The sequence below is a fragment of the Canis lupus genome, chromosome 1, assembly GCF_048164855.1.
Source record: "Canis lupus baileyi chromosome 1, mCanLup2.hap1, whole genome shotgun sequence".
Taxonomy (NCBI): Eukaryota; Metazoa; Chordata; class Mammalia; order Carnivora; family Canidae; genus Canis; species Canis lupus.
In genome coordinates, this window is record NC_132838.1 from 8,359,083 (window position 1) to 8,431,171 (window position 72,089).

At 38.4% G+C, this 72,089-nt stretch overlaps 1 long non-coding RNA gene across 5 annotated transcripts; it reads left to right on the forward strand.

Annotated features, from left to right (window-relative positions):
- Positions 1-17,617: 17,617 nt before the first annotated feature.
- LOC140611225 (uncharacterized) lies at positions 17,618-28,855 on the forward strand. 5 transcript variants are annotated; one of them, XR_012012562.1, is made up of 3 exons: positions 17,618-17,666; positions 26,179-26,272; positions 27,469-28,855. It is a non-coding gene; the product is annotated as an uncharacterized lncRNA (long non-coding RNA). The 5 variants fall into 5 exon arrangements; XR_012012528.1 differs by lacking the exon at positions 17,618-17,666 and adding an exon at positions 17,673-17,953; XR_012012598.1 differs by lacking the exon at positions 17,618-17,666 and adding an exon at positions 20,294-20,377.
- The last annotated feature ends 43,234 nt before the right edge of the window (positions 28,856-72,089 follow it).

A 72,089-nucleotide genomic window follows, 5' to 3' on the forward strand; every position in this document is an offset into this window, starting at 1 on the left:
TGATGTAAATGCTTCCACCAGGGCCAATTTCAATATATTAACAGTCTGCTGGCTCACAAAATTCCCAAATATTTTTAAATCTGGTCCATGAGTTGGTAGAAGGCTCCAGCAAACCACTGAAACAAAACCCCTCACAGAAGTTTACACTTCGGGACGCCTGGGTGGCTCAGCAGTCAAGCGTCTGCCTTCAGCCCAGGGTGTAATCCTGGGGTCATAGGATCGAGTCCCACATTGGGCTCCCTGCATAAAGCCTGATCTCCCTTGGCCCATGTATCTACCTCTTTCTGTGCCTCTTTCATGAATAAAATCTTAAAAAAAAAAAAAAAGAAGAAGAAGAAAGAAGAAAGAAGAAGTAGTAGTATATACTTCACTGCTCTGGAACTCTGCTCCAAAACTTTGCTACCAGAAGTGTGGCCCTTGAAGCAATTACTTTGGCAAACTCTGGGATAGGTATTGGCAATCGTCAGTGCCCCTGGTCCGGCACCTTTTTCCGTAACTAAAACTTTATCAGAATAAACCACATACATTCATTTACATAGGATCTGGGCCGCTTTGGCACTGCAATAGCAGAAATAAGCAATGTTAACAGAGACCATGTGGCTCACAAAACCTAAAATATTTGGCATTTTACCAAAAAAATATTCACCAAGCTCAGGACTAGGAGATTGTTGGAAATGTAGACCCTAAGACTTCACTGCCCATTTGCTAAACAGAATTTGTATTTTACAAGGTCTTCCTTCAGGTGATGCTCACAGAAGCATCCAGGCTGGGCCTACATGGGAGGAACATAGCAAGGACCTAAAAGATCACAACGCAGGCATAGCAGACAGGCTACAGAGAAGCAGAGAAAGGAGGAGGTATACTTTAAGATGTATTTTGTAAAGAACTGGTTTACCAGATTGCCAGAGCTAGCAAGGCAGCTTCAACCATAGGGCAAACAGGAAGGGCAGGCAAATTCTTGAGTGTGAGATGAAGCTTATGTAACACCAAAGTCAGAATTTCCTGATCAAGGAATCCCCAATTCTACTCTTAAATCCTTTCTACTGATTCAATCAGGCCATTCAGATTACCCAGCATAATCTCCCCTATTTAAAGTCAATGGATGATAACCTTTAATTACCTATAACCAACCTCCACAAAACCTAGATCAGTGTTTGATTAACTGTGGACTATCACCTAGCCAGGTCAACACATCACAGCAGAGTAGGAAATAGCTAAATAAAAAGGAAAAAATATATAGACAGGATACAACAAAGAACAAGTGTGACAGTGAAATATCTCTAATTCATACTATTGCAGAAGAGGTGTGACCCTATGGGATTCAAACAGTAAACAGAATTTTCACTGAATTCCAAAAATCACAAAATGGTTTGGAATATAGTCTTCTATAAATTTCCTAGAAATGACATGATAAAAACAAAATTAAGCTAGGTTCCTGAATCATCTAGTGTCCAAAATAAGTTTTTATTAACGAATGATATATTAGAAAAAAAGAAAGGTATCAACTCTCTCCATTAGATCATATGGTTTATTCCAAGAAGATATTGGTGTCTATTAAACCCCAAAGGGTTATTTTCAGACCCAAAGACAAAATATATTTTTGAACTTCCAGAGGCAAAAACAAAACCACCACACACACACACACACACACACACACACACACAGAGAGAGAGAGAGAGAGAGAGAGAGAGCGAGCATAAAATATCTTTTCAGTGAGTTAAAATGATAAAGGTTTCCACTTGTAATGAGATGCTAGTTGAAACAACTCTAGATTTCTCCTGGGGTCTTTCCTTGCCAAAGACAGACATAATATTTTCTCATTATTAGCCCTTCAGCAGAAAGAAAACTGGTATCATGTTCTTTTCCATGTCACTGAGGAAAGGACATTTTGAACCAGTAATTTAGAGCACCGAGCTGAAGGGAGGATGGCTGCACAAGTTACAGTGAGGCATAATTATTTCACTGGAAGAGATGGGCCGTGAATACTTGTGTTGATTCTGCTTCAGGAGGGGCTCTCTTGAGGAATCTGGTTTAGGAAGAAGGAAATAACTGAAACTCTGTTGTCAAGCACAGACACCTCATTTCTTTATTATGTCTCATGGTGCAGTAGGAGAATATTTTCAAGACCACTAAAAGGCAATATTCCAACAGCCCAGGGTTTATTTAGACTCCAGTCATCTTACCAAATCTATATGTATGGTAATCTATTTTCACATAAAAAATCTAGGTGGTTTGACAGGAACCAAGTTTTTTTTTTTTTTTTTTTTTTTTTTTTTTTAATATAGAAGTTTGACCTCTAGGAATATTCCACATTCATTTCCAGACCTCATTTAAGTGCTGACCCATGTGTCAAGCCCCCTAGAAGAAATTGGAGGAGCCAGAACAGGGGGCTCTCAACTCTGTGCAATAGGATCGGCTGGGGCACTTTTACGAAAGATCTGTGCTGTGTGACAAAAGCATTGATTCTTGGGGAGTGGAGCCCAGGGCTCAGGAAATTGAAAAGCTCTCCTGTTGATTGCAAGGTAGAGTAAGGGTAGAGAACTGGTGGGCGGGGAGAATTCAGGCCATAGGCAGCATCTGCGGAAGGCTCCACTTTGACTTTATAGCTGCTGCTTTTCAAAGGGAGTAACAGAAATCACAACTGCCCATTAGTTAAGACTAAGAGTGCACGATCCTCAGAATAGAAGTTTTAGGATTTCAGAGGTGTATGGTTTATGAGCTCAGGCCCTGACTCGAGGCAGAGCCCAGCCCTCTCTCCTGCACCACTGCCATCACCCCACAGCTTCCACCCCCTCCTGTCCCACTCCATTCTGTTCTCCACTCAGTAACCGAAGTACGCTTTTAAAAATACAAATATAATCACAGATCACATCCCTCTAACTTCAAATTCTGTGATATCTTTATTGTTCTCCCAAGACCAACAGTTTTTAACCTGACCCACCACTTTGATAGAAGCCTGAATTCACTCTCCAGCTTGCCCTTTCCTCAGGCCACACATACCTTCCTCCCAGAGCTCAAATTCAGCCTTACTCCTTCCCTGCTCCAGGGTTTGCAAAAATAATCTCTCTCCATCTACCTCGCTTTTTTGTATACTGAGCTTTACTCAACTGCTCCTTTCTGTGGAAAGTCTTCCCTCAACCCCTACGCTCTCCTGGCACTTTTTATGGTTTATAATTGCCTATTTATTTGAATGATAAAAATGTATACTTCTCCTGCCACATTTTAAGTCCTGTGAGGGCAGAGGGCATGTTTCTTTTGATCTGGCTTCCCCTCCACACTTAGCATACAAGCTTGTGTCCACAGTAGATGCGATGAATGATTATTCTTCACGAGTATTCCACAGGATAATGCATATAAAGTGCTTTGCAGTTGCAGAAACCCAGGGGCTTCATCTAGCATAATATCTTAAGTACAGGGTAGTATGTTTTACCTAGGACATGTGGAAATCTATTTAAAAGCATTAAATATGCAGAACCAACCTATATACCCATTAACAAACATTCATATTCTGAGCTACCATCAAAAGTAAGTAGCCTATATATTATAAACTTATTTGTAATTGTATCCTTTATTAAGACTTGTTGGAAAAGGGACCTCTGGGTGGCTCAGTGGTTCAGTGTCCACCTTTGCTCAGGTCATGATCTCATGGTCCTGGGATCCAGTCCCGCATCAGTCTCCCCAGAGGGAGCCTGCTTCTCCCTCTGCCTGTGTCTCTGCTTCTGTGTCTATCCTGAATGAATAAAATCTTAAACAAATTTTTTTAAAGAATTGTTGGAAAATCTTATGAAGACAAATATAAGATCATAGGCTAAAGATGAGCTTTGTTGGATTAGAAAAGAAAGACTAAAGGACATAGCAGACATAGCACATGGTGCTTAAGTGATGGTATTATATTAAAAACGTGGAGAGTTCAGGTAAGGTTTTTTTGTTTGTTTGTTTGTTTTAACTATCGTCTGAAATAACTGATTTAAAATCAGGGCAAAGAGTTGAGGTCCCAAGCAGCAAAGACTACAAAAAAAGGTTCACAAAGTTCAGAAGGATATTTTGCTTGTGAGCAGCTCTGGGATAGTCCCTTTCTCAGTACTGCATTTCATATCCTGACATTGCAGTCTCAAGAGGCATTGAGGTTCAGTGCATACAGTTGTTTCAGTTTCAGCTGGGTCAAAACTGATAGTTGCCTACGATTTAAGACTTAGGCCAACTACACTCAACTGAACAGCAATCAAATGATTTAAGTATCATTAATATTTAGGTTCTTAAAAAAAAAAAAAAAGGTACCTCTACTGAGCTGCTGGGAGTGTACTCAATAAAGATGGAGAGAGTTATAACACTCATCTGCCCCCTTCTTTCACTCACCAATGCCAGATGAACTCATGGCCCAATGATCTGAGTGGCAATAGCAGAGGATGCAGTAACAGTTATGGGGATAACTAGTGCTGGCCAAGTGCCTGATTTGGCCTTTACCCAGCTCCCACTGCACTTCCTCGTTTGATTCTGTCATTTGAAACTAGGGCTTGATTTTCATTGGCCTCCATACCCCAAGTTTGCCACTTCAGGAATAAGAACTTACAATCATGGGTTCACTCCTTCCTAAGATTGACTTTTCAGAACTGATGCCTATTTCTTATTCTCTCAATGACTTTTCCTCTGGCTATTATTGCATACAGATTGCTGGAAAGTACACACCTTATATAATCCAAAAAAAAAAAAAAAAAGCCACTTGAGATTTACTTTTGTTATGTTGGGCAGTTAACTTCTGTGTTTAATATAACACAGAAGAGAATGGATTTGTGGTCATGATGTCTATGAACCTCTGAAAGGGTTGACTTAAAAGGATGTATTATTATGTAAGCAGAAAATTCTCAAGTAGAAGCAGAGTTTATTTTCTGCTGCAGAGGTTATGGCCACTCCCACCATGTGTGGGACAAAGTGTCAGGTAGGATTATTAGTAATGTGTCAGCATTCAGATAAACCCACCACTCATGCCCTCAACACATATTTGTTTTTAGATTCCCTCTAGTAAAGACCCTGGTTAAGTAGTGTGGCTTGCCTTGGATGTATCATTTTAAAATGGCAACCTATCCTCTCCAGTGCCTAAAATTGATCTGAGAAAAGATTTGAGGAAAAAGGAAGCTCTTCCTATCACCTTCCTGGTTGACCCAGACTTGTGTTCTATTATATCTGTTGAGCAAATGAATCAATTGATCTATCAGCCTGATGAGAAATTTTGTTCAGGCAAAACTATCTGGTGAAGAATATTGTTTTAGGTTCCTGGAGAAAAACACTACACTGTAGAGGCTACATGATTTAAAAAGTCAATAGTAACTCTTAAAATACTTCATTCAATGTCAAGGTTTTGTTAAACAATAAATGTATATGCATACTCACACATCTCACATAAATAATATATAAATTTTATAAAAAGTTAATTCTTTTGTTTATGCTTCCTTTTTATGGGAATGTATTATCTGGTGTTGATGTTTCAAAACATAGCAAATTTAGGGCATATCAATGGGCAAAGGGGCCTCTTGAAAAGGCTGCCAATGGCCAAATCTGGGCCACTTTGAGCAAAAATGATAGTTATGGATTATATCCCAAATAAAAAAAAAACTAGAAAAGCATATGAAAAATTAAAAAAAAAAACTATGGTGGAAGAAAGGAGCTATTTCTTATTTCTTGAAGGATAATTCCAACTAACAAATGTATAAGGAATGATAAAAACAGAAGGACCACCATTTGGCACAAATAATTCATTAGTGAATGCTAAAATGAGTATGCCTAAAGCATGATGAAAAAAAACCCGTTATTTACATGGTCCCAATGAATCTTACCATATTTATTGATTATGAAAAGATAAACTGAGACAACAGACACACTTTAATCAAGTTATTAAAGTTCACATAAACACTAGTTGAGGAGATTTTAAAAAAGTCAACATCATAGATTTCCTGATAGGATATGCTGAGAGGGACACTTCTTGCTTTGTGGTGTTCTTTCCAAAATGTACAACATCAACTGAATCATAAGGAAACATCAGATGAACCAAATACAAGGGCATATTCTACCAAATAATTGGACCAGTACTCCTCTGGTCCAATCACTCTCAAGGACTCTTAAGACAGAGGAGCAGTTATAGACTAAAGGACACATGAAAGCTAAATCCAGTATACAATACTAGCTTTGATCCTGGAGCAGAAAAAGAATATTACCAGCAATTTGTAAAAATCTGATTCAGTCTTAAAACTTAGTTACCATTTTATCAATTTATGGTTTTAACATTTGGTACATCTGATGCAATTTATAGGATAATTCTCTATAATGTATTTACCATGTTGTGTCAGTCTAAAGTCACTTCAAAATTAAAAAATTTTAAGGATAGAACTCAATAAGAAAATCTGTTTCTAAAATGCACAGAAAATCTGAATAGACACTTCAAAGAAAAAAAGCATGTGAACTTAAACTCAACATCGTTTGTCAGTAGGGAATTTCAAGCTGCAAGAATGAGGTAACACTACATAGCTATTTGGATAAAATCCAGAAGACTGGTAATACCAACTACTGCCAAAGATATGGAGAAATAGTTATTCTTGTACATTGCTGAAGTAAATGTAAACTGGTAGAGTCACTTTGGCTCTGAACACAGTTCAAGAGTTTCTTACAAAACTAAACATTTACCCAACTGATGTGAAAACTCACATCTACACAAATACCTGCATGAAAACAGCCTTATTCTGAATCACCAAAACCTAATCAAGTAAGGTGACCTTCAACAGGTAAATGGATAAAACAACTGTGGTATTTTCATGCACTGATTAATCAGAAAAAAAAAATATTTAAAGGAGCTATCAAGCCCTTAAAAAGCCACATATTGCATGATTACAATTGTATGACATTTTGGACAAGGCAAACTAAAAATGACCTTAATGGGAAAGATCAGTAGCTACCAGGTGTTTGGAACAACATGTCCGGCAACACATGGGTTGGTTCTCACTTCAGAAATAGGTCATTAAGGCACTTTCTTTTCTATATAAACTTGAATGTTGAATGAATTCCCAAAAGCCATGTAAGAACAATGAGAAAGAATGGCCTATTAAAATTCAAAACTAAGGGGATCACTGGGTGGCTCAGCAGTTTAGCGCCTGCCTTTGGCCCAATGCATGATCCTGGAGTTCTGGGATGGAGTCCCACATCAGGCTCCCTGCATGGAGCCTGCTTCTCCCTCTACCTGTGTTTCTGCCTCTCTCTCTCTCTCTCTCTCTCTCTCTGTCTCTCATGAAAAAATAAATAAATCTTTAAAAAATAAAATAAAATAAAACTCAAGAATAAAATTTCATCTAGTGATATAATATGGAAGATAAGATGTGCTGGGTTGCTGAACTCTACTGAACAATGAAAAAGGATACAGGCAGGGGACTGATAAGGATACATAACTAAGTTTATCCTATGCTTGCCTGTTCCCTAAATATAGATGTTGGGGAAGTGATGGAGAGAGGCAGAGATGGGCTAAAAGGTCACAGACAGGATGCCTGCTCTAAGCAAGGGGACCTCAACACCAAAAATTGAAGGTCAGTTGTACAAAGCTTTACATTAACCTTATCACATAACTTAGGATTGGTTGTCTTCTTCATCCTTCATGATATCCAGAGACCTTATCAGTAGTTAGAATTTTATTTAAAAGTTGAATATGAAATTGAATAAGGCATTGATTATGAAAACAATGAAAACCAACATACTAGACTAACCAGAAGCCATCTCAAACATAACAGTTAAATAAGTCAAAAAGGAAAAAAGAGTGAATTTTCTTCACTTGGAAGAATGAAGGAAAATCCAAAGTATTGTCTTTATCAAGTATTTAAAATTATCTGAAACTAGGTAAGTCTACCAAGTACCCATTTCTCTGCTACAGACATGTATGGATTTTAATTCCAGCCTCATCATATCCTAGCTATGAAACCACAGGAAAATTATTTAAGTTATTTAATACTTTTATTTCTGCCTTTTTATAATGAGGACAAAATGACTTGCTACTTTTTAAATTTATTATTAAAATTAAAATAATGCATGTAATTCATTTAAAACTTTGACAACAGTAAATATACAAAAAGGTTACTTACTGATTTATACTTTTATTTCTCCAAATTATGAGGTGAAGTAAATGAGAATTATATAGCTAGAAAATATATATGTACTGCCGAAATGAGCACATATAGCTAGAAAATAAAATGTAATAGGCATCTACTATATTTTCTACAAAAAATATTTTTAAAGTTAATGTTTTTCTATGTTCAAAAAAAAAAAAAAAACTCCAAACTTTTATAATACAATACACCTCGGTAATATTTTGTACCAATAGGCATCTAAAGTACCAACATAACAGTGATGAGAGATGAATGTAGAGGAAGAAGATATGAAAAGGAATCAGAGGATATTTCCTCAGCTATAATTATATACATTTGGCCCCAAAAGCTAAAAAGGAAATGTGTGTCATTATAGATGGACAATCCAGCACAAATTGGGGAAAAAAATTCAATCCTATGAGATACTTTTTTTTATAAATTTTTTTTTTTTTTTTTTTTTTTTTATATTTATCATAGTCACAGAGAGAGAGAGAGGCAGAGACACAGGCAGAGGGAGAAGCAGGCTCCATGCACCGGGAGCCCGATGTGGGATTCGATCCCAGGTTTCCAGGATCAGGCCCTGGGCCAAAGGCAGGCGCCAAACCGCTGCGCCACCCAGGGATCCCATATGAGATACTTTTCAAGGTGAATATTTTCACTTGAAAATCTTTACAAACTTGAGATTCTATTAATTGAGATTTTAACATAATTCTAGTGTTACAGAGCCCTTACAATGCTTTCTCTAATCTGAGTGTTATGGCAAATATTCCGGATTCCCTACTGGGAGTATTATCTAGGAGAGCTCTGTGCCCTTGAACAGCTATTAAGCAATTAGGAAGTCTCGTATAAATATTTCATTAACATTAAAGAAATTGTCATTCTTTCTTCAGGAAAAATAGATGTGCCTTCTGATGCTTGGTTGAGAATTAGAATGTCCACCCTGCAGTGCAGAATTCTATTATTCCATCAACTCCTTATCACCTAATTGGATAGCAAGGTGTTTGCATTAAATCCAAAAGAGCTTAGATCCTAAGTACAATAATGATATTTAAAATAAAAGTCACCACACCATCTGGTAATAAAGTTGATATTTGAAAGTGAGGACAATAAAAAGGACCTTAATGGAAATAACGTTTCCACATTTTACTTGATGTGGAAAAATGTTGACAACAGTTATAGATGTATTCATTATATACAAGCATATTGTTATATCCAGAGTAACCACTAACAAGTACCACTTACAGGGTATTCAACATTCAGCCAAATCCTTAGTTTCCAAGACTTCCAAGACAACTTCAAGTCCTCTTCATCTGCCTAATATCTAAGGTTTCCTTATGGTCCAAATGAAGCTCCCTTTCTCTCTGAAATGTTATCTGGTTGCCCCAATGTTTGAAAATAAAAGTCTATAGCAGACAAAATTTGTCCCACTCATTTCAAAGATACCATATGATATTAAAAATTGTTTTCTTTTATATACATTTATCTTTCCAACTAGTTTAGGAACCCAAGGTTATTGTAAAGTTTGTCATCTTTGTGAATCCTCAGCCCTTAGTCAAGAACTATTTGATAACCATTCAATGAATGGATGCTAGTTCTTGAGTGGGCCCCTAAATATATCTAATGAAAACCACTCAGACTTCAGAAATGAGGCTGTTGAATTATTTGTAAGATCACAGAGTATAAAAAGTATGTGATGCAAAGTGTGTAAAAGCTTAATTGTACAATAGGATCTTAGCAAGGTGCAGAAAGATGATCCAATTCCCTTAACTGTGGCAACATCAGACCTAGAAGCTGGACAGAAAATGTAACCTTTGTGTAAGTCACACTACCAGAAGTTTAGAAAGACTGAAAAATCTGCACCATCAGTTGAATGGTATATGACAAAATCGGAAAAAAAGTACCAATTATAAAGTGGCCATTCTTCCGTAACCAAGGTTAGTGTAAATCTCACTACATTTTAAACGCTATCTACAGGATGTTGTAAAGATATTCATTTTCATTTGTAAAGTGCTGTAACAAATTCTCCAAATTATAGATAAAAAGTGAATTGCTTCATCCTTATCCATTCCATTCCAATTAGTAGATAATACAATGCATAACCCTCCAAAAGGTACTGCAGTATTAGTTTTATAAATAATGGTTATCAAAGGAATAGAATTTCCCCTACCACATAAACTAGATCTATGAATGAGGAGATGTAAATACAGATGGAAACAGAATTTTAATCAAGTACCTATCACATCAAATTACTATAGAGGCAATAAAAGAAGGGTGAGGACATAGAAACACTCATTTACATAAAAAATGATCAACATATAAAGTGGACAAAAGTGAAATTATGAGATGCGAAAGGAGACACTAGAGCTCATATTTAATTCTTCTGAAGTTGGAGCAGATATAGATTTCCATTTTATGTCCATTGAAGGACTGACCTAGAGCCTTACTTATGAAAGATGCAGCTTTCAGACTACATGTTTCCAGTTTCATGATGCGTTAAAGAGGGATACAAATCAAACTGAAATGCGAAAACCTCAGAATGGAAACATCTACATATCTGCCCTTGGAATAACAGATAAATGGTGATTGTGGGTTATATTTTGTATCACGTTTTCAGCTGAAATTAAGGGCAAATAATATAATGCTCCCTGAGAAATAGCAAATGGGAAATTGAATCTGAGACGTAACATGATTTTTAATATCTTTAACCTAAAGCATTCTTTCTACATTTTTCATATGCTTTGATCTGCAAAGCATGCAAAAGAATTGAAGTGCCAAAATATAACCGGTAGAGGTAGAAAGGCAACTCAAAGACTTCCTCCTTCTGCTGTGCAGATTTTTAAATAAAAGCTATCAGAATGACTCTTTGCAGACATGGGAAAAAACTCTGGAGGAGAAAGGACATGAGAACTTTAGCTATCTCTCACCTTCTAACCATGGACTTTGTTACTGATTTAAGCCAGTACTGACTCACGTTCCTTTGGGTAGATGTCGGTACCTGCCAAAGTAGTCTGAGGTCTATATTAGCTACCCACCTCCCCCACCTACCACGTTAGGAGGAATGCTGCCTTGAGATAATTCTGCAAGACAAACAGCCATTAACTAGTAAGTACATAGTTACTAGAAATCAAGGCCAAAAGGTAGTCTTACAGCCTATCTGTAAGCTGGGTAAAGCTTCCAGTTTCTATCCAATTACTCTGTATATATTACCTTACTGTCTAAAGCTTAAAGATCGAAGCCTTAGGCCTCTCCTCATCTCTTACCCCCCATCCTCCATCCCCCAACCTGCCATCCATGCATAGGTGGGAGTTGTCTAAAATATTTTTAACTGATACATATATTTACAATATTGTTAATGCCACCAAGAACCCATTTCTTAATGTCACCAAGAACCCACCAAGAATGTGAATCAGTCCTGGCTTAAATCAGTAACAAATTCCGTGTTTAGAAGGTGAGAGATAGCTAAAGTTCTCGTGTCCATTGTGCTAACAGATGGTTTTCTACAAAAGCTCATTTCTGACATTCAGTACACTAATTAGCAAAGAGGCCTAGTTCTTGAATATCCCTGGAATACAGTGCTCAGAGTGGCCACTGCTTAAATATGTGCTTCCTGATTAGAACCACTCTTAATGCTGATTTCCTTATTAGAACCTAGGTGACAAACATACAATTTTACATTGTTCAGGCTGAAACACTTAAACGACGATCATCATGACAACATCTTCTCTTATTTTAAAAGTAACTTAAAAATATGTTTTGATAAGATTCTTATTTATTTGACAGAGACAGCACACAAGCAGGGGGAGAGGCAGGCAGAGGGAGAGGGAGAAGCAGGTTCCCCAAAGAGCAGGGATCCTAATGCAGGGCTCAGTCCCAGGACCCTGAGATCATGACCTGAGCCAAAGGCAGACGCTTAACTGACTGAACCACAAAGGCGCCCCTATGATGCTTAAAAAAAAAAAAAAAACAACTACTTACAATTATATCTACTACAAGTATAACATGTAACCATTTAACATTGTCTTGTTGCTCTTTGACCAATCACACACACACACACACACACACACACACACACACACACACCGGTATATACATGTATACCCAGAAACACAGAAGTATTCAGTGACCACATTTTTCACCACATCCTGTGCATATAAATCACGTTAATATGCATGACTACATTTCACTATCTTATGAGCACCACCTGTACATGATAGACTTTAAGCCTTGTTTTAAGGACTCATCGGACTATTATTTCTCAAGTCTCTAGAGGTTTGTCATATGGCATCCATTTCCATTACTCTTCTCTATTTTCTTGTCACTTCACCTAGACTGTTAACCTTATTTCAGTCTATTAACTCTCTATTCTAGAATGTATTTCCCACCACAGGGCAACGGTGGCCAACATTTGCTCTCAGAAGAGATGAATTCACTCATGTATTAATTTCACAAATATTTATTCAGTTCCCACTATGTTGCACATATCTTTCCAAGCCCTTGGAGCCCCAGCAAAGGAAACTAAACAGCTGTTATTTCATAGAACTCATGTTCTATTGACTTTGGGGTGGAGAAGTTAAAGTAACAGTAAAAAAAAGATGTCATGTTATCTAGCAAGGAGAAAAAAGTTAAAGCAAGAGAGTGTCATGGGAAGTGCTGGGATTAAGGAAGCTGGAATTACAGAGGTGAGATCTGGGTCAAACCTCAAGTAGTAAGGGAGTGTGGCATGCCAGCTTCCGGACAGCATGTGCATGAGCATAGTCTCCAGTCTGAAGCACTCGTGCTGGGTTCAAGGGATACCACACAGACCATGGTCCTGGAAGAAAATGAGCCAGGCACAGGTAGATAAAGAAGGGGCTAGAGATAACGAGTCTAGATTTCACCGAGCTCTGTCAGCCACCAAGGACTCTGGCTTTTCCCTAGAAGAAATGGAGACCCACCAGAGTTCTCAGAGAAGTGACATTTACCCAGTCTCATCTTAAGATCTTTCTGGCTTCTGGGTTGAGAATATAAAAGGGACAAAGGTAAAATAAACTCTTAGGCCAGTCCAAGTCCAAAAGCTGAAAAGAGCAGGAGACTGACTGCCCTCCCCCCCACCCCACCCCTTCAAGCCTTTTCCCAGGAACACAGATCAGATCAAGTTTTAATGTATTATTTCAGCTTTACTAAAAAGCTCAAGGGTAAGAGAATTCAAGGTATTAACAAAGGATGAAACAGGAATGGCTATAATACCTGATGGACCTGCATGCCCCCAGCTGCAGAGCCATCCTCAGGGACACTGTGGCTCCAGGTTACCACTAACTCTCAGCTTTTCTGTTTGCAGCAGGCTCTGCCCCTGCCCCTGCCCCCACCCCTGGGAGCATGCCCAGACTCCCTGAAATAAGTTAAAGGAGAGGATGAAACAAGAGGGGGAAATGAATTGCATCACCATGTCAGTCTGATGCTTCATTTCCAAAACCTCACTTCTTAAAATTCAGAGTAGGTTCCTCTCCACACAGACTAATATTGGGACTTGAGTCTTCATATGCACCTGTGGACCTTGCTCTCTGGCTTACTTTTTGAATATTAATTCAGAGTATAATAGACTAGCATTACTAGAAGTGATAAGCCTGGGGTAAAAGGGTGGAAGTGCTGTCTGCCTGTATTTTCCTATTCTAAGTGAGAAAATCAGAGGAGGGAGAATGGCTGTGAGCGTTAGCATTGCTCCAAGTCCTCATTACCTGGTCTTTAATATCACCACGTGGAGATACCACTCAGCCAGCCTCTAGTCCTCCTCCTTGCCTTATATGAAGATGGGGATTTAATTTCTGTCCTGCAGTTTTATAGGCCTCAGCTGCCCATCTTCTGAAAGCAGGATCACAAACATCCTCACTTTGCAGCCATAAATTCTGACTGAAGAAAAGCAGGTCTTCCCTGGGAACATAGCTTACATGGGGTACATGTATGTATCCATGAAAAGATCACTGCTTTGGGAGGCCCTTAGTAAAATTCTCTTTTATAGGTTTATACTTCTTCTTCATATTTGGCATACTCTTACCATTTTATCTTTCCTCTTTCACTGGAAAAAAGATGAAGATGACAAATTGATACTGTTAACTACTATTTTAAGTCAAATAGATTTTTGCCTACCTTTTTAAAGAAAAAAAAAACAGCCTTATTGCAATAAATGAGCATATAATGCTCTTTGAAATGAGCACTGCTGTGAGAAATTACTTTTCAAAACTCATGCCAACTTACTGTTTTATAGTACCTCTAAAGAGCATCCATTCATTAACTTGTGCCAGGCCCTCCCGTTAGCCCTCCCTTAGGAATGCAGCAGCAAATGAAGCAGACAAAACCCTTTTTCCTCTTCTAAATGATGTCCTAATAGAGAGTGGCAAGTGCCCAAGAATCTTAGTAGTTGTCTGAGTGGAACTCAGAGCAGGCACTCATTTATGCCTAAAAATAGAGGAAATAAGACGTCTGATAGTGTGTTGCTACTGGCCCTCGGCAAGGTAAGGAGTAAATGAATGGTTGCACAACATGCTACCTCCCTCTAAGCATCAGAGTCCTAGCTTCCTGGTGCCCAGGCAGAGAACCAGAAACCTGCCAGCTGCTGCACTGCAAGTAGATATTACTTCTATATCCCAGCCCCTGGACCTCAGTGGACAGAAAGAGAAAAATGCCTGCCCAAGGGGGCTCAGCTGTCACACACAGGGATGAACAAGAGGCCTGTGGACAGAATCTTAAAGGGAGAGATTCTGCTAGAAGAGGTCACATGAACATTGCAGACTGTCAGGCAGATCGAACCAGCAATGCCATGCACATGATTATAATGTATTTGTCACAGGGTGAAGGGCATGTGAAGGTACCAAGGACTTAGGGTCTCAGTCACCCACAAAACTCCAACTGAGAAAAACTATCCAATTATCAAATGCTCAGAAAGGAAATCTTAAATAACTAAGGGATGAACTATATTTAGTTAAATCAAAAAGGTGATGATATTCTGAGAGTTAATACAAATACTACGTAAGGATTCCTGAATTAAAAAAAAAAAAGACATTGCAAATACATTCTCATAATATGTTGAAACTAAATTAATTAAAATATCAGCAAAACTCAGATTTGGGGCCACATAGAAAGGGAGGAAATACAAGTATTCCAAAGTGTTCAGAGGGTAGAGATGGCAGGAAGAAGTTATCTTATGAGAAAGACATCACCTTTCTAGGCTGAAAAGGAAGAGTGAAAATCAGTGCTCTGTGGTCATTTTCTTTCCACGTTGTAGTAAAGAAATACATAGGATTATGGACACTGGAAAAGGGAAGGTGACCAACCAGTCAGAAAGCACAGTACATCTCCAAACAAGAATACTTCTGACAGCGAAAATGCTCTGGTAGTGATTACCCAGGATGATGGGCACCAAGGGGAATTTCAAGAGGCTACCTAGGGAGACCACTGCATCAACCAAAATGGAATAGAACAGTACAAGGGGGGCAGAAACAAAGACAAGGGAACCCAACGTAACACAAGTAATAACAAGCATGTTGAGGTTTATACACGTGAGCAGAAAAATAAATTCAAAGACAGAATGTTGCATCTCTTAAAAGAAAAAAAGCAAACACAGCTCTTTACAAGTATAAACGAAGAAAAGCTAGAAACAGTGGAACAAATGGGTACCAGGAAAATGAAACAAAAAGCACCAGTGGCAATGCTGCAGTCAGACAAGACAGAATCAAGGTCAGAAGAACTGAACATGTTAAAGAAGTCTAGTGAGGAAAAAACAGGCTCCAGGTGGCCAAAATCTATGAAACAAAAAGAGCAGTTACATCGATTAGGCAACAACTCTCATGTAAACAAAGAACACTCAGAAAATATACAACTCTAGTGAAGATTTCAATACGTGTCGGCAGAAGTTGAGAATAATAAACACAAGAAAACAACAGAAAGGGAATTAAAGAGTATAGCGAACAAATCTGAATAAATAGGCTCATAATGTGCAAGTGAGGATGCAGCTACATTTAGAAGTCTATGGAAGATTTTAACATTAAAGCCTGTATTTTGCTACAAACAAATAAGGTAGTTTTTAGTTCACTTTCTCTGGTGGAACCCCCCCAAAAAAGTTATAAATGTAATATAAAGGTAATAAAATATATTAGCTATTTTGATATTTAATACTTGCTCCTAAATTATCCAGAACCAAAAAGGAAATAAACATTGATACAGCGAGAGCTGGTTCTCACAAGGAAATAGCTGCAAAATCTCATTTACGGAAAACTAAAAATAAAGGCAAACAGAACTGCGAAAACTAAAAGAAGCAAAGAGAATATAGTGGAAAGTAGAAATTGATTAAACAGATATTTACAAAATAGAAGAAATTAAAGTTGTTTTTTAAGTGCATGTTTGTTTACTTATATAAAGTCCCATAGACTGCATTAAGAAAAAGACTACCATGTAGGATTAGAAGGGGTAGAAGTAATTGCTCTGTTGCTAGTGAGAGAGATCCTAAGGAAAAGATGGAAAGAGCAACAACAAACTCTTCAAAGTAACTTTTTTTTTAGTGATCCTACTAATAACAATAGCTATAAAATAAAACAGATAATAGACTAATGCAAATGCTATCTCATTAAACAATGATTTTAACAATGGGAAAAATTATAATAAAAGACTTGAGTGCTTTTGATCTAGATGCTGTTCTAAATGCATCATTTGGATTAATCTTCACAACCACATTATGCCACTGTATCCACCTTTAACAGATAAATAAACTGAGGCACAGGGAGGTTGAGTAGTTGCCCAGGGTCACAAGGCTATGAAGTGATAGATCCAGGATTGAAACTCAGACAGGCTTCAATGGGCATGATCTCAATTATATTAGAGAGTATGTTTTTTAAAAACAAGAGTGAATCCATTAACAGGGTTTTATAGACACCTGTAAACCTAATTGATTTGGATACTATTATGACTTCTTATAAACCATTATAATGTTGAAATGAAATTATAATAGGGAGAGAAAATAAATTTATAATCTTCATCACTCGGGAACCCTGGGTGGCGCAGCGGTTTAGCGCCTGCCTTTGGCCCAGGGCGCGATCCTGGAGACCCGGGATCGAATCCCACGTCGGGCTCCCAGTGCATGGAGCCTGCTTCTGCCTCTGCCTCTCTCTCTCTCTCTCTCTCTCTGTGACTATCATAAATAAATAAAAATCAAAAAAAATTATAATCTTCATCACTCATACAAATCTGTTCTTAGGGCTTGTTTCCATCCCTAATACGTTATAAGAGATATTATGCCTTATAACCTTTCTAATCCATCTTCAATATTAACTTCCTCTCAACATTTCATTCATATCAATGGCTTAGACCAGTCACTAATATACTAAGCTAGTACTCAGTACTTTAGGCTAGGAGAGAGCAGAGCGGTTGGGAGAATAATCTAGTATATTCCTTCCTGTGTGGTCCAGCACCAAGGACCTCAGCAGCACCTGGGAATCTTAGAACTGAACAATCTCAGCCCCTCCCCCACAAATATAGAATCAGAATCTGCATTTTAACAGTCTTCAAATCACCAGACTACAGGTCCGACTTGCATAGTTTTTCATAATGAATTTAGTCTTTCAAAAAGATTAATGCTTGGATCCAAGTATGAAGAGATTCTGATTTAGTTGTGGTTTGGGCATTAGGATACTTCCCAAGAGATTTTAATGTCCAGCTAATGGTTCATTCCTGTCTTTCCCTCACTTTATTCTGGTCGTCGCCTTCTTCCCTTCCTGTCATCCTCATTGGGCTTTCTCAGAGTCCTCCAGGGTTGGAGCTATGGACGAGAGAAGAGAAGACAACATCTTACCCAGGGACAGAGATAGAGTGTGAGTGCCTCCAGGAGTGGCAGATTCCAACTGTGACACTCCTCTGATAATCTCCCACTGAGCTCCTTACCTCACTGTCCTGGATGGGACTACCCTTCAGCTGGCCCACACTTAACATCCCTCTTAGGGAATACCCTCAACCTCTTATGCCTGAGGTTGCCTTGCCCTGTTTTGGGACAAAGTCTAAGATCACACCCAGAATGCACATCTGGTTCCCAGAAAACAAATATCTGTAAGGCTCACAGAGAAATTAGACACTGGGGATAGATATACCAATCATTTACTTAAAAGCTCTAGGGGACAAACATTTCTCTCTAGGCTTTGGTTGAGGGCAACCCCCTCCATGATTCTATGTTGGGGTGGAAATAATGGAGAAGATGGTAGTGTGTGCGGGACAGGAGGTCTGAGCTAACCATGCTCACCAAAACAGTTATTTCCTTCAACTCTTTAAACTTTATATTTTCAAATAGTTGAGGTTCACTACAAATGCACGCCATTTCAGAAGGTCACATTTCACATTTGTGTGTCCTACTGTCAGTGATCAATCACCTCGTTTTTTGAATATGAGGGTACCTAAAACCTATTATTTGGCTTGGTACCCCTAGCTGAAACTGAGCCATCAAGACTTCTTTACAGGGGAGCCTGGATGGCCACAGTCTGTTCAGCATCTGACTCTTGGTTTCAGCTTAGGTCGTGGTCTCAGGGTCACAAGTTTGAGCCCCGCATGGAGCTCCACACTCATCCCAGAGTCTGCTTGAGTTTCCCTCTCCCTCTGCCCCTCTCGTCCCTCTAAAATAAGTAAATAAAATCTTTTAAAAAATACAATAAAAAGACTTCCATTACAATGGAATGACATTGAGAAATTAAAGGAGAGACAACTGTGATTATTAAAAGCCTTTTTAGCATTAACTGATAAAGTAACAGGAAATTGAAAATGACACAGTTCAAATATGAGGGGAAAAAAAGATTTACCATAAAGAATATTGTAAGTGGCACAATATTAAAGGCATTTCCATTAAAATCCAGAATTGAGGAAGAAAACATCTAGTGCAATTTTTGTTCAATACAATCTTCTAAGTTCTAATAAATTCTATGATAGGACAAGGTTAAATAATCAGCATAATCACTGGAAAAAAGGATAATGTTTCCAATGACAATACTTTTCTAAACCTAAAAATCAACTGTAGGTAGGAAAAACAAACATGAATATTGATAGTAAAGAACTGAAATTAAGCACTCCAACATGGAAACCAGCTTTTTAAACTGTGTTGTATTTACACTTATTATCAGTTTACAACATAAATTTGAATTACTTAGAAACAGTTTATCCATAATATATAGAAAGAACTCTATATTATTGAATATATAAATATGTATGCAAATGAAAGGCATCACATATGCATTGATTATAAAATTTAATACTGTTAAATTATTTAAAATCCACATAGATTAATTGATTTTAAAGTTAATATTAAAGAAGAATAGTCAAGAAAAATCTGACAGTGGAAAATATGATCAGAAACTTGCTTTAACAGATACTGAAATACACTCAATATGTTGTAGTTAAGTCATGATGGAATTGTTATTATCAGACCCTAAGAAGTTGCCCTTAGGGTAGAAAAATAAAAAGTGGAACACAATAGAGCATATGGAAATGGATCCTAATGAATTATAAATACAATAGACAACATATCAATACAGTGAAGAAAGGAGAACTGAGTTATGTAAGGGTGCCCAATGTCTAAAAATATAAGAAGAGTATTTCAGGCACAAGAAACAGCAAGTGCAAAGGCCCTGAGATGGGGGCATGCCACATACATTGGACACACATTAATGCAGCAAGTGTGGTTAAAGAATAAAACAGCAGGAAGGAAATATGTAAAGACACGGTCAAAAAAGACAATAAGGACCCAGAGCATAGAGGGCCTTGCAAATCACACGGAAGTGTGGAGTTTATTCCAAAGGCAAGAGAAAGCCATTGAAAGAAAGCACTTAATATGGTTTCATTTTTAAAAGAAATGCTCTGGAAAAGAAAGAAAAAAAAGAAAAGAAAGAGAAAATAGAAAGGAAAGAAGGGAAAGAAAGAAGGGAAAGAAAGAAGAAAGAAAGAAGAAAGAAAGAAGAAAGAAAGAAGAAAAAGAAGAAAGAAAGAAGGAAGAAGGAAAGAAAGAAAGAAAGAAAGAAAGAAAGAAAGAAAGAAAGAAAGAAAGAAAAAGAAAGAAAGAAAGAGAAAGAAAGAAAAAGAAAAGAAAGAAAAAAGAAAAGAGGAAGGAAGGAAGGAAAGAAAGAAAGGAAAGAAGAAAAGAAAGAAAGAAAAGAAAGAAAAGAAAGAAAAGGAAAGGAAGGAAGGAAGAACTGCTCTGATTACCGAGTGGAAAACAAGTGACATTTGGGATAAGAGAGGATAACAGCCTAGGACAGAAGGTAGTGGAAGTTCCCTGGACACATTCCTATAAAGTGGAATAAGTAGAGTCGAGCTCTACAGGATAGAACAGATTCAGCTGCACAAGGTGTCTGTCTAATACACGATTGTTGTTGTACTAATACACGATTGTACTAATACACGTTTCCACCATCAGTAAATAAGAGTTCCACATCGCTGTGGGGCCGCTGATGTTATCAATTTCTTTTTTTTTTTTAATCTAGTAAAAGTAAATCGTTATCTCATTATCTATGATGTGCATTCCCCTCATTACTAAGGAGATTGAACACCTTTCACTTTAATCATTATTCGTTTGTTGTCCTCTGCTATGAAATCGTTTTTTATGTTTTGCCAACTTTTTAACTGATCATAGTTCTTGCTTCCTTTTATAGGTTCATGGCATGCATATTTTTTCAGTTATGTAGGCTGCAAGCAACTTTTCCCAGTTTTGCCTTTTCTTCTACGATTGGCTCTAAATGTGTCTTATTCAAGAAAGCATCCGCTCACTCATGCTACCAACCCCAAACCTGTATACATCGAGTGTCACAGTGTGCACAGACCTCTATCAATAACCTATTGACATAATTACTATCCATGTATAATGTCTTGCTTGCTGGTAACCTCTCTGATACACATGTTTAATAAAAGGCACTCACTTTTTATTCCAAAATTGCAATTCACTGTGATACTAGTTTGTCTGCTTTGAGGATTTTGCTCTTCCACATATATTACAATTCAAATTGCTTTGGATTTATAAAAACTTGGCAAAAGAATTAAAATCGAAGAGCTTACCATGTAGTTGTATCAACTTTAACGGTTTTCAAATAAGTTTTTTAAACTTCCTCCATTACAATCTTGTGCTTTTCAGGGTTTTGTTTTGTTTTGTTTTTTCTCCACTATTTTTGTTGCCTTAAAATTGAATTCTCTAGATATTTTAAAATATTTTTCTCATGTATATAAGCAATGCAGTTTCATACTATTCTCTGGCAAACCGCTTTAATTTTAGTAATGTAAGTTTACATTCTTGTGTTTTTCTCTATTAATTATATATAAGTATTTTTTTTCCTCCTTTGCAAGCTTTCCATTTTTTTGTAGGTTTACTGCATTGTCTACTATCTCTCCAGGAAATGTTGAATACAAGCTCTGATAATGAGTATCATTTCCTTAGTTAATAATTTTATTTTGAAGTAGCACTTTTAAATGTTTTATCATTAAAACCCACCTAAAAGGGCATCTGGGTGGCTCAGTGGTTGAGCGTCTGCCTTTGGCTCAGGTCGTGATCCCGGGGTCAGGGCCGGGGGGGAGCGAAATCGAGTCCCACATCAGGGTCCCTGCAGAGAGCCTGTTTCTCCCTCTACCTATATCTCTGCATCTGTGTCTCCCATGAATAAATAAAATCTTAAAAAAAAAAAAAAGAACTAAAAACTTTTGGTAACCTTTCTTTTCCAGATTAAATTCATATCTAATCTATTACATTAATAATTTTTATTATGAGGAAATATACATGCTCTTCTGTCTGCACTGAGAGGACTTTATAAAATTAATAGATTAAGGAAACAAACCATAAATATAATAAAATGTTATTCCTGGAATAAACTTGATCATGATTCAAAAATTTTATATATAAAAATATATAAAAATTTTTATATATACACTGCTAGATTTTACTTGCTATCATTTTAAGAATTTTTCTTCTATGCTCAAGAGGGAGATTGACCTATAATCTTCCTCATACTATTTTTTTTCCAGGGTTTGGAATCAAGAATATAACATTAACTTCAAACAATGCACTGGAGATCTTAGCTATTTTTCTGGGAAAAACATATAGATACTTGGAATAATCCAGTTTTTGCAAGCTGAGTAGAAATTGCCTGAAAATCCATTTGTGCTAGTTGTTTTGTGAGAACACTTTTATCTACTCATTTAATCTACTTAAATCCTTGACTTAACTGTGCTTTTTTTTGGACCAGAATTTGTCCATTTTCCTAGGTTTGCAAATAGAGTGGCATACATGTTTAGTAAACTCTCTCAATTTTTAAAATTCATCTGCATCTATGTTCTTTGTTAATTGTTAGTATAGTTTAATTCCTGCCTTATCTCATTCCTCAGGGCTTTTTAAGTCATTTTTTAAACTGTAGTAAGAACAGATACTATAGTTGATCTTAGCCAGAAGACGGAGTCAGTAACATTGTAGTAACTGTGTATGGTGACAGATATTAACTAGACATATAATGGGTATCCTTTGTAACATTAAAAATAAAACCAAATCACTATGATGCATGCCTGAATATGCATGTTAATTATGCTTAAATAAAAATATAGGTAAGTTAACTCTTCTATATTGCCTTGTATTCATCTATTCTTAGATTCCTGCAACAATCCAAATTTGGTTATGATAGTGTATGCACAAGTTTCTTCTTGTGCTATTATTGCTTTATTGATTTAGTTTTTCCAAAGAACCACTTGTGGGCTCTGTTTCTATTGTAAAATTTTTTTTTTTTTTTTAATGTATGATAGTCACAGAGAGAGAGAGAGAGAGAGAGAGAGAGAGAGGCAGAGACACAGGCAGAGGAAGAAGCAGGCTCCATGCACCGGGAGCCCGACATGGGACTCGATCCCGGGTCTCCAGGATCACGCCCTGGGCCAAAGGCAGGCGCTAAACCGCTGCGCCACCCAGGGATCCCTGTAAAATTATTTCATAGAATACACATAATTCACTTTACTATATTCTTGATTCTATTTCTATCTCCTGTTTTAATGGCTATGTTAGATGGTCAGTAATTTTTTTTAGCCTTTCTCCTCCTCTAAGGGAAATATTTAAACATGTAAAACAGTCCTTTAACATTTTTTTTTCATCCCAAAAGTTGTGACACATAGCATTTTCATTATCACTCAGTCCTACATAATTTTAAATTCCCATTTTCATTTTTAAACACAATTTGTGGGGCTATTTCTTGAAGTGCATCCTGTAGAAAGCTACATAAACTTTCATAAGCTGCCAGTAAATAGGGGCATGAGGGTGGCTCAGTAGATTAAGCATCTCACGGGTAGTGAGATCAAGACTGGAAATGGACTCTTCACTCAGCAGGGGAGTCTGCTTGAAGGTTCTCTGTCTGCCCCTTCCTCTACTCACGCTTTCTAAAAATCAAAACAAAACAAAAAACCCCAACTCAATAATAGATTTGCTTAATTTTGTATGGAGAAAATGTATTTATCTACTCTTCTACTTTTGCTAGATATACTTATTCAAAGTTTCCAGTTTTCTTTTGGTCTCCATTATTGTTTGAGAAAATTGTTGCCAGTCTCTTTCCTTCTGTGTAGATTTACCTTCCTGTTGATGTCTTTATGGTCTTTACCTTCGTTGTTCCACAGATGCATGACCTTGAATCTAGGTATGCATTTATTTCTATTTGTCTTGCTTGCTATATGTTGTGCTTAATCTGTGCTGCAGATTCTGGTCCCAAAGTTCTGGGAAATTCTCAAACACTGTTGCTTCAATTCCCTTTCTTCTCTTTTTTTTCCCTCCTGAAACTGCCATTAGACTTAAAATGATAGAATGTAATCAGAAGATCAAACCTTTCAATTACTCTTCCAAATTTGCTAGCTCATTGTCACTCTAGTTTATCCTGATTTTTTTTTTTTCCAAAATGCTTACTCATACTCTCCCTTTTGGTCTAAAAATGCTGTTTGTTTCCAGATGGTCCCTGGAAGTCTGCTGACCTGGCACTGTACTAGTTAGCATTCTGTAAGTTATCTTGAATAATTATGGGAATCCAAGAGAAAGCAACCTCACTTTGCTGCAGGCCTGGACTTTAACGTTTCAATCCCAATGCTGAAAATGATTTATGCCTCAAGGACAACCCAGCCCTCACTTCAGCATTTACTTAACCACTGTCCACTGATAAAATGTGTTGTTTCTTCCTTTTGGGGGTGAGAGAGGGCATTTTCTTTCCTTCTTTATGAGATATGCTGTAAGAAGTAGGTTTTGAAGTTTATCTGAGATCTAATCGCATTGCAGTGGGAGTTCCTTCGGGATACTTAGTAATACTGCTAAGAACAGAAGTTAGAAGCTCTTGAAAACTTAAAGAAGTATATGGGTCAGCTTCAGCTTCTGCTGATAAAGGCGCTGGTCACAGAACAATGCCATTTTCTCTCATTTCAAAAGTGTTTAGAGATCCTTAATCTTTTGAAGTCATCAGTCATTCAGAGTCTGACAAAAGTGCAGGATCTCATGTCTACACGACGTGCCTATGCATATGATTGATATTTTGCATGTAAATTTCACAGAGGTTGCAGACACTTGAAACCTATCCGTGGACCTTTATGAATCCAGATTAAGAGATTTGTACGAGACAACTAATCAAGTTTATAAAATTATCATGAATGATGAATGCATGAGGAGACATAGGGTCAGTGTTCAGAAAGAAACAAACCCGTTACCCCTAGTTTCCTTCAGTGTCTCTTTAATAAAAGGCAAATCACAGTTCAAGAACTTTGATTCTGTACATATTAAGTGCTATGCTTAAATTGGCTTTTCTATTTATGATAATTTAAGGGAAAGCAAGTCTCTCCCTCGTGGAGTTAGACCATTAACAGTTAAAGTCATTCAGGTGCTACACCAGATTTTAGTACTAGGATTCAAAGCTGTAATTTTAGCATTTGAGAGACAAAGGGGTAAACGGGAGTGGGGATAGGGCAGGCAACTAAGATAGTCTGCTTGATTTCCTAATGAGGTAGCCTTCTATTTGGCCAAAACTATAGTGCTACCATTAAGAGGCCAATAAATATTATCTCTCCCGGGGCTTTCATAATGGAGATAGCAGGGAATACACCAATGCATGACAGAACAGGTAGGAGAAATTTCTGAGACAACACTTGGTTATGTTTGGCCACACATAAGTATTTAAGTAATTACATAAGAAGTGGAAAAGCAGAGCTGATGTGATGTCAGAAGTGATGTGAGAGTATCCAGAAGGGTCCCTAGGAAGACTGGCCCCATAATCAGCTAGGTCATTGAACCTGGAGGAACAGCTATGTCACTGTCCCTGGAGGAACATCAGCTCTTTTGCAGAATGCAAACCAGAAGTTGCAAGGGAAGTGCAATCACAATACTAGAGCGAGAGGGCGGTTTACTGTCTATGTAAATCGGAGTGAACTTAACTAACCTGCATTCTGAAAGATCTTTTCACACTGACAAGCATTTCAAAACATAACCTAAAACACAATAATGCTGAAGGCCTTTTCACCTAGTTAAGAGCAGGCCACTGGAGCTGGAATTTAATTCCTGACTCCCCTACTTCCTAGCTGCTGGATTTAAAAAAGTAGGCAGTTAGTAGCACATAAGCTGGAGGCAAGGACAGTGATAAACAGATTATTCAGTAGAAGCCCCAGGGAATAACATCCTGACCTGCGGCTTCCCAGACCCTGGAGCTAACAGATCAAGAGCCACAGGTGCAGAGCATGCACCTCTTCTACCTCTGCCCCAGGATAACCCCTAGACTCATCATAATGAGTTTGTACTGTGGTTATAGCCCCCCCAATGGGGGAAGCCTGCATGACAGTTCCAGTACAAACCTTACCAGGTTAAAAACTGCCTGCTAACCTGTGGGAGGAATCCCCTCAAATGATTGGGAGCAGCATCCATTAGGGAGCACCCGGTCCATGATGCAAGACCCCACACACATACAAGGAAAGGACCCCTGTAGCCTCATGCAGCTGCCACTTCTGGGCCTGCCCACTCTCCCATTTCGAGAGTGTACTTTCATTTTAATAAACTGCTTTGTGCTTGCTACTTTCCTCCTAGATTCCGTTATTCCAGTGCAGATCCTCAAGTAAACTTTTTTGTGGGGAACCCAAGAATGGAGACCTCCATTCACACAACATCAATTCTCCCACTGGTAAGAGATTCACCAGGATTTGTGACATTACAGTGCTTCAGTTCTCACCAGGGGAATAGTGCTAAGTATAATATATCCAAAAGGTTACTGCAAAAATTAAAAATGGTAATTATGTGAAGTACTTAGCATAGTATCTGGCTTGTAAAAAACATGCAATAAGTGTATTTATTATTTTTTATTATCAGTACTGATTTTATTAACCCATGCTGAGCACCTCTATAAATATACAGTAAATATTTTAAGCATTATAAACTATTTCAGGAGTTGACCCAGCATCCACATGGGGATCTTTGTCAGCATCTGGATCTATAAGACTCTATCACACTTTCTGCCATCATTGTCATAGGATATAGCAGGAGAGAAAAATTCCCCTTAAAGGGTCAGGAAGAGTGAACCCTTTGGGGAGTCAAAAATAAGGGCAATATAAAATCCAGGTCAGGAAGGGCCAAGAAACTGAGCTCAGTATAGAATCATGAATCGCACAAATGTACCAGGAGCTTGGGGGAGATAGTACATCCATTGCCATATCTATGGTAGTAAATATTTATGGTAGTATGAGAAACCTTTATTCCAACCAACCACTGAGCAAGTAGCTTCACCTGGGCAAGGACATTAATTGCATGAAATGCAAGTATGAATATGAATATGAAGAATTCTTGGGAATTCTCATCAAACACAGTTCACTTATCTTAAAATGAACCTTCTAAGAATCAACTATCATAGTCTCTTACTACCACAGGTGACCTAAACAGGTAGGGTTAAGCATGGCCAGCATTGAAATCCCACTCTATGGGCCTATGGCAAAGAGCTAATTGTATTGTTAATAAGTCATATGAGAATAGTTTGTTGTATTCAATCAACAACAAATTCTCTCAAATCACAGACCATCCACAAAATTTACAAGAGTGACACTAACTGTAGAAAACAAACAAAATCCCTTACTTAAGGCTTTGGACAACTGAAATATTCCTCTATTCAACCAAAGTAAAAAGTGATAGCATGATAGCACTCACTGTAAGGACTCAGGAGCATGTGGTAGAGAGCTATGGAAAGACTATTAAGATCTATATTCGCAAACAAGTAATTCCAGTTATTTTTAAAGAAAGTTTGGCGACTCATCTGCCTTATGAAAATAGAGCAAGAAACGTTCTCTGCACAGTGTGAAGTTCCTCTGTCTTTCATATTTCTAATTCCAGGCAGCATGCTGTCTGCTCTAAAGAGCAAGAAAACAAATGCCAAGCTTTAATCAGACTGGTGTGGACCATTGGAACTTTCGGATCATTTAGCCATGCCTAACTATGTCATGCAGCTTCTCATCGGAATTATCAACGCCTGCACCTATGCTCTGCCATGAAGAGGTTACAAAACACTGAAAATGAGCAGCGATTCTAGGCTACCTTACCATTCTTTTTCCACATTCGTTAAAAAAAAAAAGTAACAGTTTCAATCTAATATTACAGTGAAACTAGGAATTAGAATCCCTATAGTGTGGAGTCAACCTTTCTCAACAGTCAAGCTTTTTTTCTTCCCCTTTCTTTTAATTGTAGTTTGATAACACTGATAAGCCTAAGGCCAAAGCTGAGGAAGAGAACAAAAATACTATTAAGAACTTAAATCCTCTTGAATCTTTAAAAGCTGCCTTTTAACAAAGATCTTTGTTTTGAAAATGCTCAGGTGTTAATCCTTTTTAACCACAAAATTTTACTCAATTCTTTGTAATTAGATACAAGTTCCCTGATTTATATTAAAGCTTGAAACTTCTGGTTCTCCATTAGAAATATAAGGAGATATTTTGAAATATAAGACTATGGATTTTTTTTTGGGGGGGGGGATTGTATTCTATCCCTAAGATTTCATACTTCTTGACTCTCAGAGCAATAATTGAAAGTTCCTATAGGAATAGAACTTAAATATTTTTCCTAGTGCCAAAGAAAAATTGCATCGGACAAGAACTGGCAAGGAAGACTTTATCCAAGACTGGCAATAGGGGAGACAGGCTGAACTCAACTCCGCTGAAACAGAAAACAGGAGGGTTTTTAAAGTGCTGGGATAAGCCAGGGGAAAGCCCTGGAGGGAGTTAAGGAAGTCAGCCAATGTGATTAAAGAGTCCGTTCTTGCTACTAAGCACTCATAAAACTCAGGCTCCTTCTCCCCACCCTCCCTCCTCCACCCCAGACTTGAGATAGGGATCCTATCCTTCTTGAAGATTACATTTCAAAGCCATCACCCCTAGGTCCTTGAAGACAGTCCTGGGTTGTAAAACTTGCAAAGGGCTTTTTAAAAATTTACATCTCAAAAAGGGCAGAGAAGAATTTACAGGATTTCTAAAGTAAATGTTCTTAGAAGAGGGAGGTGATCAGGGACACAAAGTCAGAAAAAAAAAGCCTGTCTGAAGTTCAGGCAAGAGGAGGGGAACTTTAAGGGGGGTCTTGATCACTAGAGTCACTGTAAGAGAAAAGCAATTCTACTCCACAGTAGCAGGTGTAATTCTGTGGGTTGTGACAAGGAACAAAATAAGCCTCCAAATATTTCAGTCCTTGTGAAATTCAAATGGCATGTGCTTAAAACATTTAAATCATCTAATTAAATACATACAATATGTTATATCCTTCTTATCAACTTATTCTGAATGGTGTTTAAAGTGTTGTGTGTGCAGAATATCCTATTTTTCCTTCTAAGCCTAGTTTAGGATTTTCCTTTCACCATGAAATAGAATCCTCATTTTAAAAACTGTGTAACCCAATCTAAGTCCTTTCTTACCTACGTTTATTTTTTTGTTTCCACTCTGCTACATATGGTTTGCAACAGGAAGGATATTTCTAAGCAGTGCTAGGACTTGAGTGTCCCGCAAGAAAAACCATATTTAAGTTGACTGTGGCTTTTAAAAATTGCTTTTTTATGTGATTTTCTTCCAAACAACAGGAAGCATAAAGCATAGTTTGAGAGCCTTTCAGGTAAGGCTTATGCCATCTTCTGATGATTGCACAGATTTAGGACTTTAAAATTTGCTATGGGCTCTATTTGATCACACCATTTTTCAAGGCCATTTTCATAGTTAGATGTTTTATGATTGTTTTACATTGGTATTCCATTTAGTATTCTGTTATAAAGATTCAGAGTAATTAGTAAAAATTAGCAAACTGCTAAGACTTCTGGGAAAATGACACAGGAGGAGGTCCCTAGGCTCATCTCATTGCACAGATACAACTAGGTAACACCCACATCAGTATAAATACCCAGAGAATGATTCAAAGACTGGCAGCAGCAAAACAAACAAAAAAAAAAAACAAAACAAAACTGGCAGCACAGACTCTCCACAGCTAAATGTAGAGAAGAGGCCACAGTGAAGAAAGTAGGAAGGGTAGAGACATGGTCAGGAGACAAATGGACATGTGGGACTATCTATACCAGGGAGAGACACTCAGAGTACAGAAACGGGAGAGGACCATACCCTCACACCAAGCACCCCAGGCAGGAGGAACCCACAAGAAAACCAGAGGGGCATAATTTCCCAAGTTCTTACAATCAGCTGGGCTTAACCCCTCAAACTGTAAAAAATCAGAGGGCTCAGCTCAGAGAGTGGGGAGGACAAAGAGAAACAGAGTCTCCCTCCTTAGTGAGACAGGACAATAGACACCCCATGGCAAGACAGCACTGAAGCAGCAGTTTGAAAGATACTAGGGTTATATGAAGTTTTCTTTACCAATCTCAGAGTGTATGCTGGAGGGGCTGACATCAGGGAGAAACTTCAGAAAAATAAAGAAGCTGGTGGGTGCCACTTCCCTCCCCCACCACCCAACCTATACACAGACAGCTGCAGGAATCAGCACAGTGCCAATATTCACTACCTAATTTGCTAAGAGTGCACCCTGACCCCATGTTCTCCTACAGAAATGCCACCCTCTCCAATGCATCCTTGGATTGAGCCCATCCAAAGCAGTGCCACAATCCAGGCAGAATGCAAGCAGTGCTAACCAGGGGCCAGTACCACTCCAGAGTGCCTCAGCCCTGGGAAGAGGGAAAAGCTAACTATATACACTAGTCTAACTGCAGCCTCAGCAATGGGCTTGGAGCAGTTACCAGATCCAACTGCAGGCCTTGCCCACCAACAAAAGCTTCTCAGAGGACAAAACAGGGAGACTGTCCTGCAATTTGGCTACTCCATCTCTGGTAAATGCCTGGTCTGGCAACTCAAGCCCAAGGTGGCCCCAGACAAGCCCACTAACAGAGGGACCAAACCCTGTTCAAAACAGAACTGTTGTTAATGACTATACTAAAGGCAAAAGCAGCTCCACCACAACACTAGGGCATAGGCAACACACATAGGAGACACCCATGAAGCACAGGCTCTGGAGTACAGGGGCCATTGTACTGCAGGGCATTATAGGATCTCCTCTTCATAAGGCTAGTATTTTCAAGAGCAAAAGACATAGTTGACTTTCCTTATACCTAGAAGCAGACACAGAGTTAGACAAATCGAGGAGACAAGGACTATGTCCCAAATCAAAGAACAGGACAAAAATCACAGCAAAGAAGCTAAACAAAATTGAGATAAGTAACTGCCTGATAGAGAATTTAAAGTAATGGCCATAAAGATGCAGACATGTTAGAGCCAAGAACTTGCACAACCACTCTGTGCCTGGCCATCTGGCTCACAGAAATTAAAGGACAACAGGTATTATTTTAAACCAAGGTTTGGTCATTTTTATGACAATAATAGAAGATGTATGTAGTATGTAGTTTATTATACTTCTATTATACTTTATGAATGTAAAGTCACAAAAACAACTATGTTTTCCAACATTCTACATGACAGGTGTACCTCGCAAAGTCTCCAAAATTTTTTTTCCATTTCCACTGACCTATAAAATGCCCAAGTTTGCCTTGGATAAAATTATAATTAAGATCATTAAAAATCACATATGTATGCTTACTTCTAACATCTTTGTGTTCTACTGAAACTTAAAATTTCAAATAAGGAAGTTGATAAAATGTTGAATTAATTTCCTTTTTACATGCAAAGATATTCATCTGTATGCTTTAACCTCTGAAAAGTTGCATCTAGCAAATGTGAATGTTTTAAATATATTTGTATTTGTCTTGGCAGCCTGCAGTCCCTCATAAACTGTGCCAAAACTTGTAAGAAATAGCAAATGAAATAGGCTGTTACCTTTAAAGAATCGGAACTAGAGGATTTGAGTACATAAGCTCTTAAGTTAAAAAAAAAAAAAAAATCACACTTTTAACTGATAACATAGACTTATATTAGTTTCCCTGTAGCTGCTCTAACGAAGCATCAGAAACTGGCCAGTGCAAAACAAATTGAGCATCTCACCGTTTGGAGTCTAGATGTAGAAAACCCTCCTGTGCCTAGGGCCATGCTCGGACACCTGGGAGAATGCTTCCATGCTTCCTTCCAGCTATTGGCTGTTTGCCAGCAAGCTTTGAGGTTCTTGGAATTGCAGTGGCTCCACACTTGGAAGTCTTCATGTGGCCTTTTGTTTTTTATAAGGAAACTAATCATATTGGAATACAGGCCTATCTATTCAGTGTAACTTCACCTTAATTATATCAGCAATAGCCTTATTTCCCAGTTAAGTCACATTCTGAGATACTGAGGATTAGAATTTCAACATATCTTTCCTGGGTTCAACCTAGAATGAAAGCTTACCATATATTTTCATAGATAAAGAATTAAATATCACTCTTGCATTTTGAGAGTTTAATCCAAGTGCCTATTATGATTTTTCTTCTTTCTCTTTTGTGGTGCCAGAGGGGGCTTTTACAGCTTCTTTGTCTACATTTTGAGTCCTTCCTCCCAAACTATACACTGACCAACCACCACTCACCAAAATTTAGACTACCACTTATATTCAATTGTTTTTCTTTTAAAAAGGTGCAAATCTAACAAGTAAGTTATATGTATGCTAAAAACTATACTATTGAAGAGGTGGTGGCCTGGGTGGCTCACACAGTTAAGCATCTGACTTTGGCTCAGGTCATGATCTCAAGGCCCTAGGACTGAGCTCCACCTCAGGCTTCATGCTCAGTGGGAGTTGGTTCCTCCACCCCCCTCCAATTATGTGGGCTCTCTCTTTCTCTCTCCTTCTCTCCCTCAAATAGATAAATAAAATCATTATTTAAAAACCACACTCCTAATGGGCACCCTGGGTGGCTCAGTGGTTTAACACCACCTTCAGCCCAGGGTGTGAACCTGGAGACTTGGGATCGGTTCCAGGTTGAGCTCCCTGTGTGGAACCTGCTTCTCCCTCAAACTGTGTCTTTGTGTCTCTGTCTGTCTGTCTCTCTCTCTCTCTCCTCTGTCTCTCATGAATAAATAAAATCTTAAAAAGAAACACACTACTGAAGATTTAAATAAAGAGATTTAATGTATTCATGGATTAGAAAATTTACATAGTAAAGTTGTCAATTCTCAAATTTACAGATTGTCAAAATCCCAAAGAATTTCTTTATACCTATAGATCTTTCTAAATCTTATACAGAAAGGTTAAAAAAAATTAGAATACCTAAAATAATTTTGGTAAATAATAAAGTGAAATAACCCATCTACAATATTTCAAGACTTACTATAATCATCAAAAGTATAAACTATAGTAATCAAGATTTTGTGTGTCTATTCTTTCATCAACACCACACATCAACAGAAGACATTCTGAAAACAGACCCACAGAAATATGTCCAAATGAATTTTGAGAAATATGTAAACACAACTCAGATTTAAAAAGATAACCATTTCAACTGTGGAGAGACTGGAACGCCAAAGGTAAACAAACAAGTAAATAAAACCTGGCCTAAGTCTCACACCTTATATGAAAATTAACTCAAATGGATCATATAATTAAATGTAAAACACAAAACTAAAATTTTTAGGGGAAAAAAACAGGTGAAAATCTTTAAGAGTAGACAAATTACCTTAGACTTAACACGAAAGCACAATGCATTAAAAAATAATAATAATAATTGATCAACTGGACTTCTTGAAATTAAAACACATTAGAAATTCTTGAAATCAAAAGCCTTAAAAGACTTTAAGAGGATGGAAAAGTCAGCTACACAGTGGGAAAAAAATTTGCAAATCACTTATCTGACAAAGGACAAGATTTAAAAATATATAAAGAGCTCTAAAAATGTAAGAGTTAAAAAGTCAATAAATCAGAAAATACACAAGAGATATGAAGAGACATTTTACCAAAGAGGATACACAGATAGCAATTAGTCACAAGGCAGTATTTTCAACATCATTAGCTCTTAGGAAAACCACAATGAGATCTATCAGAATGGCAAAAATAAAAAGTAATGACAACCTCAAATGCTGGTTAGTATGCATAAAAACTGGATCACTCACATTCTGGTGGCAAAAATATAAAATGTAGAACTCTTGAAAACACTTGGGCAATTTATTTAGAAACTATATACACAACACAATATATCCTAGCAATTGCACTCCTAGACATTTTTTCCAGAAACATGAAAACTTAAGTTCACACAGAAACCTACACATGAATGTTCACAGCAGCTTTAGTCTCAGGAGCCAAAGAGTGGAAACAATTCAAATGTCTTTCATTGGGTAAATGGAAAACTGTAAGGCATCTGTACCATGGAATTTTACTCAGCAAAGGGATAAAACTATTGATGTCCACAACCACTTGGAAGTAACTCCACAGAATTATGTTAAGTGAAAAAAGATAATCCTAAAAAGCTAGGTAATGTAGGAGTCGATTTATATAACATTCTTTAAATGGCTAGGTTATAGAAACTAAGGAAGTCCAGTAGTTGCCCAAGATTAAGGTCAGGGGGAGGATGGGTTTGAGTACCACCATCATAGGGTGGCTGGGGGATCTCTGTGATGATGTAAATATTCTGTATCTTGACTAAATCAGTGTCGATATCCTACACATGCTATCGTACTATAGTTTTCTAAGTGTTGTCTTTGAAAAAATTAGATAAATGGCACATGTGCTCCCTTCCTCATTGATAATTATCTCAAAATTTCAAATAATTAAGAACCTCTCCTTTCTTTTATTCAATAAATGCCCTCAAAAGACCTCCAACTACACAAACTAGATATTCTTGGACTTCCTTCTCTTGCCCACCCCTCTTCTCCCCACATCTTAACATTTAATCATCACCAAACTACACCTGGCAGTTAGGTATCCATGCTTCCCATCCTGCTTCTGTCTTCATGCTTTGAGCCTGTCCAAGGCCCCCTTTTCTATTTTACTGACTGTCACATGATCTCATGACAAAGCTCTCAGTCTCTAATATTCTCTAATTCCTCCCTGCTCCAGATCTTTCTTAAAGATACCTTAACCCACAAATACAAACACTATGTCTACATAAGCAAACTCCACGTTTCTTAGCTGGGAAAACAGACATCCCAGAATCCTTCTTTGCATAGTTTTATTACATTTCCCACTTATTTGGTGCTTAAGTTCAAACCTTTTCAAACACCTTCTTATGCTGCATCTACCCAAATTCTTAATGTTACTGGTCACTGGTGACCTCATGCCCACTCCCCAGTGCTGCCCAAAAAGTCTTGTCTGAACTTTGTTAGTTCATTCTCATTATCAAATTTTCATTATGTATTTCTATTTGCTTCTTCCATTAAATCAGGAGCTTCATGGCACATGATAGGATACATGCCTGGTAAATTTCAGTAATAACTGCCATTTTATATCATAATACAATTTATTGTATGCTAGCTTCTTTATCCCTAATCTTCACAAGAAATCAGCATTTCCATTTTCTAAGTGAGAAAGCTGGGATCAAAGAGGTGAAGTAATTTGCCAAAGTCTCAGAGCTAGCAAGTATCAAACTAGAATGGGTACTTTTAAAAGAAATAGGTTAAAAATCTTTAGATGAATTTAGTAAGAAGTTAAGCTTCCTTATATACTATGATTAGACCACCAAGTCCATGTGTCAGGTTGTAGTTATTTCACATTTCTTAGCTGTGGCTAGACTATCAGATCTGGATCAACTAAATCACTGGAACAGCAGAATTTGAATGAGACTCTATATTTTTCATATTAAAAAAAGTTTTTTTGTTTTTTTTTTTTTGTAGGAAACTGCCAAACAAGCAAGCACACACATATGCCACAAAACCACATGTCCAACAATCGTGCTCCTGGGTATTTCCTAGGTACTTAACCAAACCATTTACAATTTTTATCTACCACAACAATACAAACCTGCATGCCAAAAAACTGGATGCAAACAAGCTGTTCTTATAAAAGTAAATGCATCCATACAATGGAATATTGTTCAGCAACAAAGAAAAATGCACTATCAAGCTATAAAAAAATGCATGAGCCTTAAATGCATATTTCTAAGTGAAAGATCTAGTCTTAAAAGATTCTGTACTGTATCATTCCAGTTACAGGATATTTTGGAGAAGGCAAAACTAGCAGATAATAAAAAGATCCAGGATTCCCAGGAGTTTGGGAAGGAGCAAGGTGACTAGGAGAAACATGGAAGACGTTTAGGGTAGTGACGCTATTCTGTAGAACACGGTGATAGATATACAACATCAGGCATTGGCCAAAACCTATAGAACTTTACAAAGATCAAATCTTACTCTAGGCAAATTTTTAGGGGGAAAAAACAAGATTCATGAGGTGGAAGGATCCCAGGGAGGAATGCAGACTGACGAGAGAACTAACTGTATTACAAATGTGTGCAACCACCTCACTGAAAGGGCAAGGGGAAAGGTGTAAGCTAAGTGGATGGAAATGTGTGACATCAGAAACATCCAAGGCAAAAGGAGTTACACGGAAGTATTGGACTCCAGTTTAACTCTCCAAGGGTATGCTGCTTAACAAAGCTGACAGCCTGTATATTGGAACCAAACTATAAATGGGAAACAGATGATGAGTGGCAGGTCTGTCACTGTTGGAATAGGAGTCTACACATACTAGGGGAGGAGGCCAGGACAGTCCTCATGGCAACACCGCAGAGGTGGAGACAATGTGAACTCATGTGTAGCTTAACACATATACACTCATATGGAAATATTGATAGAAACGTAGATATACACTGGTTAGTATATACCATACATACTTCCTCATTCTATTAGATGAGGGGGCCTCCAAGCAATGAGCTTGGGCCTCCAGTTGTAATGAGCATATCAAGCACTCAGCACTTGATTTCTAATACCATTCTCCAAAATCAAGGAACTGTGCTCCGTGGAGAAACAGCTCCAGGCCTGGGGTAGAAAATGCATTTATGGATAGGTATACATACATATCCGCAGGTTACTACACATATATTCTGTGTTCTGTCAGCTGAAAGGCCCCCCAAAAAATGAAATGAAGTGGTAACAAGCACAGCTAGTATGCAGACCTTAGTGTCAAGTCTAATGTGTATGTGTGTTTGTGTGTGTGTGTATATATATATATACATATATATATATATATATTATATGAAAAGAGAGCAAAAGCAAGAGCTATGGAGAGATAGCTGGTTCCCAGCCTCGGCAGCAAATATACAAGATGAACATGGAGCTTACAGCACCTGAGGTGCTCAAAAATAAATAAAACTTGACATCGATGAGGGTTTATGTCAAAGAGACTCAGGAACCAACGAAAGGAGTTCCAAATGGCCAAAGCTAGATTAATTTGAGTAAGAAAATGAATAAACTAGTACTGGAGTATAACCTAAAGTATAAATAACATCTGAGAATCTGCAACATTGATGTAAACAAACAATTGAATAAATGGGGGAGCAGAGATTCGTAGAAGAACTACAAATAACTTATGTAAAGATTGTATCCTCAAGAAAGGTGAAGCACAAATACCTATTTCTGTGTGACCTGTGCTTAATGACTTCCTTCCCAAGGGGACAGCATGCATGGGAGGGAAACAGAGTGTGGGGAGTAAGCTTACAATTGAGAACCTGGCTAACTAATTCAGCCAGGTGATCAAAGTAAACAGTGATAAACCATGTTTATAGTATGTACCTTTGTTTTTGTTTTTGGTTTTTTGATAGTATGTACCTTTGATGTGAAGTCATGAAAATGGTATTTTACCTCTGGTCCTCCTCCCCAAAACTGGTAACCCCTCTATAAGCATAAAAAAATAAAAAATAAAAAAAAACAGATTCCCAATATAAGGGTATTCTACAGAGTTAACTGAGCAGCACTCCAGAAAACTGGAGTCAATGTCCTAGAACAAGGAAAGTCAGAGAAACCATCACAGCCAAGAAGAGCATCTGAGACATGTCAGCAACAGGTAATGGGAGATCCTGGATGAGATTGTACAAAAGAAAAATACTAGATAAAACTAAGGAAATCTGAACACAGTATGGACTTTAATATTGGTTCATTAAATACAACAAGTACACTATACTAATTTAAGATGTCAATAGGAAAGATTGGATGTGGGGATACATGGGAAATGTAAATACTGTGTTTTCCGTTTTCTGTAGATCTTTAACTGTTCTAAAAAAAATGAAGTCTACTAAAAATAAACAGTGATCGATTCAAAACTTTTTTCAAAAACTAGGTGGCCAGTGGCTTTGCCCCTCCACTTTGCCTTTTTTTCTCTTGGAACTTTGTAAGGACAGAAACTGTTTAGCATCTCCGTATGTGCCACATTGGTTGCCAATGGTGTTGGACCATGGTCTCAGCTGGTGTGAATTTCATTAACAGGTGTTACTCTAGAGTTCCAGCTTTTGACTAGGGTGTAAAATGATTCATTCCCAAGTAGGAAAGTAAAAATTTTCATATCTGTACTTTTAAGTATGAACTAGCATTTTACCTCAATAGAAAAATTATGCCTGATTTTTATTTTTATAAAAATTACAACCTAAGTAGATGATCAGTGTTTCCCTATGTACTTTGAGGTTTGGCTCACAACTAACATACATTTTTGCTTTCTGCTCAGAGCCATTAAGTATGACTCCAAATATCTATTCATTTGTAATTAACTCAAATTCTCTTAAAGTAGCCATGCTTGTGTTTAAATGTGTACAGTTACAATATTCAACATGGAAAAAAACTGTTGACTAAAATACATCAAGAGGCAAAGCCATCCTTTAGGGAAAAATTTTTAATTATGTTGCTTAGGTAGAGAACATCCCCTATTTATTATGTTCCCTTGCTTAAAAGAATCTACTGAAGTAGTCCTCTTTTATTCAACAATTTCAATTTTTCCTGATATTAAAATAATTCTATTTAACTATGTCTTAGCTGCCCCAAGGCAATAATCAAAACAAAGACAGTATGTCTTGGGTATGCAGTTTTTTGTTTTTTTAATTCAAGATGGTCTGTGTTCAACCGTATTTAAATCAAAATATTTAAGGAGGAATGTTTTCAAAAGGCCTCAGAAACCAATGTTCTACTATCTCTTAAGTATACCAGATACTTTAGGAATTTTTTTTTAAAAGATTTTATTTATTTATTCATGAGAGAGACACAGAGAAAGAGAGGCAGAGGGAGAAGCAGGCTCCATACAGGGAGCTCAACATGGGACTCGATCCGGGGTCTCCAGGATCATGCCCTGGGCTGAAGGTGGCACCAAACCACTGAGCCACCGGGGCTGCCCTATTTTAGGAATTTTATTACAAAATAACCTGCAGGTTCTGCTTTCTGACATGCAGGTAATCATGTATAAAATCACAATAATCCAATCATCATCAGCCTCCTCAAGGCATTTCTGAATATATTTCATAATGTTTAAAAGAAAAAAAATAAGATAAACACCTTTTAATAGAAAAATTAGAAGAGATAAATGAGACAAAAACAGAAGCAAATCATGAAGAGTATTGTTAACTCAAACCTCAGTATTTCCACATTTCCTCTTCCAGGAGAATCATTATTGATGGTGCATTCTGACAAGGCAATTGCATATTGCCATGCTGGGCGAGGAGCCAAGCAACATACAAGTAGAAGGTGGAGGGAGGCATGGAGGAAAGAACACCCCAGTGAAAGATGGTCAAAAGGCAGAGGTGACAGTGGAGACACAGATGGTCAACACCAATCCAAGGCTTTGGAATCAGAACAAGTCAAGGACTACCAGGTCAGCCCACAGAGTGGAGATTGAAGTAAAACTGGATCAATCCACAGCTACAGTTACGAGCTCAGAAACACCCAGGTCCTGGAAATCAAGATAGAGCTAAAACCCTCACATGAGAGAAACAGGAAAGACTAGGGTACTGGAAAGCAAGGGGGAAAAAAAAATCAGGAAATTCATAAGAACTGAGATAATGGAGCAATGTAGAGGAAGAACTGAGTCCAGGGATCAGCCCCATAGACAGGAAGCAGAGTCCTGTTTCCCCGCCTCCTCTAAGGGCCATCCTCTAATTGGAAGCAGGCAAGTCCACACCCAACCAGAGCAAGGGGTGAGCTCCAAAGCAAGCACATTTCAAAGCTTTCCCTAGCAAGTGTTATCATAGAATTTGTAATCCCCTTCCTTGTCTCACACACCTAATTACTACACAAAGGGGCCTACGGAGCTCAACCAGATTCCTCAGTTAAACCCATCTCAAATGGGAATTTGTACTCCAGTTCCTTTCTTCTCATCTAAGTAAAAAGCCTAATAAAATTAAGTTCCTGGCGGATGAAAGGCAATTTGTTCATTGTGCTCTTACAACAAGATTTAAAAAAAAATAAATCTATAAACAAAATAAACTGTAAAATAATTTGACAAGAGTGACTCATACCAAAGGCTTTATATTTTTCATACAGGGGCTGAAAATAAATCCCACGGTGTTCTCTAGGCCGGGCTGGAACACAAGCACTGTTTGCACTCCACCACGGTTTTTCTCAGTCTTTGATTGTACTAGGAAATGAGTGAGGACTCAGGTGGGCCTCTAATGTGAGCACATCCCCATGGCTGGAAGGCTTGAGGCAGCCTAAAGCCTTCTCCACTCGTCTCGATTCCCAACACGACCTCCGGGCACATCACTCATCTGCATGCTGATTCGTTTCCACGTTTCAAAAAGAGTATAAAATCCACTATTTTCCATGCAAAGATTTAAATGTCTGGTTCACCAACTCATTGAGGATGAATTTACAGAAGCTCACAGAAGGAAAAGCTTTCCATGAAGCATACCTGCCCCCACCTTCCTAGGACTCACCAAGGATTCTCTGAGAGCCTCTGGAGCTTTGCTCTACTTTCTCCTATTCAGTTTTGTTTCAAATTCATTATTTCAATAAACATTTATTGGCTGTCTGCTATCCCAAGCACTATACGGGGGACTGCTCCCCACAGCAGCACTGTGATTAAAGTATTTTTAAAAGTGTCTTAACAATGGGAACTCTGGGAGCACCTAGACTTTTTGAGGGTTCCCAGGAAACTTTCTGGAAGAAGGGATATTTAAGCTAGAGGTTTAACAGTTAAGCTAGCTGCACAGAATTGAGGAGAGAAGATGTTCCTTCCAGGCCAGCCAAAACTTTCTGTGGTTCATTCTAGCTAGAATGCCGAATTCAATACAGAGGATTGGAGAGGATAAAGAAAATGAGGTTCTGAATCATAAGGAGCCATTTGGTTAACAGCAAGATCAAATAAATAGGCAGACACAGAGTAACCCCCATGCAAGAACGTGAAAAGGGATCAGAAATAAAACCTCTTCTTTCGTGCTATCATCAAAGAAAAGAGTGTTTTAAGGATGTGATAAGAACAGCAGGGATGAGACTCAGTATGCAGCCCGACAGGGGCCACACCATCAATAAAAGTAGCGCTCTGACCCACACACCTGCAGCAACAAGCCCAGGAAGCCAAACCACATCCCTCTGCAGCAACAGGCCCCATACGGCCAAGACTTAATCAATAATTGCCAGGTTCCCTAATTTTTGCCCTCACTTCCAATCCTGCACAGAAAGGCAAATAATCTCCCCTAACCAATCACATAAGACATCCACATCCACTTTGCCCACATACTGCTTCCCCACGCCAACAGCCTCCAATCAGCACACACCCAGAACCTTCCCTTTTGACCTTGCAATATAGTTTCCCTAGCCCTCTGCCTACCTTTGAGTCTTTGCCAATCACAAGTGATGATGATGGACTTCCTTGCTTTCAGAAATTCTAAAATAGCTTTTGCTTGTTCTCATTTGGGCCGTTTTGCTTCTCCCCAGGTATAACCAATTTTTTTTTTCTTTTAAAGGAGGTTGACTGGGAGGAGAAGTGAAAGAGCATACAGAATCTGCCAAAACAGTAGCAGCCAGCTCAAAGATTCCCATCCAATGGTTTCGAATCTGAAAAATTGGATAGGGACATTTTCTTATATTTAGAGAAGCAGGATGTTCTGAATCAAGTAAAGATGGCAAAATTGTGCCACTGGTTTACCGCCACTACTGTGCTATAAATGCTGGAGTGCCTCAGGGCACTAGAAGAGGGGGGGAAGGGTCCTCCTAGAACTTCCCTTGGTTTAATCTTAATGTTTTCCTTACATAATACAGCCCTATCATTAAGAGCTTGGACTTTACGGGTAGCCTGTGCCTGTGATCATAATCCCAGCTCTACAATTTACTACGCACCTTGTATTTAAAAAAGAAAAAAAGAAAAAGAAAAAAAGGTCATTTAGTTTCTTTGTGCCTCAAATTCCTCCACTGTAAAACCAAGATAGCAGCACTGTCACTTTGGGTTGTTTTGACAATTAGGTGCTATTTGTAAAAGCACGTAGAACATGTAGGAACATATTAGTTACTACACAAGTATTTCTTAAACACAATTATTCCCTTGTCTTTAGAGGATCCCTAAACTTGTATCTCCAGCACAAATAAACCTTCTCTTTCCAAATCAGTACATCCAACTACCTAATTAACTTCCTTTCTTAAATGTCTGGCAACTGTCCCATGAGAAAACTTGTTCCATATCTATGGAATATATTTGATAGAAGAGTGTATAGAAGTGAGGAAAATTACAATCACAATGCTTCCATGAGAGGCTTCTCTCTTCATAGGAGATTGCTCTCACTTTTCAAGCAAGGGTGGCAGATAGAAGTGGGGGAAACTTCTAAGGGGTAACAATCAGAAATGGGTGCCTCAGTGGTTCAATCAGTTAAGCATCTGCCTTTGGCTCAGGTCATTATTTCGAGGTCCTGGTATCTAGTCCCATGACAGGCTCCCCATTCAGCAAGGAGTCTGCTTGTCCCTCTCCCCCTACTTGTGCTCACTCTTTAACTCTCAAAATATTAGAAGGGGGGGAGGGGGGAGAGAGAGAGAGAGAGAGAGTATAAATATGCCATGAGAATATGGCTGGTTGTTAATGTTTCCAAATGCAGCTCCTGGCCTCCCCAGGTTTCAGGATCACTATTCTAAAGCCATACATATGTGCCATGATGTTGTGTTCTCAGGTGACAAGTTTGAACAGGCTTCTCTACTTCCAGTGCATCTCATTAGCCTGGCTCACCACTGCTTCCTACACTATAGAATCACATAGAACAACGGGCTCCCCTAGGGTCCCTGCTAAATGGCAGTAAATGGCACACTGAAGCCCTAGGCTTCCCAGGAAGAGACCTGCCAGCCACTGCTTGAGCTGCTTTTCACCCTTACCCAGCAACTTTCTCCAAATTCTATCAAGCAGAATTTCTCTGTCTCCCATCTTTCCACTTCCTGCAGAGCTGGAATCATTCCTATGGTCCCATCCACCACAATCCCCTCAATATCTTGCTGTAGCCTCCCTGCACCTGGGCTTATCACAACTGCAATGAAACAAGTTATTCTGCAATTTTTGTTTGATGCCTGTAGCTTCTACTAGATTATAAGCCCCATGAGAGCAAATCCTAGCCTAAACTAGGTGTCTGCTAAAGGCTTAGTGTATAAATATTTGCAATCTCTGAAGAAAGGATTTGGACAGAGTCTATCACAGACTATGTAATATTAAGAGTCTGATTAAAGGTTTTCAAAAGTTTGATACTAAAAAAATGCTGAGTTGGTTATCAAACTATCCTAGGCACTGAAGGCTAAGAAGTTGCCTGCAACAGCTGATAAGTATTTTGCATTCATTTAAGCAAGCCAGAGGACCAGTAAACAACTGCCAGATGTTCTATGTCAGAGCAACTGGGTTTTATCTTAGCTGAGTCCAGCAGCTCTCCCAGGGCATCCTGGGAGAGGGCATCTCATGCAGGGCAGTATAGGAAATCAGGTGTTGAACACAGAGGAAGTACGTGGAAGTACACGGAGGAATCCACTGTAAACAGCTCTAACAGTCTCAGTGCACACACACAAGTTTCATGAAAATAGTTCAACCAACCTCTCCTTGCAAAAGAGTGATTAACATCACATGATTAGCATTTACCTTTCTTGAGACTTTATGCCTTTTTGGTGCAGGCTTTGTGAGATTTCTAAGTGAGATTTTAGAACGACTTTCTGCATCTTTGATGCTGTAACCCTTGAGCCCCTCTCAGAGGCTCACAGATATAAGGGTGCGGTGGCAGGGTAGGGAGGGCAGTAACAAACATGGCCAATACACAGACTCTAGATTGTCAAAGGGTAGTGTGAATACTCCATAATTTTGCAGATTTACCCTTCCCTTTTATATAGCACTGCTCCTCCACTATTTCTTCAGTTTTAGGAAAACCTCAGAAAACTGACATCTATCCAGACTATGTAAGCACCTCAGGCAGTCAAGTTATCAAGCTGTTTACATGGCGACCGTAGCTGTCCAAACACCTGAAAAAGCTATCTTAAGTCACAGTGCCATGCTGTAATTCTCTTTCTCTGTGAGGGCATTCGGGCAGACATTAACAACCTGGCAAGAAAATCACAAAAGATAATAACGCATTTATGTTACTCAGTCTGGCTCAAAATTATAGCTGGCAGTTAGTAAGACTGTAGCTCATTTGTGTAATTCTTTCAGCAACTCTCCAAATGCAAGACTATCAGAAGCAGAATAAAAAGTGTACCCCAGCAAATTAATTGCCTAAATATTTTGAAAGGCTAGAAACTCAAAGAGCAAGTTTTTAAAATACTATATCGAGCTAGCGAAAATTTTATCTGTGCAACAACACAGTCTCCAAATAACCACATTCCGCACGTCTAAATGAGAAGGAATTTTGAAATTGACTCGAAAAAGGAGGCCATTGTTACATGTTTAAATTTATACTTATCTTGACATCTTATTTTCCCTTTAGGAATTTACAGAAAATTATCAGGCAAGAAGGGAGCAGTCTAATACTTAATCTGTGTAGCAGCAAAGAAAGGCAACAATTTATAGGCCTGATTTGTGCATAGGAGGCTCATTGCAGAGTGCTGTGGGTGAACTGTGTCCCCCCAAAAGATATGTTGATATCGCAACCTCCTCTGTGAATGTGACTTTATCTGCAGATAGAGTCTTTGAAGATATAATTAAGATCACAGGATGGTCCATAATCCAATAAGATGGTCCCCATGTAAGAAAGAGGAGACAGAAACTGACACAGAGGAGGGATGCTGTGAAGCTGTGCAGAAACGCCACGTGAGGACAACTGACACAGATACTGTGATGATGCACCTGCATCCAAGGAATAACAACGGTTCATAGCAACACCAGAACAGAAAAAGAAGTGCATGGAACACATTCTCCCCTGGAGCCTTCAGAGAGCTTGGCCCCGTTGACAACTTGAATTTTGGATTTCTAGCCTCCAGGCCTGAGACCAAATTACTGTTTTAAGCCACTCAGTTTGTGGTGCTTTGCTATGGCAATCTTTAGAAACTACCACCAGATGGGTTCTCAGCTACAACAGGACCTCAGTGAATCACACCAGAGACCTGGAGCCACAAAGTTTTTCCCACCTGAGGGGGACTGGGCGTTTGTTCTCCTGTACACACCAGCCGTTAGATGTGGGCCACCCCAGGATGGAATCCTCCAGCCAAGAATTATGCCCAGAGAGACTCCGCTTTGATCTGTTTCTGAAATGATTTTTTATTTTTGTTAAATAATATTTTTATAATGCTAACATATCTACTATTTCTGTTTTCAAGTCTCAGTATTCTTGTCTTATGTATATCGTCTTACACAGAATTTTATTTTAATTAAAGATTTTATTCATTCATGAGAGATGCAGAGAGAAGCAGAGGCATAGGCAGAGGGAGAAGGCTCCCTGCAGGGAGCCTGATGTGGGACTTGATCCCAGGACCCCGGGACCATGACCTGAGCCAAAGGCTCAACCTCAGAGTCACTCAGGTGCCCCGTCTTTCACAGAATTATAAATATCTATATATAATGTCAGTACTAGATTACACTTATCTTTTAATCAAATTATGAGTATCAGGGATTCATCTGCTTACTCTGGGTTATTGGTCAATTTTCTATGCAATGCTATTTCCCCAGTGATTAGTTATATCATAAATTCACAGAGATGTTAATTTCTAAACCATCTATTCTTCCATGAAATTCTGTTTGCATCAATACAGGATTGTTTCTTTATATATTTTGATATTGTACCTTAAGCATTTTTGGCTTTATTTCACCACATACACTTGCCAAGAAACTTCAATTCAATGACTCATTTTCAAAACATTCACTGGGAAATTCATTGATTTCACTCCATTTTTAGATTAGCTTTGTGATATCTGACATCTTCACAATATTGATTCTCTCTATTGAAACTTTCCTGGTGAAATTATATAGGTTTCTTCATAAAGAGCTTATTGATGCTTTTGACCATTTCTCTGCTTGTTAACTTTCAGTTTATTCTCAGGTGTAAGAGCCTTTGTTTCCAGGTTAAGACATGTGTTTTTGTCCTTTCATTTAAATTTATTTATTGCTATTATTTGTATATTTGCTAGTTGTCCTTATTTCCAACCACTCTTCCAAATTATTGGAGATTTTCTAATGAGGGTCAGAGCTTTTAGAGAGAAAAATCCTGTCATCTGCTGATTATGTCAGTATAGTATCTATGATGATCATCCTTTTCCTATTTGATTTAGAACTGTTCTAAAATTTAAAATTAAATACCAGGTGGCTGGTATTTAATTGGTGGCTTGGTGGCTCAGTGGTTGACCATCTGGCCTTTGGCTCAGGGCGTGTCCCAGGGTCCCGCATTAGGCTCCCTGCAGGGAGCCTGCTTCACCTGCCTGTGTCTCTGCCTCTCAAGAATGAAAAAATAAATCCTTAAAAAATAAATAAAAATACCACGTCTTACAATATTTTGACAAATTTTTTCAAGGTGAGAAAGTTTTTTTCCCCCAGCTCATAAATTTTTTTTTTTTTTTTTTTTTTTTTTTTTTTTTGCTCTTACAGTGGTCTGTTTTTTGTTTTTAATTTGACAAGAGGTCATGGAAGAGTCTGGCTTCGAATCAAAATCTTGTACGTGATCCTTCAGGACAACCCCAAAGAATTGTGAAGACTTTCCCTGCCCTCCTCCTGGCAGACATGGCACACAGAAATGCACTGCAACCTCTGGAGAGAGTTTCAGTCAAGGATCCAGCCCTCAACCCTATCAGCCAGCCATGTTGGTAGGAATACCTACATTCCATGCCTAGGCCCTTGGCACCTCCATTCATAGGTTGCCCTTGATCAAGATCTTTCTCAGGCATCTTTGCTTAGACCACTCCCCTTATGAGTAAAGGGTTAAAGATACCCTTCTCCACAAAGACACCATCCTCTGCCATTTTTCTTGTCTACTCCTTCCCCCACTCAACCTTTTCCTATTCTCCCAGGTCCATAAAATGGCAGAGTCCATGGCTCAGAGTAGTTGTGTTTGATGTTGAAGTGTCTTAATAGCATGTACAGAAATTTTTCTTCATTTTTACAGAACCTGAGCATCTTTCACAAAGGGCTTAAAAAAATGACATTTTTGACAGCTGAAAATTTCGATTTTTACATTTACTCAATGTTGTTATCTTTTATGTTCCTTTCTCAGTTTATTTTTTCCAGTATTTAAGTATCAGAATTCTATTCTCCAATATACCTAATTACATTAAAACTTTAATAGAAAAATAAAAGTTAAAATCATGTTGGGAAATTCAGTATTCATAATATTCAACTAATCAAAAAGAAATAAGCTCTTAGCACCACAGAAGTCTTATTAAAATCTAATTTTTATACCAGATTTTTTCTATTATGCTTTGACTGTTCTAAAAATCCTGTAGACTTCAAAAGCCACACAGTATCAACAATTACTTGGTGCACCAGTTTCTTTTCCAAGTACTCTTTCTTACATCCCAGGATATCCTCGGTCTCATCCCTTTCAGGCTTGGTTGCATTCTTAGGACTTTTTTTTGTTTGGGGGCAAAGTTGATAAATAAGAGGTAAAATGTCAGATTCAATGCATATTTCTATCTTCTCACACAATTTAAATGACAATTTGCCTGAGCACAACATGACAGATGGCCTATAAGCCTGATAAAAATTGGAGAACTGCACCATACAAAATGTAGGTGCATATGGATATGGGCAATAAGAACCCTCATGCATGCTCACTAGGAAGTAAACTAGTGTAGCCATCCTGGAAAATGGTCTTAAACTAATCAAATTTTATGACTTATGACCTACTAACTCCATTTCTAGATTTGCATGACAAATATTTTGCTTTCATCCAAACTGAGGCATGCATGCATTCATAAGAACTCTACAGCATTACCTGTTGAAGTAAAAGGTAAATGAGGGGACACTGATAGAGCAGATAGTTTAAATATAATAAATATGCACCATGTTAAAAATTAAATGTTCCCTGCTTGGTAAACTTGAAAAAAAGAGAAAGATGTAATACAAAGAAATTCATATAAGAATCCCTAGTAACATATAGGCTACCAAGACTAAGTCAGGAATAGGTGTTCTGTACAGTCCAATGATGAAAGATTCAATCAGTAATCAAAAACCTCCTAACAAGGAAAAGTCTAGGACCAGACAGCTTCACTAGTGAATTTTACCAAAAATTAAGGATTAATGACAATCCTTCTCAAACTATCAAAATTTATAAAGGGAACACACCCAAACTCATTTTATGAGGCATTACCCAAACTCTCTAAGGCCAACTAAGTACACTTCAAAAGTACAGACCAATATCCATGATGAATACAAATGCTCAAATTCAAGAAAATATTTGCAAACCAAATCCAGCTAGTCCATTAAAAGAATCCTACATCACAATCAAATGGGATCTGCAATGCAAAAGTGGTTCAAAATATACACACCAAATTAATAAATGTGATACACTACATTAATAGAACATACAAGACTATTGATTGCACAGATACAGACAATGCATCTGATAAAATTCAATGGCTGGTCAGGACTAAAAACTCTCAACTTGGATATAGAAGTAACATACCTCAACACAAAGGCTAAGACCAGACCACAGCTACCATCATATTCAATCATAAAAAGCTAAAAGCTTTTCCTCTAGGACCAGAAACAAAGGTGCCAACTCTTATTACTCCTAGTCAACATTAGTACTGGAAGTCCTAGCCAGAGCTATCAGGCAAGATAAATAAAAGGTCTCCAAAATGGAAATAAAATTGTCCTTATTTGCAGATACAATCATACATATAAAAACCCTACAAAACTCCACCAAAACTGTTAGAACTTGTCAACAAATTCAGTAAAGTTGCAAGATATAAAACAATTTCTATACACAAATGACAAAATACCTTAAGGTAAAATACCATTCACAAAGCATAAAAAGACTAAAATTCCTAGAATAAGTTTAATTAAGGCGATGAAAGATCTATACACTAAAAAGTACAAGACTTTAATGAAAGAAGCTGCAGAGGACACAAAAAGATTTTCCATTTTCAGAAATAAGAAGATTTTTAAAATGTCCACAGTACCCCCAAAGCCATCTACAAATTTAGTGTAATGCTTATCAAAACCAATGGCATATTTCACAAATACATAAATGATCCTGAAACTTAGTTAAAACCCCAAAAGACTCCAAATAAACAAAGCCATCTTAAAAGTTTACAAAGCTGGAGACAACACATTTCCTGATTTCAAGCTATATTATTAGGAAGCTTGAATAATCAACACAATATGATAGTGGCATAAAAATCAGACACACAGACCAACACAACAGAACTGAGCCCAGAAATAAACCCCTGATACATGGTCAAATAGTATTTGACAAGGGAACAAGAATACTCAATGCGAAAAGGATGACCTCTTCAATAAAGGGTATGGGGAAAACTGGAGAACCACATGCAAAAAAATATAATTGAACTCCTATCTTATATTATTCACAAAAATTAACTCAGAATGGATCGAAGACTTAAACATAAGACCTGAAAACATAAAACTCCCAGAAAAAAACCTAGGAGAAAACTCCTTGACACTAGTCTTGGCAATAATTTTTGGATCTAACACCAAAAGCACAAGCCACAAAAGCAAAAATTAGCAAGTGAGACTACAAACTAGAAAGCTTCTGTACAAAAACAATCAAAAAGCCAGTCTATAGAATGGGAGAAAAATTTGCTAATCATTTAAGAGATTAGTATCCAAAGTACAGGAAGAACTTGTTCTATTCAACTGCAAAAAAGAGAATGAGCAAAGGAACTGAATAAACATTCCAAAGACTACAAAAATGGCTAACAAACAATGGCGGCCAACAGATACAACAAAAGAAGCTCAAGATCACTAATTAGGGAAATGCAATTCAAAAGCACAATGACATAGCAACTTCCACTTGTATAATGGCTATAGCCATCATCAGAAAGCCATGAAATAAGTATTGGCAAGGATGCTCAGAAAAGGGAAACTTGTTCTCTGTTGGTGGGAATGTCATTTATACAGCCACTGTGGAAAACAGTATGGAGGGTTCTCAAAAAGTTAAAAATAGATCTACCATACGATCCTGCAATTCCACTTCTGGGTATAAATACACAAAACCACTATGTTGAAGAGTAATATATGCACTATTGGTTTACTGCAGCATTATGCTTCATGACCAAGATACAGAAACAATCTAAGTGCCAGTCAATGGATGAATGGATAAAGATGTGGTGTATGAACACAGTGGAACATTATTCAGATGTGAGAAAAATCCTGTCATTTGAGACAACGTGTATTGACCTTGAGGGCATTATACTAAGGGAAGTCAGACAAACAAATACTGTATAGTATTTATATGAGGAATCTAAAACCGAACTTATAAACACATTAGAATTGTGGCTCCCAGAGGTCAGGGGAAGTGGGGAGACGTTAGACAAAGGGTACAAGCTTCCAGTGAGTAGATGAGGAAGTTCTGGGGATCTCACATACAGCATGACCATTACGGCAATGATACAGTACTGTATACTTGAAAGTTGCTAAGAGAATAGAAGATAAATGGTCTTACCTGCCCCCCCCCATGATTATGTAATACCTGTGTTAACACTAGAATGGTAATCACTTCACAGTACATGTGTACTAAATCAAATTGCACATCTTAAAGTTATGCCTTTTTATCTCAACTAGAAGAAGGAGATTTCAAAAAACAATTTCTTGGGGCACCTGGGTGGCTTCGATCAGTTAGCCTTTGGCCTTCAGCTCAGGTCAGGTCATGATCCCATGGTCGTCAGATCAGCCCCACATCAGGCAACCCGCTCCACGGGGAGCCTGCTTCTCCCTCTCCCTCTGCCTGCCACTCACTCTGCTTGTGCTCTGTCAAATAAATAAAATCTTAAAAATTTCTTGGATATTTGTCAGTTCTACTTTTTAAAGGTTTTATTAATACACTGCATTTCATTAATTTGTTTCTCCTGCTTATAACCCCCTAAAGTCACTTATGATTCCAGAACAATCCTCATAAGCTCACTTATAGAGGATTACACAAGTATAATCCTTCATTTTTAAATCTTTGTAAATTCTGGTGGGGTCCCCCCCCCCATATTATGAGTTCTTAAAGCAGGCACAACACATTGGTGTTTCTTCGTCCTTATTTTGTTTGTTTTTAATCCTATATTCCTGACATTTTGCCTAAACATTAGTAAATATCTTAAAGAAGCTACAGAGACATAGAATAGAGAATAGGCAAATACTTACAGAACTGTAACATGCAAACAATGACAATAAACATTTATGCACATGGTTATTTCCCTTTGAAGACCTCATTATAAACGGACATATGGAGAGAGTAAAGATAATTGTGACCAATTATTTGGGAATTAGTATGTGTGCTTAAAGAGAAAAAAAATGCATGAATAATCCAGGAGATGAGCAGTTAGGGAAAATAGGACTACAATTCACCCCTATACTTTTAAAATAATGTTTATTCCTAGCTTTTTAATATAAATGGTATGCAGGTCTTCCTATCTGACAAGCATGGATGGATATAGGCCAAACATGATTTCAAATATAACTTATCAGTTACAAATAATTTTAAGTCATTCAGAAAACATACAATATTAAGGGTGACAGAAATGTACTTTTCTGGGGTATGTGATCAAATAGCAAAAGAAAATCAGTCCCTAATCATATTAGGAAATGATCGTGAAATATCTCAAAATGTTAAATCTAAGGAACAGTAAAGGCTAGAACTGGCTATATGGAACTCTCCAGTGCTCTATCATGATCTCTGCAGGATAACCATTCTCTATTAAGCCACTTTATCCAACATGGCAACCAAAAGTACCCTCCAGACTCTCCATTTTCATTACCATGTTTCATTTTTTCTCCACAAAACATCACAACTGACACTATATATATAGCAATCCAACACAGTGATTGAGAACACCATGTAGGGCCTCATGGATCATTTGGATGTGCTTTAGAACAGCTGGGTTTTCTGTGCAGGCAATACCCATTCCATTTATTTATTTACTTATTGATCGTTTTTAGGTAAAGTAACTTTGATCACGATCCTTGGTACTCTCAAAAAGGGAGTTTTTTATTTTAGAAGGGGAGATCTGAACAGTAACCAAAATTCTCCAGGGTACAAGATCTTGCTAATGAGTTACCAAAATTTTTGAAATTCCCAAGGTACTACTTGTGTTAGACCAAAATCTATCAAACATAACAAAATGGTGTTTGAGCATGGAGAGAATGAGCAGCAGGTACACAGAGGAAGGGCAGAGGGAATATGTACTCAGAAGGAAAACTGGTGAGAAAAGTAAGAGGTGGATACAATTGCCTCTTGGAAACAAAGCAAAAGAAATCGAAGCTTCCCTCTGGGAACATTGGAAAGGACAGACAATATTTGCTCACAGGTTTCAGAGAAAAACAGGAAAACCAAACACACAACTGCCTTGATTCTAATCCACACATGCAGCCTAAGACCCAGAAGCAGGCACTGGGCCTCATGACAAGGATATAGGTGCTTTTTAAGGAGACTGGCCTTAATGCTCTACCCCTTGCCATCAACCCAGGACTGCTGCTCAGTAAGGTTTTGTTTTTTTGTTTGTTTTTTTTTTTTTTTAATTTATGATAGAGAGAGAGAGAGGCAGAGACATAGGCAGAGGGAGAAGCAGGCTCCATGCACCGGGAGCCCGATGTGGGATTCGATCCGGGGTCTCCAGGATCGCGCCCTGGGCCAAAGGCAGGCGCTAAACCGCTGCGCCACCCAGGGATCCCTCAGTAAGTTTTTAAAGAGGCAAATGAAAAACTAATTAGACTAATTAGAAACATCAAGGAGGCCACAACCAGGAAGAGGGCCCAGAGATAATCATGTGACTAAAAGAGAGAGAGAGAGAGAGAAATGGGGAGGGGGGATCCTTCAGGCTCATCTTTGACAATTTTTAACAGGATAACACTAAGTAAAATGATTCTCATACCTTGCTCTTTGGTTTTAAAAATACGTTCCTCCAGGTTGATAAGAATATAGGAAGTTTGAAGGAGAAAGTGACACGGACTTTATCTCTGGGGAATGAACAATGTCACTTGAGGGTGGGATGCAAACATTACTGCTATGCCAGAGGCTTCCATCAGCCAAGGAGGACCACCAGGGTCTTGAAGTTAAAAAAAACACTTCGAAAATGTGTGCTAGAAGAATGGGTAGAGTTGGTACAAATTTATAAATCAAATCTTGGCAAAAAAAAAAAAAAAATGTTCTATATAGGAAATACCTTTGAACTAGTTTTGACCACAATTGGCCATTCCTTTCTGTCTACTTTGTGACCAGCAAGCAGTACTGAGGATATGCCCACAACAAAAACAGATGAGAGCACACAGTTCCCTATGTCCCCTTGATTCCATAGAGAGAAGGGTCAGAATTCCACACAGAATTCCACAGTCCTGTGTGGGAAAAACCAGAGGGGAAGCCAGAGCTGGGCTCCCTGAATCTTTCACCATCAGCCACAGAAGAGGGGCCTCGCCCTTCACGCCATCATCTCTAATACCACGTAAGGAAGCTTTTGCTATGCTGTGTTTCCTATTTCCCCATTCATCTTTCTGGAACAAGGGTCTTATGGAGCATACCATGCCCATAATTACCACAGTTCATACAATACCCTTATGGTCAGCTCGTGTCCAGCAAGAGCATATGCTCTTTTATGGAGTAGAATTGCACAGAGAAGTAGAGTCTTAGGCAGAAACCGGATTTTGTCACTAGGTAGGACTACATGAATGGGTTGTGAAAGAAATGTGAATAGAAGTGGGATGAGTCACTTTCTGGTCTGGTCTTTAAAAAAAAAAAAAAAAAGGCTCCACGCAGTACTGCTCTCTGCTTCTCTTTTACTCTGTCTAGAACAGACACCTCCCAGGGGGACCGTGGAAGCCATTTGTTGAAGATGGCAGAGACCCCACACAGCAGTGCCAGGATGTCTGTGTGAAGAGGACAGTCCTGCTGAGCTGGTCAGCCCGCCCAATATTTTAAGTAAACTAGAAATTTCTACTGTGTTTCAGCCATCAATCATTTGGGGGTGAGTTTCCTATTGGAGTTAGACCCCCCCCAACTGATGGACACCTAGAACAGCAGGACATCCTAACACAGGCAGACCGCCTCTGTGCTTTGATGTAAGTGGGGAGACCACTGATCACATTATGGCTCCATTTCCACCTGCCCAGCTGCCAGCACAAGTAGAGAGGACAATGTGCTGAAGAAATTTAGAAATGCTCAGGGGGGGGCATTTCAGAAAGATTAAAATAGCCTAACGGATGAGCAGGTATCCTGCTCCTCCACTACCATAAAGGACGGTTATTAAAGCCCACAATTATCATTAAGGACAACTCTGACCCAGGAGAGCTGGTAAAAATCATCTGGGCTTCACGTAACTCTGGCTGCCTGCACCCCAGCGACTCTTCAGAATGACCAATTAGCTCTGTGGGAAATCTAACTGGAGATAAAGATAGAAGCATGACAGAAAAATTTGAGAGATACCTTTCATTTTCTTAAAGTTAAATGTCGCCTTTTGTTCTCAGAAATATGCCAGCCGTTCAGTCTCAAAGGGAGAGAGGTGATTTCAGTGGCCCCTAAAAAATGCACTTAGCCACAGGCAGTGATGTGTAATCACGCTGCCTGACAATGGCTTCTCTCTGTCATTTCCCAGCTCTTCCCTGTGTCCTTGTTCACCTCATTCAGTTTAATTTGCTTGTCCATACAAGCCCTCTAACCTCGTCCACAAATGAAAAAAATAATCTCAGTGTGACAGCACATCACTGGACACCAGAGCTCTTGAACGGGTGTGTTTCCGCCTCCAACACCCCCGCTGCTACAGCTGCTGCTAATCACAAATTCTCTACTCCAGTCAAAGATGCTCTCCTTTCTGTGATCCCCATGCTTGGGTCATCAAAACACAGGATCCCCCTCTTTGAAATGTTCAGCATCTCCCCCAAAGAACTTTACTGTAGGCCGCCCTGTCACAAATCTGCTTCAAAGACTGACAACTTACTCAAGAGAGTTTTCTGCTTGATGAAATCCTGTCTGCCTCCAAGTGGGGGCTACGTGGGCACTCCTTTCCTTGCTCTGTGCTGATGGAGCAGTGGCAGGATTGATTTTAGAATGGGAATTTTGGAACTTAAAGGATCTTATAAATCATATAGTACAACACTCTCTGGGGTCTAGAGGTTAAGTGACTTGCTTGAGGTCACCAGATTAAGTAGCGGGAAATCAGATACATTAACCCAAAGCTCCTGGCTTCCAGTTCTCCTTCCAGTGCTGTGCCAGGAGAATCGGTATTATGAAACCCCACACAGTCTAAAAGAGATCAGGTCAAAGATCAGTTCTTTGCCTGTGCTTCCCTATTCCCAAGATTAATTAGGGAGTTCCTCATGTAACTCTCATGTCACTGATGCTATAGCTCACTTTATGCAGTTAGATGGGCAAATTTCTCTGAAAATCTGCTTCCAGCTAGAAATATAGACAAATATCAGCACTGGACATCCCAGTGTGCCAACAGCAATTTACTACCATACAGGCACATGATCAATAATGTATCAAGAGGAAAGGTTACCAGAAGATTTTTTTAAACATAGTGTATCTATTAAAACCGCTAAAAAGCCAAAAATAAAAAATAAATGAAACCACTAAAAATCTAAATAAATAAATAAATATGCTAAAAATGCAAAACACATACTATAAAATGCCAGAGAGAATGAAGAGCAACAGGATGCTCATTCGTCATTGGTGGGATTGCAAAATGGTACAGCCATTTTGAAAAACCATTTGGCAGGTTCTTAACAATGTTAAAAGTTACCATATGATCCTGCAGTCATACTCCTCTTGACCCAAATGAACAGAAAGCTTTTGTTCACACAAAACCCTGCACATGAATGTTTATAGTGTCTTTACTCAACCATCAAAAATGGAAGAAACCATGATGTTCAACCGGTTAACAGGTAAAATAGGGTATACTCAAATAGGTCATTCGATGAGAAAGAAATGATCTGTCAAGCCAAAAGAAGATATGCAAGAACCAATATATTGCTAAGCGAAAGAAGCTAGTCTGAAAGGTTGCATACTACGCAATGCTAACTACATGAAATTCTGGAAAGAGTAAAATTATATAGAGAGTAAAAAGATTAGTGTTTGCCACAAGTTCAGGGGGAGAGGGGACAGGGCGGGAGTTAAGAAGCGATGGGTAGGTAAAACAAAGGTCATTCTTAGGGTGGTGACATTTGTATGCTAATGTAACCCTGGATACATGACAAATTTGTCAAAAGCCATAGAATGTCCAAAGAATGAACCTTAATGTAAACCATACCTTCAACATTAGGACATATAAATAAATATTGGTTCAATTGTAATATACTACACTAATGCAAGATGCTAATGGGGAAACGAGGTGCTGAGAGGGGGGTAAATGAGAACTATTCCTGTTCAATTTTCCAGTTTTCCTATGAACACAAAAGGCTCTTAAAAATAAAGGCTCTTGGGATCCCTGGGTGGCGCAGCGGTTTAGCACCTGCCTTTGGCTCAGGGCGTGATCCTGGAGACCCGGGATCAAATCCCACGTCGGGCTCCCGGTGCATGGAGCCTGCTTCTCCCTCTGCCTGCCTCTGCCTCTCTCTCTCTCTGTGACTATCATAAATAAATAAAAATTTAAAAAATAAATAAATAAAAATAAAAATAAAGGCTCTTGTAAAAACACTTCATAGTCAACCAGAAGAGCACCACCATGCTGATATAGTTCTGGCTGACAATCTTTCAACTACAAATTCTCCTGTAGTTAATCCAAATTACATAGTTTAATCCCCAACCTTCCTGAATCACTCATGATTCATTGATTCAACAAATATTGAAACTCAGGTCCCTGTCCTTTGTGGATATCACATGGTAGTGATAACAGGATCATGTTTATATAGTACTGACATACTTACCAGATACTGTTCAAAATCCTTCACAGTGTTCAGAGAGTTGACACAGCAAAACTACAAGGAGCAAGATTATTAGGACCATCCTGATACAGCTGTGAAAACTCAGGCTCAGAGAGACTGAGTAACTTGCCCACAGTTACAGACAGAAAGGTACCAAAATAACAACATCTGAGATCAGGCCACAGTTCCAAAGTTCTTGCTCCTAATGACTGCATCATGGCAGATAAGACCAAAGTAAAATTTATTAATTTGATAAGGGATCACAATTCTTCCAAGAGAGCCCAAAACTCAATGGCAGAAACCAAGGAAACAAAAAGCCAACAGAATAAAGTTGGGAGCCTCAAGGAACTCACCACCCACTAACAACAAACTGTGTTAAGGGCTGGGACCACTGGAGGAGACCTGAAAGGAGATCCTGAGAGGTCAGAGTCAGAGGACTTCAGCTAAAAGAGCCATAAAGGCAGAACCTGAAGCAGAGAGCACACACATTTGCTACCTGCAAAGAGTTTGATTAACCCACCGGAGTATGAGGAAGTGGCCCAAGATTAGGCTCACCTTGGTCACATCAGGGAGAACAGGCTCCGTTACTTGTTATCCACGTGCAGTCCCTGAATCAGCATCACCTGGGAACTTCTTAGGTATGCAGAAGATCAGGTCCCACTTCAAATCTGCTGAATCAGGAACAGAGGATGGAGTCCAGCCATCTCCATGTTAAAAGCCGTCCATTCCCTGTATGGTCTATTGCAAAGATTTAGGACTTTTCAATTTATATGCCTAAAGGATTACAGGGAAATGGAAGCATTTATTTACTATAAAGTGATCCATGATAAAAATAAATCTATCACTTTATTTTATGTGATGTCTAAGGCCACTAGAACTGAATTTGCTTTCTCACTCATAAGTACCATGAACTTTCCACCTGTGCCTTCATGGCTGCATCTGTCCAGACATAACACATTCCAAGCACCTGAGAGTCATTTTTCAAGTCAGTTACTCAAAGTACAGTGAGCTTTAGAACAGATATTAATATTTGGTTCCCTTGCCTCTGACCTGCCTAGTAAAGAAACATCAATCCCACTTTCTCCATTTCTACCTAGGGTTTTAAGAAAACTATATGCACACTTTACGGTTTTCTATTTTAATAATTCATTCCCCATGTGAATAGCAAATAATCTACCATCAAAATAAATGAGGTGAATGATCTACAATAGAACTATTCTTAATCAACCATAAAATCAACTTGATTTATTAATACAAAGCAAATATGATTTTCTCTAGAAAAAAAAAATGGAACACTTCCCTGAAATCTTTCCTGAATAAAAACTCCATTAGGGGATCTCAAAAAAGCAATTCATAAATAACTTTATTTTTTTTTTCATAAATAACTTTAAACTACACTTATTGAGAGATAATTACGTGGAAATAACTTTTTAGGACAAATTAACAATTCAAAACAGGTCTTCCCAAAATTATTTTTCCCTTTTCTCTGGTTATAGAAAATCCAAAACTAAAACCAATCTCATAATTTTTAATAATACCCATCTCTTGGAATAAATAATTTTAATAAAAATTAAGTTAGTCCTTCAATTTTAGTCTTTCAATTTAGTTTTTAGTCCTTCAATTTTATGGTTTCAGACAAATTCAAGTGACTACATTATTGAAATATAATTTTGCAGAACAGTATTGTCTTTATCACTTATCCAATCAGTTATTTATGTTGCACAGATATGTGACTCCAACCTAGAATAACTTGTTATGTTTAAGTTGTAACATCATAGAACATAGTTAAAAAATTAAGTTTACCAACTTTAACATCTAATCAAAAACTCCATAGAATTTTCAAGTGACCAAAAATTCATAAGTGCTCATCGTACATTTTATATTTTGCTCTGCTTGGTTAGAAAGTTCTTCCTCATATTTACCACAAATCATTTAAGTTTCAAGCTGTATGGCTTCTAGTACTATCACCTGTGACTGATTGGCATGCTTCGTTTGTCAAGGGTTAGGTTTTCCCACAATGAGATACCACCTCATACCAGTCAGAATGGCTAAAATTAAGTCAAGAAATAAATATTGGCAAGTATGTGAAGAGGAACCCTCTTACACTGTTAGTGGGAATGCAAGCTGGTATAACCTTTCTAGAAAACAGTGTGGAGGTTCTTCAAGAGGTTAAAAATAGAGCTACCCTACAACCCAGCAATTGTACTACTAGGCATTTACCCCAAAGATACAAATGTAGTGATCTGAAGAGGCATTTGTACCCCAATGTTTATAGCAGCAATGTCCACAATAGCAAACTGTGGAAAGAGCCAAGACGTCCATCAACAGATGAATGGGTAAAGAAAAAAATGGTCTATATATATACACAATGGAACATTACTCAGCCATCAGAATGAAATCTTACTATTTACATGGATGAAACTGGAAGGTACTATCCTGAGTGAAATCAGAGAAACAATTATCATATGGTTTCACTCATATGTGGAATATAAGAAATCGCACAGAGGATCATAGGGGAAAGGAGGGAAAACTGAATGGGAAGTCATCAGAGAGGAAGACAAACCATGAGAGACTCCTAACTACAAAAACAAACTGAGGGTTGCGGTAGGGGAGGGGGTAATGAGGGCAGAGTAATTGGGGGATGGGTTTGTACCGCAACTGATGAATTATTGAACTCTACACTCGAAACTAATGATATACCCTATGGGCTAATTGAATTTAAATTAAAAAGTTTGCAGAGAAAAGAAAACCTAGTTTTTTTTTGTTTGTTTTTTGTTTTTTGTTTTTTTTTATCGTTCTTAATGTATGAAGTTTTAAACGCTTTTGCATCCATGTCATTTACCTAAAAAGAAGTCATTTTTAAAACAATACCTTTGGGGGATCCCTGGGTGGCGCAGCGGTTTGGCGCCTCCCTTTGGCCCAGGGCGCGATCCTGGAGACCGGGGATCGAATCCCACGTCGGGCTCCCGGTGCATGGAGCCTGCTTCTCCCTCTGCCTGTGTCTCTGCCTCTCTCTCTCTCTCTCTCTGTGACTATCATAAAAAAATAAAAATTTTAAAAAAATAAATTTTAAATAAAAATAGTAAAATAATAAAATTTAAATAAATAAATTTTATTTATCATAAAATAAATAAAAATTTAAAAAAAAACAATACCATTGGGATCTGAAAGTACATGATTTTTTTACATAATGAATAACTATTATAAACCATGCACTGAGCTTGATATACCAGGCATATTTTAACAAATTAAGGACTAAGACTACCAAAATTAATTCAATTCCTATTATTATTAGAAGACCAAGATCATATCTTTCTGCTAGCTTATAAGCACCATTCCTCATATTAGGTTTGGAATTAAAGACTGTTTTTTAAATGTCAATAGTTGCTAAGCCTCCTCTCCTCCATTTTGTACTTTGGTAGTACAGGTCTGCTCAGTGAAAATGGCTTATAAATGTGAAATGAGAAGGCCACAAACAGGATGGGAGAGTGACAAGGATTGGAAAAAACTTGAAAATCAGTTTGTCAAAATGTAATATGAAGCATAAGTATTAATACCTCTTAATTTCAGGATTGAAATTTCTATTTTGGGGAATTTGTCCTCAGGAAATGTTGAAAGCAAATGCATAAAGATGTGTATAAAAGGAATATTTTTAATATCATTATTTTTGATGAAAATGAAACTTAAGTACTTTTTAAAAATGGGTAGTTACTAGTTACAACAGAGTCAAACACAGCCCAGACTTAAATTTCTCTTAACAGATGAAATCACTTTAGTCATACAAGAATTTAGTTTACCTTATTTTTCCAGGTAAGGGAGACTTGACCTGAGTCACTTATGCCTCTCTAAATCTTAAGCAAAACTTAGGTTATTCCCCAAAAGTGATACAAAGTAACCAGTAACCAAGGGTATTCTAATATAACCAATCACTGAAGAATCAACAATCACTGCCTCCTCACTATGTAAGAGGCTTGTGCCTGCAACCAACTTTTACTAATTACTATGTTGGTCATTCAGTGGTTTCACTTTTATTTCTGAACTTTCGACACAACTATGTAAAAACACATAAGCAAAATTCTGTGGATGGAAAAACAAGGACAACAAATGCTCTGATGCATTTAAAAAATGTTTTTTAATTCCTCCAACATTTTGTAATGCTGTTACAACTTTGCCTCTGGAATCACAAGATTTTGGCAACCCCCAGCTCTTTTGTTCACCAAATGAGGCCAAGCCACTTACCTGTTTTAAACTTTATCTCTAAAATTGAGATAATGCGTATTTCACAGTGTTCAGTAGGTAAATATTTCTCTGACGTCTAAAGTGCTTTATCAGCATTTCTTAAAACTGTATCAGCATAACTGAGATTACGCTCTTGTTTTGTACCCCCCCATAAAGATACTACATAAGTACAGTGACCCAAAGACCCAATGTCTATTTACCTTCTGTATCTCTTAAGGTCCTGCTGAAGAAGCAAAAAGCAAATATAAAGGGAAGCAGAAAATCATAAGGCTGGAAACATGAAACAGAATTAACGGTCCAGGAAAACAGAAAACAAACCAATAGAAAAATAGAAAACCTAGTGAAACACTCACCCAAGACAGCAGAGGAAAGAGCACTCAACAAAGGTGAGAAATAACAAATATAAGAGGCAGGTGTGAGCCTCGGGACCAAGGGCAGGGTAATTACTGAGAACCCTTATTGACAACAGCTGGCCAGGCAGGGCAATTCCTCGGGACCACAGGCAGGGTAATTACTATAATTTTTACTCATAACATCTGGCCAGGTATATGTTGGCTCTCCTCGTTCCTGGGTTATGTATAGACAGAAACTAACTTTTTGAATTAAACTTGAGAACCACGCTCTAAAGAAAGTGGTTTGTCTGGGTAGCAAACGAGAACAGGCTATAAAGCCCAAAATAGAAGAGCGAAATTTGAATTCTGGACTTTCTATCAGATGCTACAAAATAAATATATAACAAAGATGTAGAAGGCAGCTTTCCCCATGCATAAAATGCAAGTTAGAATTCTCCCTGCAGATTGGAGAGACCTTTCCTTTGGTAGAGTTGGGGACCCACACCCACTTTCAAAACACACCGAACTGGGTCCTTACATGCAAAGCAACAGGTAGTAGGAGAACCTCAGCAAAGGAAAACCGCCCAAGCCAGCTCCACTCAACCTAAGTTTTCCCAGTAATAAATTTCAAGGGGCATTTGAAATAAGGTTTCTGAGGAAAATTAACAGCGTGTGTTCAAAACAAGACAACAGGCTCATTTCAGAGTGGCTTATGTAACTAAGCCCCACATCACCACACCAAGACTTGACTACACCTTGGGCTCTCCCAGAGATGGAAACCTGAGCCACTGGATCAGGAATCAGCTGACCCACACTAGTAAAATTACTTGCAACCCTAAGCCCCTGCCATCCCCTGAAGGAAAGAACTTTGGAATAACCAACCCACTTTTCTGCCCACAATAACTTCCTCATGCCCACTACCTTCTGTCTAAAAGGGTCCCCATCCTGGAATGTTCCTTGAAGCGCCTTTTATCTGCTGGGTGGCACCCCTGCCTCATTTGATTCAACTTTGCTCAATAAGTTGTTAAATTTTTAAATATTTCTCAGTTTATAACAGGTCTGGTATCAGGAGGAGGCCCCCGGTGGCCCCCAGGAGGAAGGAGCAACCTCCACCCCAACCCCAGGTACCTGCCGAGCACCTGGAGCTCGCTGCTCTTCCTGCTGCTGCTGGGCCTGGACAGGGTGGACAGCCCCTCTGGACCCCGACTATTCACCAGGAGCCACCACACATTCCACCTTTCCTGCCCCCCATGGGCTCCCAAACTGGTCAGAGGCCACCAGCTTAGCCTGACAAACACCAGACTGGTCTGACCTGAAAACTGGACCCAGTGCCACTTAAAAACCAGGCCTCCTGAGGTTGGATTGGTTCCAACTTAGAAACTGGGCTGGGTGCGGGGGGAGAGAGGGTGGCCACTGCAGGACCTCAGATGAGTAGAATTTTGTGATGAAGCTCAACAAACAGGTTTATTTACCAAAGATAATCCTGAATTACAGTGACCGCAGCAGACAGCTTCTAACCACCTTAGATAAGTAAATCCACTCAGAAGACGCCCTAGAGAAAACAGGGCCCCAACGAAGCCCTCACTCACCACAGAGGATGGAGGGCAAGTTAGCTGTCCTCCTCTCCAGTGTCTGGTGACCAGGACAGGACCTCCTGGGACTGCAGACTGGCCCCAGAGCCTGCAGGCGGGGTGGAGAAAAGGGGCAGAAGCCTGAGAAGGGTAAGAACTTTTGTCAAAGTCAGCTCTCCTGGATCTCCATCCGTGGCACCTGGGGGGGAGAGGAAGGTAATATTTCACACGTCCCTTCCTTTCCACATTGGCAGGAAAAAAAAAACATTGTAAGAATTAAATCTTTGGATTGTGACTTGTGAATTTGCTTTCAGGTACCCATTGATGGTCTATCCTTTCTTTTCCAGGGATAGCTATCCTTGTTGTCTCATCCTTTGACCTGAGAATTTGGCTTGGTAACCATCAGGCTGGGGGGCCCCAAAATGCGGCCACACAGAAATGTGGGCTGCACCCCATTTGTGGTTCTCATCCCATTGACTGACTGTGCCAGCTCCTGGGGGAATTGTCTGAGTCTTTTTTTTTTTTTTTCTTTTAGTTATCTTTGGGAGTGGCCCTGGATCCTTGTTTCCACAAACAGGAATTACCAGGGGGCATTCATGATTCAAAATTAGTTTCCTTTGGCAGATCACTACTGAAGAGGTTGTAGAACCTTCTTCTAAATCAATGACTGCCCAGCAAAAATCCCTACATCCTCTGGACAAAGTTGTCCTTGATAATAAGCTAGTTCTTGATTATCTTTTACCTGAGCAAGGAGGTGTCTGTACTGCATCCAACACCACTTTTTGCACTCTGGATTCCTACTTCTAGAGGAGGTGAGACTAGCCTACATAAGATTACAGAACGAGCAGGTTGGCTTTTAAAAAGTGGCTCCTGGGATCCCTGGGTGGCGCAGCGGTTTGGCGCCTGCCTTTGGCCCAGGGCGCGATCCTGGAGACCCGGGATCGAATCCCACGTCGGGCTCCCGGTGCATGGAGCCTGCTTCTCCCTCTGCCTGTGTCTCTGCCTCTCTCTCTCTCTCTCTGTGACTATCATAAATAAATAAAAATTGAAAAAAAATATTTAAAAAAATAAAATAAAATAAAATAAAAAGTGGCTCCTTCAAGGGAGTCTTTCTTTGACTTAATTGATGCTGATTAGTTTGGGTCTTGGGGACCATGGCTCTGATGTGCACTCAAGACGCTGGAAATTATCCTACTTATAATAATCATAGTAATCTCCCTGGTGCCCTGTGTTCTCACAAGAGCTTTAAATGCACGGTTGTAGCTAACTACCTAGATAGAAATGATCTCCTTAAGTTTGGAACAACCAAGAAGGAAGAAGAGAAAAACCAGCTTGAAGAATGTGAATTTCTTGTCACGACCTGTAAATACTACACAGTGATTCAGCAAAAAACTCTAGAGAGGTAGCTGGGAATAGCGCTAATGCCTTAAATTTTTATCACATTTCTCAGTCTTAGAGTCTGATCAAAAGGGAAAAACTCTTAAAAACAAGATAACATGTCCAACGTGGAGCTGCTTATGCTAAGCTCCATGTCACCAAACCACATTGATCACATTTTCAGCTCTCCGAGAAATGGAATCTTAAACCAGTCAATCAGGAATCATCTGATCAACCCTAGTTAGACCCCAACCATCCCCTAAAAAAAAAAGAATTATTTTGTAATAATTAACCCACATTTTTGCCTAGTATAACTTCCTTTTTCCCACTCCCTTCTGCCTATAAAAGTCTTTCCTTTTATGCAAATTTTTTAAAAGATTTTATTTATTTGTTCATAGAGACAGAGAGAGAGAGAGAGGCAGAGACACAGGCAGAGGGAGAAGCAGGCATCATACAGAGAGCCTAACGTGGGACTTGATCCAGGGTCTCCAGGATCACACCCTGGGCTGCAGGCGGCGCTAAACCGCTGCACCACCGGGGCTGCCCCCTTTTATGCAAATCTTTTGAGCTCCCACCTATCTGTTAGATTGGATTTTTGCTCGAGTAAAACTCTTAATTTTTTTAAATATGCCTCAGTTTATCTTTTAACACATGAAGGATCAATATTCCATCCATTCTGAATCCAACAGCTATCACTATAGCCATTTAGATTTTGAACACAGAGACACTGAGATGTGGATTTCATTGTATACTTCTGTCCAACAAGATTCCTTGATCTATGCATTCAGTAACCTTGTCAACAAAAGAAATTCAGTCAGTCTAATGTAAATTGTTCATAGTGAACTCCTGTCTGGATCTAATGTGCATTAATTTATATCTCCTACACATGGCAAATATTCCATTCCTTGAATAACATGCATAAAAATCTTGCCAAAGATCAATGTTAAACAAACTAATCTCTATTCTAAATCTGGCATTGTCTTCCATAGGAAAATCAAAATAGTGTTGTCTTGATGTGTTTTCCACACATCTTCTCTCATTTTCCACATTTCAAAAATGATTCAGTGATTTCCGATTTCATTCACAAATGCCTTTGGTAAAGTAAGAAGTTTGCGCCAAAAAACTTTTGAAATGATACCATTGTGTGTATCTGTACAAGAGTTTTATTATTATTTCTTTATTGTCCATGACAAATCTTTGAATAAAATGTTTTTCTCCCCATTTTTAAGATCAGAAGAATAGAATAATGCTCAAAGAAGTAAGAAACTTCCTACAGTTCCACAACTAGTGAGTGACAGTGCTGAGTTCCAATCCATTTGGATTTGGGGAAGAACAATCTTCCTCTCCATATTATTTTAGTTTTCATCTAAGTCCTTTCAACACCTTTCTTTGTGTGTGAAAATAGCTTAGAAATAGAACAGCAGTTAAATCCTTATCATTTCACCATAAACCCTAATGGCAAGACCCTTCTCATCTTTTTACCATGAAAAAAGACTTACAGAAATAAACAAGTTAGTGAATGAGCTTGTGTTGTGGTTCACATTTTGGCCTCAGCTCATTTCAGGACACAAGCTTCCTTATACCCTACAATTCTGTACCAGCATCTTCTCTTCAAACTTGAATACAAAATCCCATAAGCTCTTCTCAATCTTGTGCACATCCTTTCAGAAATCAGAACTTGGAGAGCTCCTGCACAGACAAGCACATCAATATCTTTAGGTACCACCCCCTATTCATCATGTGGAATCTGAATAATTGCACACTGGAATGGCTGGCACGAAAAGCTCAACCATCTCAATCTGTTCTTCTCCAAAGACTCATGCTTTGAAATGGAGCTAACCTTTTACTTAAGCTTTTGGAATCTGCTGTCATATAGGAGAGCAAAACAGTCTGTTTATTCTCAATTTCTTCTCCCTTGCCTTCAGCTTCCTAAAGTTCCCTCACCAACTTCAGTTCGATTGCATTCAGAGGATCAAGTTCAGCCAATTGTTACCTACGTTTTTGCTGTTCTCAAGCTTTATGCGTACGTAAGTAGCACCAAGTAGCACCTAGGATGCCTGGTTTTAAAAATCAGAAACTTCTCTACCACATGCACAGTTTATTAAATCTTTGGAATGCCCAAGGACCTGAATTATAAAGTATATACTGTAAGACTTTGGTGTGGGTGTTGCATATTCATATTTTGAGAAACAATGGTCTACCTTATAGGAAATAAAATTTTCAAGATCTGTCAAGTTTCTCCCTGATTTTCTACATTTAGGCAAAGAAGTGATTCTAATGCCTAAAGAGTACAGCCTGAGAACTTTCCCTGCAGCCCTTCTGCACCTGTCATTAGTGTTAGCAGTTTATTCATCTGACACGTAAGGTAAATAATTTTCCTAGAATAACACTTACTTTCATGTCTCTATTGAGTCTCCTGAGATATTCACTGAGATCTGTAATTTTCTGTGCAGTATGGACATTTTGGATATCTGAGATCACTCTGCCTTTTCCTTCACAGTTCTTTGTACAACGTATCCACGTCCATCTTGGTGGAGCCACAAGGCATAGGTCAGACCCTGTCAAGCAGTACTTCCTTGAGCTGAGTGATTGAATCACTATTTGTAATTCTGAATTGCATCCCATGCAACTTCACTGATAGTAGTGAGAAAACTATCTGCTCTCCAGAATCAGAATCTCAAGGTCCTTTTTCAACTCACATTTTACATGTTGTAACTGGGTAACAAAGTACACATTATACAGAATGTTACTGAAATAAGGCTATAGCCAGAACTAGCAGAAACAGTAGTAAGGGTCTTTTTTCACAGTAAATATGTCCTGAAACTCTAGTAATTCTCTATTTTTCTTCCATGAACTCCATTCAGCCTGTGTCAGTAACTCACCCCAATTTTGGGTCAGTAATCAACACAACCTACAAAAGAAGGGGAATTTTGAGACTCTCACAGTCACTGGTTGTGCCCCAAGTTGTTTGAGAGTAGTATTTTAGCATCTGCTTTATAGAAATATAGAGCAAATTAAGGAATACTATTGAATAAAATCAAAAGTGCAGGAGCTGTGTCCTTAGGTGAATATCAACAAAAGCCCTATGTTTTTACACAGTGATTTCATTGAAACTTATCTTCCTGCCAGGAATGTTCTGCTTTCATCAATCACTTTATCCAAGAATCAAAATGACTGAAGTTCTGGTGACAATATGTTTGAATTTCTGAATCTTAATCTCATCCCATTTGACCTCCTCCATTATTCTGTGGGAATTCATAGAGAGTTGTGTGTGTAGAAAGGCTAGACAAATGTACATCCTGTTTGCTGGTAGGAAGCTTTTTTGCCTCACATCACTAGTTTGGTGACTCAATGTCAATAATCTCTATGAAGGCTAAAGGCTGAGGAGCAGCATGGGCTTAGCAGCTTCCTTGGCTCCCTTCTCCTTGACCTGTACCCTCACCCCCAGGCATCTTCTATAGTATCAAAAATATCCTCCAAAGTGCCGTGTTGGAACTTCCAGTTATCACTTTTTTTTAATCTAAAACTTATGGGGAAAAATAAATTCTATTCATGATTGCTATATGGAATGAAAACGGAAGTCCCCACCAAACCCCGCCACAGCTTTTCATGAATATATGACCATTTCTGCGGGCTCAAATTTGTAGAGTCATAGGTTATATTTCCTAGTTTTAAATTAAGCCCAAAAAATGTGAAGTTCATTCTAAAAGATGTCTGCAAAGAAATCAAAATTGAAGATAGTATTAATAATGCAAGCACAATTTAAGAGCCAAAAAGTATTAGATGTGATCATTCTGTTGTCCTAGTACAAGCTCTTTGGTTTTTGTTTTGTTTTGTTTTTAAAGATTTTATTTATTTATTCATGAGAGACAGAGAGAGAGAGACAGAGACAGAGACACAGGTAGATGGAGAAGCAGGTTCCACGTGGGGAGCCCCATGTGGGACTCAATCCCAGGTCCTCAGCATCTTGCCCCAGCCAATGACGGTGCTAAACCGCTAAGCCACCAGGCTGCCCACTCTTTGTTTTTTGAGTTTAAAAACACTGAAATAATTGGGTTTGATAAAAATTGAACCAAAAACTTGTATCAAGAAAATCATTTATCATTTATAATATGCCTCTAAATGTATAGCGTGACTTATTTGCTAATAATCAGTAATTCATCTTAAGATTAAGTATTAAGAACATGAAAACACCTTTTCCATTTTTTCAGTTAATGATAATACAGTATCTTATAAAACTTCACTGAGCTTCAGTGGTAAGTGATGAGAAGACTTTTTGGGGTTCCTTACTTGAAAAGACAAAACCCTACAAATTTGGGAAACATTATTCTTTTAGATGCATTAAAAATGACTGAAATTATACACACAAGACAATAGCAAAATAAAAAGCACTCCTTTGTCAGCAAATATGCTAGAAGATTTGGAAAAACATTGAAAAATTATAAAAACAATGTCAGAAAAAAATGTAGTAAAACTCTTACACTGTTAGATGAAAATACAGATGTTGCTAATGCATCAAGCTTATGGCATTTTGGTATATTATAGATTCTATTTCAATAACAAAACACAATTGAAAAGCTACTTTTTTGTGAGCCAACAGAAAGAAAAACCAGGAAAGATATAGTCTCAATAGTAAATTATTTCTTAGATATAAAACAATGTTTATGGAAAAAAAAATATGTAAACAATCATTGATAGAACAGCTGCTCTGGCTGGAATAAAGAAAGAATCCAGAATGAGTCTATGAGCTAGCACCACAAGTGAATTTTCTTCACTGCATTATTCATAGCAAGCAAATGGCAGAAAAAAGTATAATGTGTTGCAGGATGTCATGGATGTAGTTAATTTTATACAAATGGCACCTTTAAAGTGTATTAGAATCATTGCAACATGTGTAGTGAGATGGAAGAAAATTAGGAAACCCTTTTGTACCAGAAGTGCACTAGTTATCTTGGGATAAATTACTTAACTAGTTGTCAAACTTCAGTCTTCTGAATTTACTAATCCTGTTTGTGAAGACAAATGGCTCTATGGCTACTCTTCCAGTCAATGTTTAAACGTACACATCCCATACTCCTCCCTTTCGATGCACAGTTGACATTTTAATGGGTGTGAAAATTAACCGTTTGTCTAAAGAAACTTACGCTATACAGGTGATATTTTGAAAACAGTTGTTTAAAAACCACCTGGGTTCCAGTCATGGCTTTGCCACTTGTTAGCTGCATGCAATTTGGCAAATTCTGGAATCTCCCTGTGTCTCAGGCTCTTATCTGTAAGGGAGATAATAGAACCTACTTCACAGGATTGTAGTGAAGAACTGATGAAATAATCATAAGAAAAGCTTAGCCCAGTGCCTAATAAATGGAAGGCATTCATTCAATAAATGTCAGCTGCTGTCAATATCACTCTCACCACCTCCTTCATCAGATTTTACAAGTGTTGTTACCCTGCAACATGCCAGCTTGCCTAGGTGTAACTACAATCCCCAGAATTCCCCTTTTTATATGTTCCTGGGCCACAGGAGAGTTTCTGAGAGCCACTGGAGGTTGGGAGGGAGGCAACAGCCCTTTGTAGCATATGTGTATTGTTTTTGATCTGCTGAATCACCCCCTTTGTTGACAGCAGCGGCTGAGCCAAATGTGTGTGTCAGCTCCATGAAGAAGGGTGCTAGTTTTTGCAGGTTACTTTTGTCACCACCATCAGAGGCAGCAAGAATCAGCATGATTTTCAATCTATTCAGTCCCTGCTGCTTCAGCTTGTGCTCATGGGATTCTAGACTCTTCCATCCCTTCCCTCCTGACTGCTCTGAACTTTTCTCCAACCCCTGATATAGTGATAGACTACCAAGGGCTACATACCCAACCCCCATCATCATGTAAGCCAATTCTGCATACACAGATGTGTGAGTACATACACACGCACATACTAATAGACCCATCAAATGACTAGCAAAATAACTTTTAAAAATTGCTCTAATACTTTGAACTCAATTGGCCAAAACAACCCATCACAGATTTTCTGGGACCTGAGACACAGAGACCTCTCAGGTTGGAGGCAACCAAGCATATGCATACTACACCAGCAGAAAGATAGGTATGTAGTTAGTCAGATGTGAGGAGTTAGTAGTTAGACAGTCATCCCAAAAATCAAGCCGAACAGAGAGACAAGACCCATTAAGCACAGTGAAAGTGTGGATACTTGAACTCATCACACCAAATTACCTTTCATCTTTGCTGCAGCACCATAACACCACAACTGAGCTTGCCCTAGATTTTATCCATTCTTCAATAAGGAAGGCAGGGGAAACTCCTGGCTTTCCCTATTGCCAAAAAATCAAAATCAACTTTTCTAGTTGGTGTTTTATTTTTAACGGCAAAGAGAATACACAAAAAAATTTAGCCTTTTTGTTGAATTCCATCGAATATAGCATTGCCCTTTCCTGATCATTGCTCAGCTATCGTAAGAGACCCACACGGCTCCTTGAACCAACCTCACATATATTCCATAGCAATTTTCAGAATATGTTGCCACTGCTCAAAATCATGGGCTCCAGGGAAAGGTGCCGGTGGGATTGTTCACAATCCCAAGATTGTTTGGTCTTGATGTCAGTGCTCAGATTTTTCATTCTCCTATCTTGCCCAACTATATCTTTATCATCCCTCCTATCCACATTTCTCTACATTAACCACTTCTTCCTTTTAAATTATTTCATCAAGATGCCCAGCATGCTTCATAGTTAGTACTAGACACATTCCTGGTAGCTCATAGGCAATACTTGATTGGTGATAGGCAGATAGACAGACACAGACAGACTTTTGAGGTGTACTTTTCTTGTGTGGAAGATTTCTGGTGACCATAAAGGAAATGATAAAAGGAGAGGGGAATAGATATTTTATCAAGGAAATATGCTACAAACTATTAAGCCAGATGGAGGAAATGAATGCTTTGTTCCATAGAGAGATCACAAAATTGTCATGAGGTAAAGATTTAGTAGTTTGTTGCTTTTAACTATAACAATTTTAAAAAGTAATAACTCTGCTTCATTATAGTTAAGAACATGAAAGATTTGGTCAGTACTGTTGCAGGCTTTCTCTTCTTGCTTCCCACCCTTAGGACTATCCTACTGCCTATAATTTACTTCTAAGACTTTGATAGCATCCTCATAATGGTCTGCTCCACACAATACCATTAGAGTTTATTCAAAAAGTCAGATTGAAAAAAAAAAAAGTCAGATTGGCAGAAACTCTGCAAGAATAAGATCATTCTCTCAAGCATCATAAGCACTCCTGGAAAAGATCTGCAATGTCTAGCAAACAATTAAAGCCCCTAAAACAGACTGTGCAGCTATTTATTCTCGTTAAGAGATGGGAAAACACAGGTTGAATTACCTTATAGCAAATTAGATGGGAAAGTAGAGAACATAATCATATAATAAAAGACCTCATTAACTCCTCCCATTTTTCAAAGCACACTACCAATTGTCATTCCGGCTTCCAGAACAGACTAATACTCCGGAGCCAAGGCAGAGATGATTGCAGAATGAAAAGCACCATTTTCCGTTTAAATCAACCCTAGATGCTTCGATAAAAGTCCAGCTTCGAACATCCAGAATGAGGCGTAAGGGATAACCACTCTTAGATTTTTTTTATACTTAATAAAATATTTCTCAATTTTATAAAGTGCATCAGGA